The 72,089-nt window shown below is 36.8% G+C and overlaps 2 protein-coding genes across 5 annotated transcripts; one reads left to right on the forward strand and one right to left on the reverse strand.

Moving 5' to 3' along the window:
- The first annotated feature begins 3,971 nt into the window (after positions 1 to 3,971).
- Positions 3,972 to 5,025, forward strand: LOC149848902 (pollen-specific protein C13-like). Its single transcript, XM_089997974.1, has 2 exons — positions 3,972 to 4,278; positions 4,376 to 5,025. Exons 1-2 carry the CDS (start codon positions 4,116 to 4,118, stop codon positions 4,705 to 4,707), a joined length of 495 nt encoding a protein of 164 aa, XP_089854100.1. The 5' UTR covers positions 3,972 to 4,115; the 3' UTR covers positions 4,708 to 5,025.
- A 2,779-nt stretch (positions 5,026 to 7,804) lies between these two features.
- Positions 7,805 to 47,668, reverse strand: LOC149848903 (zinc finger (C3HC4-type RING finger) family protein). 4 transcript variants are annotated; one of them, XR_016430520.1, is made up of 18 exons: positions 47,368 to 47,668; positions 47,125 to 47,226; positions 46,789 to 46,871; positions 46,517 to 46,601; positions 46,319 to 46,405; positions 40,630 to 40,691; positions 40,280 to 40,473; positions 40,142 to 40,202; positions 39,860 to 40,037; positions 30,000 to 30,038; positions 29,852 to 29,913; positions 29,718 to 29,754; positions 19,328 to 19,377; positions 13,385 to 13,454; positions 11,789 to 11,860; positions 8,322 to 8,395; positions 8,165 to 8,233; positions 7,805 to 8,077 (listed from the first exon to the last, which is right to left on the reverse strand). XR_016430520.1 is itself a non-coding variant. In XM_089997953.1 (18 exons), exons 1-18 carry the CDS (start codon positions 47,437 to 47,439, stop codon positions 8,018 to 8,020), a joined length of 1,461 nt encoding a protein of 486 aa, XP_089854079.1. In that variant the 5' UTR covers positions 47,440 to 47,668; the 3' UTR covers positions 7,805 to 8,017. The 4 variants fall into 4 exon arrangements, 2 of the variants coding, with proteins under 2 accessions (XP_089854079.1, XP_089854086.1); XM_089997953.1 differs by having other exon boundaries at positions 11,789 to 11,864; XR_016430519.1 differs by lacking the exon at positions 7,805 to 8,077 and adding an exon at positions 11,678 to 11,708 and having other exon boundaries at positions 8,198 to 8,233; positions 11,789 to 11,864.
- Positions 47,669 to 72,089: the final 24,421 nt, after the last annotated feature.

Consider the following 72,089-nt stretch of genomic DNA (forward strand, 5'->3'; position numbering starts at 1 on the left):
CTTCAACAAACGACATAAATGACCATTATTCAGTATTAATCTTCACTGTCGTATAAAAAACAAGCACATCATTGAAGCATTCATAATCAATTCTTGACTTTGAATCTGCCCAAAACATATTCATAACATATCCATCTTCATCCAGTTGCATTGCACTAAAGAAACCAGGATCAATGCTTGATTTTTTCTGTAAGTAATCAACCAAAGAACATATTTCTTCATTCTTCTTGTTATATGTCATCTTCCTTCTCAAGTGGTTTCCTAGATTCATAGGTGTGAATGACATATTTTCGCGACCATCATCTATCTGCGTGCACAAATTATATGTTTTCTTTGGTGCAATGGCGGTGCTATCAGCTATTTCAGCAATTGCAATATGCACTTCAGTTACTTTACGATATGACGTTAACATAGGAATCATAAATGAAGATGCTAGATCATGGTTATGATCACTGATTAAAGTACGAACTATATATTTTCCATTCGGAAGTCTTCTTAACACCATTCTCGTTGGACATCCACATCTTGAATCTGGCTTGCTCCTTGTTGGATTTTCACTTGACTTCTTTCAACCTTCCTTAGAACAAACATATGTCTTTCTCACCATGACACCCTGTGCATTTTTTGACCAAGAATACCTTGTAACACTGAAGTCAAGTTTTAAGGCATAATCATTGTAAAATTTATATGCAGCTTCCTCATTATTAAACTACATTCCTTCTACGGAAACAGAGTCAAGTGTACTATCATGTACATTCTCAATGCCTGCACCTTTATCAAGTATACTGTCATGATCGTCTACCTCATTATAAAATTACATTTCTTCTGCTAGAACATTTAAGTCAATAGTGAATCCAATGCCTGCACCCTTATTATCATATACATCATTAGTGCACATGTTCACTTCTTCAGGTGCGTCATTAATACAGGTATTCACTTCTCCATAACTTTTCAATGATTGAGATAGATTATCTTCACTGCAACCAGATAATAAGCTTACCACTGTCATAAGCAAGATATCAATTTGCATTAGTCAGCGCATACGTTTATTACAATTTAATTAAGATGCATATAACAATGGATACCGATAAGGTTAAGTAAGCCAAAGAAATGATTGAATGAATCACAGTATAAAAGCAATATCAATTTGTTATTTGCTTATACTATGCATTGAGTTGTTATTTACCATGCCAATAAAAGAAACGATTTGTCGTATATTTGTGTTGACAATAGCTCACATGACAGCGATTTAATTATATCTACGACACTCTGAAGTGATTTCAATAGAAATCGCTAAATGAACAATGATTTGAATATGAAAATCGTCACCACAAGCGCACAATAATGTATTTCTGCATGCACACGTTTTAAAATTATTTCTATAAATATCTTACAAATCGATACTAGAAAACACATAATATCTTATAAATCGGTATACATATCGCATAATATATTACAAATCGATATGACAATTCAGCATAATAGCTTACAAATCGACACTACAAAACACATAACGTCTTACAAATCAATATACATATCGCAAAATATATTAGAAATCGATACAGAAATTCAGCATAATAGCTTACAAATCGATATTAACAAACAAAACAATATCTCATAAATCAATAATATGTTACTACAATCGTGATTTATGATACATTGCATATACTGAGTGAATGGACGATACCGGATGGGGTAGAGGTCCTTCCTCGCATATGTAAACAAGCATTCTTGTTAACAGGTCCCAACGTCTTACAAATATCTTTAATTTTTAAACCATCAAAAAGACAAGAACCACTTGCAATAACAAAACAACGCCTTAATGGCAGTCACAACGACATACGTTCTTCAACAATAGCATGATGACATGAAAAGGTACTCACGACGCCTTAATGGCACTTGTTGGAATCTTTGTGCGTCATTACTTTTTTCCATACTGCCTAACGAAAATGAAGAAAAAGAGAAGACTGTAAAAAGAGATGGTCGACAAATGCCCTTATGACGTTCACCAATGATTGAACCAGTCGATCAATTTATAGTTATCTTCATGAGGTAGGAACGAACCCGGGAATGTTTTGTGACACAAGGCAGGAACGAGAAGGTGGCAATGTGTTGTAACACAAGTTGAAAACCAAGGCGAGAACCTGAATTCGAGACGACGGCAAAGGGTGCTCCGGCGGCAGCAGACGACGGTAAAGAGTGTGTCGTCAAAGGGAGCTCCTATTACAACAGATGGTGCAAGTAAAATGTTTGGACTTTGAAGAGTTAACATCATCCTCGACTTTCTAGATGGAGGATATTTTTGTTCTTTTCTCGAATCATCGTTTCCCTTTTTTGGTTGGAGGGCATTTTTGTCCTTTTTTTGAACCATCATTTTATGGCGATAATGGCGAAAAAGGGTAGTTAAGTTTTTGCAACTTCACTGGACTCTAATACTAAGTGATGCCGACACACAAGGATACGAGCCCCACGTGCTTATATATGTAGCGCTCATTTGGACCCCCGAACACGCACGGTAGCAAACAGTGCATCTTCGAAGGAGAATACATAACACCCTCCCATCAATGTGAGTTGGCCTGAATCGCTCAATACCTATTCTATCATTAGAAAATCGATACCAAACAATCCTCAACCAATTAATTTAAAATTTATATATATGAAAAAATGGTAAAAATAAATTTTTATTAATGTTGTTTTGACCATGTCTTTTTATGGTTAAAAGTTAGGCAATTCAGCCTTGAATCGGTATCGCTCAATTCAACACCTGAATCACTTAAAAAACTATTCATGGTCGATTATACTGACAACAGTAGTTTGGATTTTTTTCCTTTAATTTTTTCTAATGACATTTTATAAATTTCACACCTTTTTGGTAAAATATAAAAGAAGACCTACTTTTTTTTCCTACTTTTTTTCTTCTATTTTTACCCTATCATGCTCATCAATACCACCACTTATCAATCACCACATCATGATTTAACTGTCACTGTTACATTATCATCAATGGTCATTGTCATCACTACTATCACTGCAACCATTGCTACTATCATCACTATTACCATCACCGTGCTCAAACATTGCCTTCACTACCATCATCATCTATCACCACCATTATCACCATCAATCACTACCATTGCTATCACCACCGTCATCAGCATTAATCATTACCATCACTAGAGTTACTATCACCACCATCGTTATTACCATTACCATTACCACCATTTGTACTACCATTCCTATTATAACCATCAATATTATAATTATCATTCACATAATCACCATTATCACCGTCACCCTCCACCGTTATCCACCACCACAAACCACGGTGGCCATCATCACCAATACCCACTAACTTTTTTTGTTATTATAATTTTGACATTCGGTGATCCAAACTTACTTTTTTAAAAGTAAATTCAAGATTTTCATTGATAAAATATCCTTAAATTTATATATACGAGGCCTTCATGTACTTAGTGTCCCATTTTCCCCAAAAAAAATGAGCTTGCAAATCTTAACTCACGTGAACCTATCTTTGTGATATAGCTGCCAACAGTCGCAGTAATCACGGGACATGCAATCAAAACAGAAATACCAAAGATCCGATTGCTTTATCTTTACCTTTTTGCCCAACACACCCTAGCACAAAACGGGAGGCGTTGGTTTGGATGAGAGACTACATCAGCCTTCTTAAGTTGTTTGGAAATCAATTATTAAAATTGACACGTAAAGCAGGATGGTTGTGGGGCCCCACCTGGGTAATAAATAAATAAAACTTTAAAAAATATATATATATGAACTCGGATTTATGCATTAAGACTAAGTATTAACCTGCCCTATGTGATGGTTTTTGTATACTTCGACGAGGGGTCTTGTTATTAAAAATAAATAAATAACACTTTTTTTAAATTAAAAATACGACCTCGGATTCATGCATTAAGTACTAACCGACAGCTCAAATGCGCAAAGAGCTGGCAAGCCTGTGCTTCTCATCAATAAAATCACCCACCAACAGGCGACAGTGCTTCCTTTCTTTCTCCTCCAGTCCAGTCCTCCTCTACTCCTTCCTCCCGCATCTCAGGATTTCCCCTTCCCTCTCTCTCTCTCTCTCTGCATCGATGGCTCGACCCGTGGTGATGTTGGCTTACCTCTGTATGCTTTCTGCAGTGGTGGGGATCGCCCACTGCTCCCACTCCCAGAACAACTTCATCGTCCACGGCCGCGTTTACTGCGACACCTGCCGCATCGGATTCGAGTCCCCCGTCACCACCTACATAGCAGGCTTGATCTGCCTCCTCTCTTTCCGGTTTTTCCTTTTGGGATTCTTTTACCGTTTGATTTCCTTGTTTGTGATGGATGGATGGATGGATTGGCACAGGTGCTAAGGTTAAGGTCGAGTGCAAGGACAGGGTGAGTGGATTTGTGACTTACAGCACCGAGGGAGTGACGGACGGGACGGGGACGTACCGCATCCCCGTGGCCAACGACCACCAGAAGGAGATCTGTGAGGCCGTCTTGGTCGGCAGCCCTCAGCGCGGCTGCACCCAGGTCCAGATCGGCCGCGAGCGCGCTGGGGTCCCCCTCACCCACAACAACGGCATACCCTCCGACACCAGATACGCCAACTCGCTGGGCTTCGTTGCCGACAGGCCCCTCCCTGTCTGCGCAGAGTTAGTCAAGCAGTACGAGCTGGACGAGCTGGACGACTAAGATGATCCGTCGTCTTCCTTACATGAAGTAAGAAAAAAAATGTTATGTTGGTAGCTTTTATTTTGTTTGATCTTTGCATCTTTAGTATGGTAGCGTATGAGTGGTAGTAGTGGGGGATGGGGTTTTCGATCTGAAACGCTTGCTGCGCCAAATGTACCTTCAAGGTAATGGATCGAGCAAATGGTATTGTTTCTTCTTTGGGTTTTCGGAATTGGGGCAAGTTGAAGTGTGGATAACCTTTTCGTGATTTGTCATGCACGTTTGTTGGTTGCTTGAACATTAATATATGGGTAAGAACGCTTTGTTTTGGCGGTCATCCACCATCACCATCTAGTGGTGGAGTGATTCATGTTCATCTATCGCTCGTGGACACCAGCATTAATCACCAACAAATTCCACAAGATTAACATAAAAGCTTTCTGGCTTGAATGGGCAGGGGGATTTCAACTTTGATGGGCTTTAACCTTTTCGTGATTTGTCATTCAGTAACGAGGGATTTTCACCAAAAACAGGGAAAAAGAAAAGAAAAGTGCATGCCCTCTTGATGTAATTTGCAGGGGCGATTGACACCGTTCCTTAATCAGCCCATCACTGCCACCGATAACGGGGAGCCTTCTTCTGTAGGCAAAATCTGATTGAACTTGTAAATTTGAGATGAGATTAAGACTACAATGTGTTCACCAATTTGATTTTATTTATTGACATGACAAATTAGCAGAACTGGTGGATTTTCTATTTCTAGGCTTTGTTTGGGAACTGGTGGATTTTCTATTTCTAGGCTCTGTTTGGAAGCCTGCATAGGGATGGAAACACTGTTTTCATGTGTTGCTAAAATACGGTTGTGCCAAAATGCGGTGTTGGGAATGAAGATGCTAAAATAAAGTTTTTTTTTTTTTGGTGAATGGTTTTGAAATGTGGTGTTCTGATTTCCATCTCCACCTCCAATGCACCAGTTTCGCATCCCTACGATGCTCATGCAACAAAGTGCTGGGGAAACCGCGATGCATTGCTCCTAAAGAGCAGAGGGTACTGCCTAGCTCACTACCAATTCGAGGATCCCAAACAGAGCCTTAATCTGTTTCACAGATATCAACCTTGCTGGTCTTGCATGCATAAAGTCATTCGCTCGGTTTGTCTCACAGACTATGAGTCATGCCTTTAGGTTTGTCGAATGCGCTCAGTATTTTTTATGAATGTTATGACATAGGTGCTTCGGTCATTGCGATGATATTCTTGTTTACAGCCTTAGTGAGATGGAACATGTGTCACACTTGAGGCAAGTTTTAGAATATTATGCAGGGAGAAATTGTATGTGAATGCAAAAGGGGTGCCTTCGTGACATCTAGTGTCATTTTCTTATGATTTGTCATGTCATCTAAAGGAATGAAGGTTGACCCCTCAAAGATGTAGGCAGTAGTTAATTGGCCAACCCCTGGGGATGTTTGTAGCTTTCATGGTTTAGCAACTTTCTTCACGCGCTTATCATATCAGAGAATTAATATATTTGGTTTAAAGGAGTAATTTCAATGTGAGATAACTAGTTCAATTCTTTAGCAAGTATATTGATAGAGATCAATTGTTAATTGCCTGATGCATTGGCATTCCCCTTTTCCATTATAGTTACCGATGTAACCAGGAATGAAAGAGATATTGACTAACAATAGCAATAAATTAATTTTGTGCCCCTTTCTTCCTTTACTTTAGTTGAGTAGGAAAATAAAAAGAATAAAAGTAAATTAAACCTTGCCCAAACTTGGATTCAAGGTAGAATAAATAGGAGAGTAGAAATAGAAATGTGGATCTAGGTACTGTTAAGCATGTTATCCCGTCAGGCATGATGAGCTCCAATATTATAGACAAAAGGGAATCAATTTCGTGAAAGCTAGAAAACAGTAAATGGAGAAATACTAATATCTAATCAAATGGGGGTGCATTATTAACGGGTAAACACATATAAATAGCATTGATAAAGAGATTAATGTCGGAGTTCATACTCCATGATTATGGGGTTCTAGCAACTCTTTCTAGACTACAGTTACCTATATCAAACTGGCTTGATTCATTGGAGCTTGCTCAAGAATCGTCCAGGGTGCAGCGAATTAGTGAACTGAGCGAGTCACGTCAAGTCAAAGGTATCAATCCAAAATGAAGATTATTTCTTATTTAAGACAATTTATTATATAATGAGCAAGTTGAAGCTTTCATTTATTATATATTCACATATAAAAAACATAAAAATGAAAAAAGAACCATCATTCATTCTCTCGATAAAGCATCTACATTAAGGTTCGACATGCACCAAGACAACGTTCACTCATCTTTAAACTAAAACCTATTCTTGTTAATGGTATTTACTATTATTTCTCTGATACGTGGGTGAGGTTAGAGACAAGGGGAAATAGAAAAGGAGACAAGGAAGGAGAGAGAGAGTTCTTGCGTGGGCATGAGAGGGAGAGAGAGAGAGCTTAGGAAAAATGTGAGAGAGAAGAGAAGGCCTGAATGGAGAAAGGACAGAGGAGGGAGGCGTGTACAGGAGAGAGAGAGAAGGATTGAGATTTAAGAAAGTGGGGCTTACACGGTTTTGGTAAGTGGAGAATGAAGGTATCTCCTTTGAAAATATTCTAAGGAGCCAATCCCTTTCAAAATGAAAGAACTGATCCAATTACGAGTAGGCCCAAATTGAGAAAGTCTCAATTGTATTAAAATCAGAAAACTAGCATCCTTTACAATATTGTTATACAAGTATTTATCAATGCCGGAGAGATTCTCTCTTCAGCCAAGGGATGAGAACGCTCCCAAGGGAGGCAGCGTTGAGCTTGGTAAGATGACCAAACTGCCCCTATGAGGCGTTAAACCATGTTAATGAACCATCCTGCCCCTAGTGCGGCATTGAGCCTGGTGGAATGACTTCCTTGCCCTCAAACAATTTGAATGCTGCCCATGATACTCCTATTGATCTTAAAGTATTGTTATATCCCTCTCAAAAACCCTTAATACCCTATACACCCACATGGATCATCAGATCCATAAGATCATAATGAGAGATATCCAAACCCACCCAAACAGAAGATGCAATAAAAAGAAAACACAAAGGTGAGGACAGGCTGATATCATTTTCACTATTTTATTTCCTTCAATTCACCTTGTTAGCCCGTGCAAGCGCTCAAACACACACAAAGATCAACATTCTAGTAATGTTTATCAACAGGATTTTATATGATATATTGTTCAGATAACAAGCATAGCTGCTTTGTTCGTGAGGATTTAATGCAACAAATGAATGAGCTGTTTGTGGATGTACATTCTTCCCTCACTGGACACGACAACTTAGTTCTTCCGATCTCATATATATTAGTGCGCGTGATATCCTCTGCACAACAATACCAGAGTCATTTTCTTGTTAGAATTAACTGAGTTCCAACAAGAAAGAATCAAAACGCAGTAAACAAGGATGTACCTCACGTGTATCTCTTAAGCGAAGAAGATCCAGTCTCTCTGAAGGTCTCAACTTCAACAGATTAACAAGCTACCCACCCAAAAATTGGAGGGAAACGATCAATACAGGCACAAACGTGCCGAATATATTAACATATAGCAAGGATGAAAATGCCTACCCAGAAACTAAATCGTTCAGGGTCCTCCTGTCGAGGTATTGATTCAGCTCGCATAAGTGAAGCTCTCCGAGGATCTGCAAGGCAACAGTTCCTTGATGAACTGAATGAAACAACTAAATGGAAAGAGGGCAATTTGGCAGCAAGCGAGCAAAAGAAGTTCAAGAAGGGATGACAAAGAAATTACACATCCAATATTCATGTGCATTCATTAGTTTTATTATATATATATATATATATATATATATATATATATATATATATATAGAGAGAGAGAGAGAGAGAGAGCATATGTGATTCAATTTCCCCTCCAAGAAATTTCAAGCCTTGGCCATGATACTAAAGCACACAACTAGACACAAAAGTGTTACCTTACTGGGTAAGTCTTTAGACTCTTTTGAAAGTGGCCTGAGTTCAAATCCCACCACTTTCCTTTCTACCAATGGGGGCTCCGGTTGTCTCCTAGGAGCAGCTAGTGCACCTCACCTTGTGTTGGGACGTTGCAGGTTCAAAACCCAATGGTATAGTTGTATAACTGGTAGGGGTCTGCCTAACCCCAGCTTGCCTTTCAAAAAAAAAAAGAGAGCACACAACTAGAACATTGAACCAAGCTTTGAATCTGCAGATGAAATGGCAGATTCCAGTTATATAGCACCGCCATAAATTTCATATTACTCCAAAGCCAACATGACATGAGAGCCACTAGGCTCAAAAGCTCCATGTTCTCCTTGCACAAGGTAGCCAACTTGTGTTTCCCGTAAGCCAATCCATATAGAGGCAACTAGCTTCCTCGAGTCATGGCAGTAGCCCAAAAAGGCAAGTCCAGGAGAGGTGCATGGGTGTCTTAATGCCAGCTTCATGAGGTGAACCGTGAACATATGGTAGAAACATAGTGACAAATCTCGCAAGATTTTAATCTCGCAAAAATATCGCGAGAAATTACTTGAGTAAAAAATGGTAGATTCTTTGTGACATTTTCAAATTTTCAAGAGTTTTTTGTCAAAACATGAATATTGTGTTTTAAACGCGATATTTATGTTTTTATTGGCTGTTTATCATAAAAAACCTGTGGTTTTTATTTTTAAATATTTTTTTATTTATATTTCCTTGTAAAAATTTGTTTTCTATTGCCAAGATTTTGCCAAAAAACACAAGATTTAAAAAAAAAAAATTCTCGTGAGTTTTTGGCTGCTGATATTTTGCCGTTTTTAACTTTTGTCACTATGGGTAGAAAACTGGGATCTCTCCTTTGCAAACTGCCATGAACAAGAGGCCGCAAACCAGTCATGCAAGTTTTAGGGGTTGGTCAATCTGCCTAACGTGGATCCTTTTGAATGGGAAAGGTAGAAAAAAGTAGAAAACATAGCACACTTCAGTTTCACCAAAATCATGCAAATACATTCCCATGACCATCTCTCACAAGTATGAAAAAGAGGGAGATTAGGACGATCTGCAGGAAGAATAGATCATCCGTGATAACATCTTTTTGCATATTTCATATCCAATAGCATAGTGATTTCTCATGTAATGATGATGATCCCAATAGATAACACCAAGCCATTTCATCACCTCTGTTTATGGCAGGAAGCCTCCCAGTGGGGCATGCAGCGCTTTGATGTTGCAAAGTGATATTTAAAAGAGATTTGAGTGCCCAATGTGATAGTAGATGAAGTTTACAAGCAGTCAGCAACCAAATACAAAAAACAGTCTGGTTACTGAGTTCAAGTCTAATAGATCATCCTTGGTCTCATTGATAAGGATATTATATATACTTTTGTAAAGGAAATTTTGAAAGAAGAATTTGACTAGGGTTATATATAGGGAAAACATATGGTGGTTCTGTACCATGATACCTTATGGTGGTACATACTCTTGTTTGTATGGATCTAGACACCAAATAGCAGATCTAACCATACAGATGTGCTTAGCATGGTTTATTTACTATATTAGAAGGTTTTATCATGTCTAATACATCATAAGATCTTATTTTTAAGACAAGGAAAATCAATGGATCACAATTCATGAAAATAAGGGTAGTCTAGAAATGGTATAAAGCATCATATTTCAGTCAACTTTAATACCTTGAAATAGTAAATAAGCATGTTAAACACAATCCAAAGGATAGATTTTGCATTTGGAGCCTAGATCTATGTAAATCAAGCATGTACCACAATAAGTTATGGTGGTAAAGTACCACCATAGAAGCACTAATATATATATATATATATATATATATATATATATATATATATATATATATATAATTCATCCTATCTAGCACGTACAACAAGAAAGTTTAGGAAGTCATGGTCTTGATCAAGCAACTTAGAGAATTGCATTTGAAGTTTCATGGTGGGTGAATGAGCATGGAGCACATATGATAATTTACGACGGCATGGTTAATGGAAGTAATTGATTATATCCTATGTCACATGGGTGCGATACGGGTTACGCAATTTCAAAAATTTTGGATACGAGGACTCGGCTATATATATGTATATATATTTAAAAAAAAAATATATATATATATATATATATATATATATATATATATATATATATATATATATATATATAACAATAATAAGACTCGGTCAAAGTTGTGCCCATTAGGGGACACGGCTATATATATATATATATATCAATTTTTTTAGTTTTTTGCCCTAAAAATGGACAAAAATAAACTCGGTCAAAGTTGACCGAGTCCAAAATGAGAACGGACTCTGCCCCGGTGCGTTGACCGAGTCTGACACTTGGTTGACCGTGTCTGTGTCCGCACCCGTGTCGGGGCATGTCGACACGGGTGCGTCGACCCCCTAGCCGAGTCCGTGTGACATAGATTATATCCTATTGTCCTAGACCCCATATTCATGATATTCATAAATCAAACTCCATGTATTGGATTAGAGAAATAGTTCATTGTTTGCATTCTATGTTTTAACATGAAATACTTTGGTAAGGAAGAATAATTATTCAGGGGACTTTGTAAGGTATATCGCAATTTGGAAGCATCAATAGAAGCAGCAGAAGGCAATATGGACCCATATAGTCTGGAAAAACAATTTTCAGGAAACAGCAAGAAAAAAAAAAGGAGGCCAATTCTTTTTCTTTCTTGCCATGTCCTTAAGAAATCTAAGAAACAAAATTATTTCTCCTCACATGAGTTCTACAACAATCTTCTCTGCGTACTTCGCTTTATATCCAAAACATGCAAGGTCATATGAATATCAATAATTTCTTTGACACATCCACTTAAAAGAGATGAGTATCAGAATCAAGAGAAAAATGAAAGAAACATGCATAGCTGGAAAAAAAAAAACCCATAAAAAACATCAAGGCAACTTAGTGGGCATTCATACCAAAGGAAAATACCATCTCTTAGATCTGTACCTAAAGAAGAAAAAAGATCCATAAATGCAAATGATTAATAAAATATTAAAGTCAACTGATCAATCAACTTGATTCTGTACCTGAATGTGCAGCATGCCTTGCCTCAGCAATCCAATTCCGAACTAACTCTGATGCTTTATTAACAAGATGATCTAGCTAAATATTAGAGGAAATAATCATCGTGAATCTCTGAAGTAAAGGCTTCATGGCAGAAATATGTGTTAAGATAAAACTAATAGAGCCATCAACTAGTCAAATAAAAGCTATTCAGAACCTTTTCCACATTTATGAACATTATACAGAACGAAAAACTCTGAACCACATTTAAGCACCATTCAATCAGGAAACACCCAAGAACATCTAACACCAAGTATATATATATATATATATATATATATATATATATATATATATATATATAGAGAGAGAGAGAGAGAGAGAGAGAGAGAGATTGAGAGAGAGAGTAGGGGTAGCTGCCTACTTTGATCCGTGCCTACCACCAGCCTATCGGGCTTCTGAAGGTTTTTTTTTCATGTTTTTCTCAAATCTGGCTATACAGATGTGTTCTACATGCTTGATTTTATAGGAATGTACTCTACGATCATCCGATTCGAACACATGGTAGGTTCTTATATGGTTTGAAAATCGACAGTCTACAATTTTTATAAATATTCAAGCTAAAAAATTCACATTTTTTTCATTAAGAACACATGATCCAGGTGTCATTTTCTAGCAAATCAACCATGCCAAACACATCTGCAGGGTCAGATTTGCGAAAACACCCCAAAAACCCCCTTTCGCTCGCAGTAGACTCCTAACTTTGGTAGGCACCTACTCCCCTCTCTCTCTCTCTCTCTCTCTCTCTCTCTCTCTCTCTATATATATATATATATATATATATATATATATATATATATATATATATATATATATATATATTTTAAACAGTCGTTTGTACCAACAATCTAGCTGGAGTCTCACGAACCAAGTAGTTTTGACTTAATCTAACATTGCAAATTCAGCATGCTCAATTTAGTAGGAATAGACCCTTAGATCATTATTTTTCGATGAAAAACATGCTTTTTGAGTTGGAAAAAATTGATGCATTCATAGCCGTTGATTTTTGGATCGCCATAAACACTTGCATGCAGGTCGGTTTTCAGCAATACAAAATCCAGAAAACTTGGGGAAATGAGCCATTTTATAAAAATGGAATATATATATATATATATTAGCTGCCTACACTGATCCGTGCCTACCGCTGCCTACAGGGCTTTTGAAGGGTTCTTTTTCATGTTTTTCTCAAATCTGACCGTACAAATGTGTTCTACATGTTTGATTTTATAGGAATGAACTCTTGCATCATTCGATTCCGATGTGCGACTAGGTTTTCATAAGGTTTGAAAATAGACAGTGTGAAATTTGTATAAATATCATAAATATTCAAGGTTAAAAAATAGATTTTTTATCGAAAAAACACGATCCAAGTGTCGTTTCCTAGCAAATTGACCATGCCGAACGCATCTGCGTAGTCAGATTTGGGGAAAACGACCAGGAACCCCCCCCCCCCTTCGGTCGTGGTAGGCTGTCGTAGGCAGCTACTCCCTTATATATATATATAGAGAGAGAGAGAGAGAGAGAGAATAGAATCTTTGGCCATCTATGCATATACTTACATCTTCTCTTTCTTTTTTCATTTCTGATGGATAAATATCTTGAATCCATTCAACTTCTGCAACTCGGTACCTACACAAAAAGGCAAAACACCATCTTCAAGCTATTAATTATGAGAATAGACTAGGAAGAACCAAGGATTAACAGACTAGGAGGAAACAAGGATTAATGGCAGTCCATACACACTTTCTCATAGTTTAAGGATTAGGTTCAAGTTGTAGTGATACTTCCCCTCAAAGCCTTATGCAAAAAATACTCTCGAGGACCTGACCATGTTATAAACTCCAACCCTTTTCAAAACTTGGATGTGAATAGCCACAAGAATACCTATGTAGCTGATGTATGTGAAACTTATATACGAGATATAGCAAACTGGCATTTAAGGATCTTTTTTCATCACTTTGTTGGTACTATACACTTTTTTGGTACAGATTTTGTGTGCCCATAATATTTGTATCAATAATTTTCAAAGGTTTCTTATGTGAATAGAAGGCATCCAAATAATGTTTTCTCAGCATCACTGCCACTAGCATCACAACTAGCTTCTTACGCTAGATTATAAGTTCTATTCATTTCTATATGATTCCAGGTCCATCTTATTCCTACCTTGACAGAGCATGGAACAACCTAAAAGACACCATCATATGCTTTGGCTGCATTAATAATACCATATGACTTCATTCTAAGCATGTTTATAGACTCTCTACACCAGATATGACCCATTTTTTATATGTTTATAGACCCCACAGAACATATGAATCATCTATAGTTTAATATTCAATATCTGGATGGTAAATGTTTTCAAAATAAATTGAAATTTATCACATTAATATCAATTAAACTATTTACATGATACAGTTAGGGGCATAGTCTGCAACAAGCATATTAAAAAAGAAGGGCACGAAGGTACATCTGTATGCATGTGAGCATGCACCTGTGTATGTGTACACAGAAACAAGCACCGTAATCAGCACCTAGAAGTACCAGCATCGACATGGTACATTGGCCATTTGAAAGCACCCATGTCACATACATTAAAATCAGTAGATTGCTTTGATATATTATTAAACTTTTATACTTAAAAAATAAATATATTGATTTCTTGTCATTATTGCAAGAGACTGTTCCTATCAATAACTTAAATTTATGACCTCTATAAGTGTCATTTATAACACCTCAGAGTAGTGTTTCTTTGTATGTTGAAGAAACTGAAGCAGCAGCAGCAGCAGAAAAAGAAGAGTATGAAAGGAGCAACAGAAAGGAAAATTTACATTTTTTTGGGTCCCTTTTGCTTCTCACAGAAATGTATCTAGTTTCTACTTTTTCCTATTGCCCTGTTTTCCATTTTTTCCGTCTATTATTTGCTAATATTTACTAGTGAAGATGCAGAGGAAGGAAAAAAAAGAAGCCAAATTCTCATGAGAATTCAGGGACAAGAACTGCAGATTTTTAGCTTTATCACTACATCAGAACTTGGGAAGTGTTATTTTCCTCATGCCACTATTTTGAAATGAACCTAATACTTAACGAATAGACATGAAAATTTTGGTCCAGCACATCCATTTATCAAGATTGAGGCTCATAAGACATGGATTTTCTCTCCTGCACAGAACACAACATATATCTTTGCCTTGAGATCACATTTACCTGGAACATTCACTTAATTTCAATTCAAGAAGCACCAGAATAACTTAACAATGACAATGTACTACCAAAGTCGTTTTAACTTCAACATATCTAATTAATAGAACACCTTCATCATCTTTAAAAAATCTTTTCCCTTTTGAAAAACTTTACAATATGTCTCCCGACTACAAAAGACTAAGAATTTTTTGTTGCAAATGTTTTGTTCGTACTCACAAGAACGATAAACTTTCTTCACGGGCTATTGAATGTGTCTTCTTAAAATATGGTGAAAAACAAAAGAGATAGCGATGTTTTGACTTATTGCATAACAAACTTAGGATATGGTGAAAAACAAAAGAGATACTGATGTTTTGACTTGTTGCATAACCAACTTTATATTTCAAAGGATGTTACTTTTCTTGAAGAAGAAAATGGTTTTATAAATAATCCAAAAGAGAATGTTGATTATTCTTTTCTATTTGACTTGTTACCTCGAGAAGATAAATCAAACTCTACTGAGACTCTTGAGTTTCTCAATGATGATCATAATGTACAACCTTTTAACAATGAAGGAAATGATTTACATGAAAACATAAATGAAGATATAACAAGTAATACACAAGTTTATACTAGAAGAAATGAAAATAATTATCCATGTGCCCTTGACAAATTTTCTCAAAATGCATCTTTAGAAGAATCTTCACAAAGAAGATCAAATCGTATTTCTAAAGTTTCAAATAGATTTGTATTTTATGATTCCTTTTCACCAAATTTTAGAGCTTGTTTAATAGCTCTTCACTCCTTTTATGAACCATCTGATTATAATGATGCCAAACAATATGCCCATTGGAACATGAACTTAGTGCACTTAAGAAAGTTCAAACTTGGAAAATAGTTGATCTTCCACAAAGAAAAAAACCCATAGGACGTAGATGAGTTTTTAAGGTAAAAACCAAAAGTGTGTTAAATTATGTATCAAATATTGTAATCTCATATATATTTTATATATATAAAAGGTGATACATATACATATAAGATATATATGTATATGTATCTACCCAATTATATATATAAAATATATATTTCTTTATTAATTAACCGTAGGGGTAGTTTAGTCATTTCTCAATTGTTGCGCATATTCATTTTACAAATATGCTTGTAATTTTGGTTTTTTATTTTTTATTTTTTATTTTCTTTTGACTAAAGTCAATGCACCTTGGGGGGGGCACTCTTATAGACATTGGGCCCCTCCAACGGTCACAATTGTGACCTCTGGAGGGGCTCCAATGTCTATGAGTTGGCCCCTCCAAGGTCCTCCTCTTTGTATATAAATAGGGGCATTCCCCTTCTTGTAATCTCAAGGCTTTGGGTCAAAGCCCAAGTGATTTATAAAGTGTTTGCATTTCACTTTTACGTTGTTGTGCATTTGTGAGATTTGTATTGTGCTTTTTGTGCACAAATGTTCTAAGTGTTCTTATTGTGCATGTATGCATGTATTTATTATCAAGAATATTAAAGTCTTGATCATAGTATCTTATTGAAGACACTTTCACAAAGTGATGGTTCTTTAGAAAGATATAAGGCTAGATTGGTAGCCAAAGAATATGCTCAAGAGTATGGGTAGATTATGATGAGACTTTTGCCCCAGTTATTCGAATGACTAGTGTTTGAGCCCTCATTGCAATAGCATCTATTAAGAAATGGCCTATTTTATCAACTTGATGTTAAAAATGTCTTTTTGAATGAAAAACTTGGTGAAAAAGTTTATATGAAACCTCATCCTGGCATGAATTTAAATGAAAAAAATTTAAAATTAAAAAAGGCAGTATATGGTCTTAAACAAACCCCAAAAGCTTGGTATGATAAATTTAGCAATGTATTAATTAATTTGGGTTTTGTCTCTTGCTATACTGACACTGCTCTCTTTGTTAAGAAAATAGGTGATTCTATTGTAGTCCTTTTTCTTTATGTTGATGATACGATCATCACGGAAGTGACAAAAAGGAAATAAATGACATTGTCTATATTAAAGAAAACTTTTGATATGTCTGACTTGGGTTTTCTGAGATATTTTTTAGGTATTGAGGTAGCTTGTTCATCTTGTGGATACATTCTATCCCAAATAAAGTTGGTCGCGAACATCTGCACTAAGTCGGGGATTTCAGATGAAAAGAAAGTAGACACTCTCGAAGTTATAAATGCTAAATTAAAACTTGAGGATGGTGTTCTACTTGATGATCCTATTCCTTACCGTCAATTAATTGGATTTCTTACTTATCCATCACCCGACCGGACATTGCTCATGCGGTTCATGCAGCAAGCCGATTTCAACATGCTCCTACTACAATTCATATGACCGTTGTCATGAGAATTGTGCGCTACATCAAGAACATCATCTCAAAAAGGATTTTCTTATCATCTTTTGACTTAACTGTTTATCCTGATGCAGATTGGGGAGGTAATCCTAATGATCGAATCTCAACTACTGGACTTTGCATTTTCTTAGGAGATTCACTTATTTCTTGGAAGTGCAAGAAGCAGCAAAATATTTCCTTGTCATCCACAGAAGCTGAATATCGTGCCATGGAAACTACAACCATGGAAATTGTATGGCTTAGAAGTTTTCTCTGTGATATGGGGATTCTCATCTCAACTCCCTCGAAGATGTGTTCTGACAACAAGATTGTGATCTACATTGCAAGCAACCATACTTTCCATGAGCGCACCAATCATATTGAAATGGACTGTCACTGTGTTCGAGATGAATACCTCAGGAGAACTATTACATTAACTTATGTCACATCAGAATATCAGTTGGCTGACTTCTTCACCAAGGCGCTTTCAACTCCTCGCTTTTTGTTTCTCCTTAGCAAACTTTCGGTTTTCTCCCCGTAAAGTTTGAGGAGGGGTGTTAAAGACCAAAATACCCCTATTAGGTATTTTGATATAAATAAATAAAGAATATATATATTCTTCTTCATTTATTTATATCAAAATACCTAATAGGGGTATTTTGGTCTTCTTACTATACATTTTATTTTTCTTAGGATTTTCTATTTCTTATTTTTTTGTTGTATTCTTTTTATTTTTCTTTTTTTATATTTAAATGTAATGGGACCAGTGGGGGGCCCACACTTATAGTCGTTGGGGTCCCCAACGGTCATTAATATGACTGTTGGGGCTCTCCAACGACTATAATGGGAGCCTCAATGGCCCTCCTCTATGAGCTCCTTTTTTTCTTATATATAAAGGGTCTCTCCCTCATGTAAAGTAGTTATGTTCTCTCTCTTTTTTACTCATTAATAATATTTTCTTTGCCTTTTGGCATTTGCCCCTTAGTGGGTTTGTGTATTGTGCACATTATATGCTTGTGCTACTTGGCGCTTTGTTAAACTCTTCTAAGAGTTCTCTTGTAATTTGTATTTCCGCATTCTTCAACTTCTTAGAGTTGTTTTTTTACTTCCTTTTATATTTTGTCTTTTTTGTATATTTTTTTTTAATTAATGCTGGACAGCATTGGGTGCTGGTCCAACTAGCTGTTGAAGCAGCCCCTGGCCCAACAGCTAGTTTGGCCAGCCCCTTGGTACATGGAGTGCCTATTTAAAGGCACTCCTTCCCCTTGTAATTCTTATGCTTGTTGCCAAACATTGTTCAATAAAATCCTTATTATTTTTTATGTTCTTAGTCTCTTTTGAGAGTCTGTGTGATTAGCCCTTAGTGGCTCTTTGTATTTGGCCTATTAGTGGCTCTTGTTCTTGTGAGTGTGCACCTTTGTAGCCACATTGTAGCATTGTATTTGCACACTTGTTGTTTCATTACAGACCACTTGTCCAGTGTGTTTTGTTTGTCTCTTCACTCTTTCACAGATTTTAATAAAAGCAACAAAATTTACTTGTTGGTTAAAAAATCTCTCTCTTCCACCCTAAGATACCATTTTTTTTACAGAGAACCTTGTTCATTTTATTTTCTCTTCTGAATTTGTTGCTTCCTTGTCATCAATGTATCACTTTGTGTAGCTTTGGATTTTAAACTTGATCATACAGACCTAAGCTACAGATCTAGTATCAGACTCCATTTCAAAGCAACAAAAAATTATGCAAGCTCTTATCGCAAGAAATTTCATGTTCAGAAGTCGTAAGAGAAACAACTAACACACAAATAACACCAACATACTTGAAAACTAATGGCATTATTATTATGCCTAGTAGAGAATAGAAAACTAATAGCTTGACATGAAAGTAAATTTTGTTGCATAACAAAATAAAAAATATCACATCAAGTTAGTGAAATAAATGATATACATTCATTCAAAAGCTTACCCATCTTGATCCCAAACTCTACGTATTTGAAATCTCCTTCGACCTTCAACCTATATCACAACATACATAGCAAGCACATACTGATAGTTACTAATAATTTCCACTCAATGTTATATTAGAGAAAGAGATCATATTAAAGAGAAAGTGAAGAGGGGCATGAAAATTAGAAAATCCAGAACTAAACATAGCCTTCTATAAAAAAAAAAATCAATTCATGTGATAGTCCTCCAAAAGAAAGCTTCTCATTTGTCATTTCAGACTAGACATTTGCAAATATGCTAAGCACAATGTGGAAACCTGCTAAACATTGACATGCACTGACAGTTCTCCTCAATATATGCATGGGTGAAACAGGTTGGCTGGGTGCAGGCCTAGTTTTAAACCCAGCCGACTGCCAGTCGGCTGGGCATGAATCAGGGATATAGTACTTAAAAAAAAATCTGTCTATTACATGTATAATGCAGTCTTGCTTGCGTGCATATTAATGCCTGATTTGAATCTATATTTGTAAGTGAAAAGGGTTTTCTAAAAATCTGGTTTTCTAAAAGCCCAGCCCTGGGCAATCGGCCCTGTCAGCTGGGTTGGTTGGGCTGGGTGTTTCGGAATAAAAAAACAAGGAGATTTCCTTTGGATTATCCCAAAAAAAAATATTGTGAACAATGACCTGGCTAATTTTGGTATCTGACATTTTATGGCTGTTCATCTCATAATAAAGTTGCTATGTTAGGTGGACATATGTCACTTTTCATCACCTTACAGTATGATGGTGGATCTTAACTGTTAAACAAATTCTTGTTTTTATTGTTGATCTAGAAGAACGTACATAATTTCACGGTGGTTGTTCCAGTAGTAGTGCTACACCAAGTATGTGTGAAAACCTTACATGACTGTTTCTTTGCACATTATTTTGTTACTGACTGCTTATGCCCTCATCCTGGGCAACCTCGAGGGAATGGAATTACCAAACAAATTTGGATCACTCGTCTCATTCATCTGGACTCCAATTATGAGATGATGGCATAGTTGTTAACATGAAAGCATTTTTGCTTTTGCAATGGACTTCGTGTTGGAAAAAAAAAAGGATTTTATGTTATTAAGATCAAATGTTTTTTTCATGGTGATGAACTGTGTAGAAAATTTTCCTTGTTGGACTTGCTTTTAAAACATGTATTACAATCTATTCTATTTCTTGGCTATTTTTATATCCTTTGTCATCTTTACCTTTGTACTGATTTCATCCTGATGAATGAATGGGGTGCACAGGCCCAGCCTGGGCCTTGCAGTACCCTGTCAGGCCCAGCTGACTGGGTCGGTTGGGTGCTGGCCTGGGTGTATTACAAAAAAAAAAACTATACCACCTTGTGGTCTGGCCAGACCCGGTTAGTCTCCATGCTGGGCTGACAGGCCCGGTCACCAGGCCTATCAAGCCCTATAGGCCCAGCCGAGTGGACTCGGCTGGGTAAGTGGGTGTGATTAAAAAAAAAAGGGAATGTTATTTGGGCTGGCTGACAGCCAGTCGAGCAGGGCTCGGCTGACTGCCGGGCCCTGGCAGCAGCCTACACAGGCCCTGATAGGGCCTGTGCAATGGTTGTCAGGCCTGGGCTGGCCCGACAACCCTGTACATGACCCAGTAGGGGGGGCCCTGCCAGACCTGCACAGGCCCGGCCTGTGCAGGGTTACCTTGACCGCGCAGCCGAGTGGGGCTCGGCTGGGGCTGCACACAGTCATTTAAAAAAAAGGGAAAGAATATATATATATATATATATATATATATATGCCTTGTGATGTATCTAAAATTTTTCAGATTTAACTGAGTGTGTGCATTTTGAGTTGAGCACATGCCGAAAATGGGAATGCCTTATTCACATGTTCTAGCTTGACATGACATGGTTTAGTATTATGTTACTTCCAGGTTGTTATCAATGCATGTGCAAACCTAGAGCGAATGGGTTTGGCTTCGTCATAAGACTTTCAGCTTATATTCCAAACATGCACTTTGAATCTCATTTATATTGTGAATGTGATTTTTCACTTGCCTTGATGGGATATTGTGAGAAATCAGATGTGGGAGTCACCTTACTATCGTAGCAAGAGATAGAGAGAGAGGTAAGAGGGAAGAGAGAAAAAAAATGTTGGGCGGCAATAATATCTTCTCCCCTTTCCATTGATATTTATATGTTGTACGAGTGGTACAATACAGTACAATAGTACAATACAGTACAGTATGTTGTACAATACAGTACAATACAGTACAATAGTACAATACAGTACAGTATGTTGTACAATACAGTACAATACAGTACAGCAGTACAATACAGTACAGTATGCTGTACAAGTGGTACAATACAGTACAGAAATATATTCATTTAAATATACATATTTAACAGCCTCCCTCAAGTTGAGGATGATCTTCAATCATGCTCAACTTGCCCTTAAGTAACCAAAATTGATGACTAACCAATCCTTTGGTGAAGATGTCTGCTACTTGGTCTTCTGATCTGACATACGAAGCCTCAATTTCTTCTGTTTCAATCTTTTGTCTAACAAAATGCTGATCAATCTCAATGTGCTTCGTGCGACAATGATGAATAGGGTTAAAAGAAATATTAATGGCACTTTGATTATCACATAAAAGCAAAGAGGAAGAGATAGGTTCATTCAACTCTTGAAGAAGATGCCGTACCCAAGTGACATCAGTTGTCCCTGCTGCCATTGCCCTGTACTCTGCCTCAGTGCTGGATTTAGCAATGGCCTTTTGTTTCTTACTACTCCAAGTGACAATATTTGGGCCAATAAAAACACAATATCCTGAAACCGACCTACGCTCATCAGGGTCCCCACCCCAATCTGCATCACAATATGTAAGTAAACGGTGTCCTGTAGTGAAGCTTTCATCTTTGTGATAGAGCAATCCATCTCCAATAGTCCCTTTCAGATATCTGAGAATACGCTTAATACATTCCATATGACAATCAATGGGAGCATGCATAAACTGAGATGCTTGATTTACAGCATAAGCAATGTCAGGTCTTGTAAATGTAAGATATTGCAACATACCAACAATGCGGCGATATAAAGTGGAATCATGATATAATTGGCCTTCTTTTGCACTAAACTTATGATTTAAGACAGATGGGGTGCTGAGAGGTTTACAATTAATCATACCAGTGGTGTGAAGAATGTCAAGAGTATACTTGTGTTGACTTAGAGTGAGTCGATCATCTTGTCTATCGACTTCAACTCCCAAGAAGTATCGCAATGGGCCTAAGTCCTTCATCTTGAATTTGGCCATGAGTAAAGACTTGACCAAGGCAATATGTGCATCATCACTCCCAGTGATAATGATGTCATCAACATATATAAGAACCCAAGTAGTAACATGATCATTCTTATACATAAATAAAGAATGATCAAGTATACTCTTAGAAAAGCCATGCTGCTGAATTTCCATGGAGAAACTCTCAAACCAAGACCGAGATGCCTGTTTTAAACCATAAAGAGACCTTCTCAATTTACAAACCCATGTAGCCGCATCATGTTCACTATATCCAGGAGGTTGCTCCATATACACCTCTTCCTTCAAGTCCCCATGTAGGAACGCATTCTTGACATCCAACTGGCTAAGAGACCAACCATGCTGAAGTGCCAAAGTGAGGATCACACGAATGGTGCCAATTTTGACAACAGGGCTAAAAGTTTCCTCATAATCTTGCCCATATTGTTGTGTGAATCCGCGTGCAACAAGGCGAGCTTTATATCTTTCAATGCTACCATCTGGTTTACGCTTGATCTTGTAAACCCATTTGGAACCAACAACATTTCTATCAACAGGTTGAGGAACAATATCCCATGTATGACATTCATGAAGTGCTGCCATTTCTTCGTTCATAGCTTCAACCCAAGCTCGAGAATGGGCTGCCTGATGGAAAGTAGACGGCTCTTTCTCTTTGGCCACATTGGTTAGAAACAACTGAAAGTCAAGAGAAAAATTGTTGTAACTAACCCAACGATGGATAGGATGCCTTTCACGTGTGGATCGTCGAAGAGGGGGAGCCTCGTGAGATGGAGTTGAAGGGGCTCCTCGACGGGCATAAACCAAACCTGAAAACCGTGAAGGTGCATCCTGTATGATGGAGTTGTCTGCTTCAAACTGAATTGGTTCATCAACAACAGGATCTCTGATAGAGTCATATAGCAAAGTATCACAAAGCCATGGATCATAAGTAGTTTGCTCATATACCTGAGAAGTATCACAAGTGCTGAAATGGTCATCATCAAAAACAACATTTCTAGACACCTTAATCTTACCCAAAATAGGATCATAACATCTATATCCTTTATACCCATCGGCATATCCTAGAAATCTGCACTGAATTGCTCTGTCCTGAAACTTGTTACGTAAAGAATGATCCACATGGACATAACAAATGCATCCGAAAGCATGCAAATCATCATAAGAAGGGTGAGAACCGTGAAGCAAATAATAAGGAGACTGATCTCCTAATAATTCCATAGGCAACCTGTTAATGATATGCACTGCAGTGTGAAAGGCCTCAGTCCAAAGAGAGAAAGAAATATCAATATTGTGCATCATACTTAACGCGGTTTCAACAATATGCCGATGCTTACGTTCTGCTACTCCATTCTGTTGTGGAGTGTAAGGACAAGAGGAGTTACGTGTGATGCCATGGTCCTTTAAATATTCACTAAAATCATGAGATATGTATTCTCCACCACCATCACACTGGAAATAAGTGATATTTGAATTGAAAAGGTTTTGAACAAGAGCATGGAATTGTTTGAAAAGTTTGAACACTTCAGATTTAGATTTCATAAAGTAAATCCAAGTGTAACGAGTGAAAGAGTCAAGAAATAACACATAATAACGAGAGCCAGATAGAGATGAAACAGGAGCTGGGCCCCAAACATCAGAGTGAATAATTTCAAATGGCTTGGAAGCTCTTTTATTGATACTTTGAAAGGGAAGTACATGACTCTTGCAGACATTACAACTAGGACACTTATGATCTAATTTGACTTTGGGAATAAAACCCTGAGAAGACAATTTGTCAAGGAACCCTTGACTACAATGACCTAACCGACGATGCCAAGAAACTGGCTTATTACATTGCATAACAGAAGAAGACTGACTCAAATAAGCAGGAAAAGATGGAGACACGGTAGATGACGTCTTCAAAGTCCCGGGGGCTGCTTCGAAGACGTACATGTTTCCGCGTCGTTCACCCTTAGCGAGCATCTTCTTGGTTCGAAGGTCCTTAAGACAAACAGAAGACAGAGTAAATTCCATGGATGAATTTGTTTCATCAACCAATTTAGAAACAGATAAAATGTTTTTCTCAATGGCAGGAGTGAGTAAGACATTTTTCAATGGTAGTGTAGATTGTGACAAAGAGAGAGATGCATTTCCAGTATGAGAAATAGGGTGGTGGGAACCATCTCCCGTGACAATAGTGCCAGTGCCAATATAAGGAACCATGTTGGAAAGTTTACCTGCATCAGAAGTAACATGTGCGGCTGCTCCAGAATCAATATACCAAACTCCATCATCATTCTGACGCAAATTCATGTTGTTAAATGCAGTCATCAGAATTTGTTGCACATCATGTGGCAACCCTGCACTCTGTCCCTGATCAGTACCCTGATGTGCTCGAAAATTTCCCTGCGGCTGCCCCTGAAACTGTCTAACATTCATCTGTCCAGCTCTTGGTCCTGGCCTCCCTGCCTTGTTGCGATTCTGTGGGTTGTGCCAACAATCTGCTTTCACATGGCCACGCTTGTTGCAATGGAAGCAAGTAGGGACACGGGTACCTCTAGTGGCAGGTGGAGCAGTAGGAGTAGGAAGGAGTCCTCCACGACCCATATGAGCAGCAGGTGGACGAAATGAGGTAGACCCAGATGTAAACATGACAGGATGAGGATCATCAATAAGATGATCTTGAGTCAAACTAACTTCATACTGTAGGAGTTTGGCCTGTAAATCCTCAAAGCATGGAAGTGTAGAGGCAACCTGTAATGCAGTGCAAAACATACGATATTGGGGCCCAAGGCTTCCCAATACCTGCTGAACAACATCTCTGTCAGAAACAGGATATCCAATAGCGGCCAACTGATCAATGATAATTTTGATATCCCCTAGAAATTCAGTAATGGTCTTAGTTCCCTTTCGCATAGATTGGAACTGCCATTTCAGTTGAAGTGCACGTGATTGTGAAACCTGTGAATAAGAGTGAGCAAGATGTCTCCATAGTTCTGCAGCAGTAAAATGGTCAGAGATAGTTTGTAATATACGATCAGATAACGTGGCAGTCAAATAGGCAACCACAGATTGGTCCTTCTGAAACCAAACATCATACGCAGGATTTGGAATAGCAATGCAACTCACCTTCCCATCATTACCAGTTACCTCTTGCGTAATAGTCATAGGTGGGGCGGGTGATCCCCCATCCAGATGCCCGGAAAGACCATGACTTCGGATAAACGGCAGAATTTGGCGTTTCCAAAGTAAGTAGTTATCATGAGTTAATTTGTGAGAAACAAGTTGAGAAAGAAATCCGGGGCTGATTTTAGAATCCATAGGGAAGAAGATCAAAGATGAATCAAACAGCACGACAGAAATTCGTAGGTTGTACGGACAGAACCGTACGGACAAAAATTTTTGAGTTTTGGAAATCACGATTTTTTTTTAGTTAATCGTGCAGAATGTACGATTTATCAACTATATTGCAAGAAATAGATAAGAAATCACAAGAAGTTTGAGAAAAGAGGCACTTTTGAGAAATGAGGGTTCCCAAATTTGGGGAAAACAGAAATTAGGGTTGATAAAATTGGGGATAACAGAATATGTAAGAAGGAAAAGATGCACGATATGAGGAAATGAAGAAACGACGTCGAAATAAAAAAAAAAAACACTTTCCTTGAGAACGCCCAAAAACGCACGTCAAGGTCCTTAGGGGCCTTCCAGATGATCGTGATTACCACGCCCTTTGCTCTGATACCATGTGAGAAATCAGATGTGGGAGTCACCTTACTATCGTAGCAAGAGATAGAGAGAGAGGTAAGAGGGAAGAGAGAAAAAAAATGTTGGGCGGCAATAATATCTTCTCCCCTTTCCATTGATATTTATATGTTGTACGAGTGGTACAATACAGTACAATAGTACAATACAGTACAGTATGTTGTACAATACAGTACAATACAGTACAATAGTACAATACAGTATAGTATGTTGTACAATACAGTACAATACAGTACAGTAGTACAATACAGTACAGTATGCTGTACAAGTGGTACAATACAGTACAGAAATATATTCATTTACATATACATATTTAACAGATATGACATAAGTAGAATGTTAATATGAAGCTGGTTTCCAATGTTTGAGTATACATGAAATTTATGTAGGTTTACATGTATATAGTTGCATGAATGTTCACAGGTGGAAAAATGCATTGACATGAATATGTGCATTAAGTGAATGTGTGCACTTGTCATAAGTATATGAATTGCACATGGATGGTGAACACATGCATATGATTATGGTGGCTTATACACATTATCAAATTGGTATGAATGATTGTGCATTTGGAAAAATGTCAACATCATTGTATATATTGCCTATCGTTATGATTTTTACATATGGTGCATCGATGATCGAAATTAATCATCGTGGGCCTGGTAGGCCTCGAGATTTGGTTCGCTCATTCTTTATTTATTTTACATGCATCACAAAAATCACATTAATATTATTGCACTGTTCTATGCTTTTCTGCGGGCGATGGTCTCATGATGGTTCTCGTAAGAGAATATGCGAGCTTGTGCATTTGTTTTTGCATGCTGATTTGCAAATTAAATAATTGGCCTTTAATAACAAGATAAAGATAAAAGAACAAATAATATACGTTCTGCGATCTTCAGTCGTTAGAATGAGAATCTTAGAGTTTCGTTTTGGGAGACCACGAGGATACAAAAGCTCCGTGTGCATTATTGATTACCCCTAAACCCGATATTGAAGTTTTTTCTCCTAACCACGGTTTTAGGGAGAGTCCGTTATTTTATCTAGGGGTGGTGTGTAGACACAGTTGTTGTTTTGGTATACCCAGAAAGTGACACTATTGGATGTAGAGGTCCTTAGTGTCCCGACATCAGATGTAGAGGTCTAATGTTCCGAAAGTGATTCGGTTGAGGGTTAAGTTTGGAGCTGAGTAATAAAATACAACTTGTGTGCTAAGTTACCCTAAGAACCATACTTGACCTCGAAAAATTTTACTCATTTAGTGTATCTACGGACAACGGTAATTAAGAAGAAGAACTTAATTGTGTGCATTTAATAGAGACATGCATATAAAAAGAAAACTCTAATAAAAGATAATAATTTACTCATGCATTGCACTGAAGTCATGCATATTTCTATTTTGTACTAGATCATGCATATTTACTTATGATATATGGATGAATGCATGATATTGTTTTCTTTCACATAATAGCATATCTTTAATGCTTGATTAATGTTCACTGTTGATATAAGATGTTTTCTCTTGTTTAGCAATTGCTCCATGTTAATTACATGCTTGCCTAAATTATGGATTTGTCATAAATGTATTTTCTCTAAATTATTGCATGAATTCTTATCTGTATTCTTTATGCTTACTTGTTTCATTGGAGAGATTCGTACACAGAATTCCTCGGATTTCTGACACCCATACTTTTGTGATTTTCGCAGCCGCAGGGGATCAGTGAAGCGACTCGCTTCTGGGAGGGCTACGAGTGTTTCATGTTTGCTAGACAGCTTCACTGATGGACAACGTGGCTCTGCTTTGCTTTATTTTTCTTTAAAATAAATTGTTCATGCACTCTGATTTTTCTTAGGGAATGGAACTGTAAAGGCCCTGAGGCCCCGAGTCCTTGAGAAGATTTTCGCAATGGTTTGAAGAAAAAAAATCGTAATTTTTAAAAGGTATGAGTTGGGGTCGTTACAACAACTAGGGTTACGATTGAATGTGAAATGTTTGTTTTATAGTGCTAATATTAGAGGTAGACTGCATAGATTTAAGCAACATATTGTAGGTCTTCATCAAAAAGTATGATACATGGTTTGTTATTAATTTAAATTATATAGTTGTCTTTTATTTACATTGTCAGATATCAGTTTGTTATTAATTTAAATTATGTAGTTGCCTTCATATGTGATTTTATGGTTGTGTTTTGTGCAATTCATCATTGTTTTATGTGATATGACTTTTTTAGAATTTTTGCTAATTTTTTCTGATTTTTCTAGATTTTTTTGAAAACTTTAGAATTTTTTTATTAAAAATTTACGATACGTTTACGGTACGGTGTTACTTTGTGCCCGACCAATACGGGTAATGATATGATACATACAACCTTGATTCCAATAACACATCTAGTACTTGCTCAACTTAGTCAATCCAAAAGTGGATAAAAATGACCTTTAATAGTAATAGACTTTTTATTGCAATCATAGGCAGATAAACCTCAACAACAAATCACCCAAGAATTGGCTTAAGCCAGATGCCCTTATGAGCTCCAAGTGCCTTGGCTGTATATTTTGATTCAACACTTGAGTTAGAAACAACATCTTGTTTTTTGTTCCTCCAAGAGACAAGGTTCCCTCCAATGTCCTTTGCTTAATTACTTTAATCATATATATATATATATATATATATATATATATATATATATATGATTCACTAGAATATGTTTACCGGAGTGTGAACTGAGATTTTCATGGGTTTTTTTGTTTTTTCTTTTTCTTAAATCTCACCACACAGATGCGATCTACATGCTCGGTTTTATGGGGACCAGCTCTCGGATAGGCCGATTATGATGCATAAGCAGGATCTTTTAAGGATTGAAAATTGACAGTTCAGAATTCCCGCAAATATTCGACCATCCAAAAATCGCATTTTTCATAAAAAATACACGATCCAACAGTCGATTCCTAACAAAAGGACCATGCTGAATGCATCAGTAGGGCTGAATTTCGCAAAAAAAAAAGTGTTGGAAATACCTAGTTCACACTCCGGTAAACATATTTTAGTGATTCATATATACATCCATACATATATATTATATATAATGTATACTCACCAGAAATATCAAGACCAAATCATAGGTTGCTGCTACAACATTGGAGAACATTAAAGAATTTGATGTTATAGTGTGTCACAGATATACAAATATGAAAAAAAAAAGTACAAATGAATCACCATGATGCAAACGGAAACTAATTAGAAGTCTTCAATAGATTAGATTCACGAGGTCAGAATATTTACTACTGCATTCTTGAAGTCATAATATATTAGATTCCATATTAAGATATTCATGGTTGAAATGTGCACTGAATCACCTCTAAATAAAACCTTCCATCTGGAAGTGGTTCGCATCTGATACAAGTAGAACAGTTGGTAAATTTAGTGAGCTTCATGGCAATCATAGACAATATAAACAACAAAAGAGAGAGAGAAGAGCTCCAACACTCACTCGCATATTTCCACTTCACAAGCAAAATCTGCTATGGAACCTGTAGAAGGATCAATAACAACCTGCAATTAAGTCATGTAAAGACAGGATATTAGAAAGACGGTTATAGAAGAAACAAGAACATAAACAAGCTTGTGTGATTCTATACCATTCCCATCCGTCTATTTCCTTCCATTATCCTCCTCACCTGTTTCAAATTATAAAATGGACAATGCAAAACAAATCCTTCAAGCTTTACTCTAGATAAAAAGAGACAGAACCACACCAAAAGCTAAAAGCTTCTCAACGAGCACAACTTTATTCATTATATATTACACTACAGTTTCCACACAACACAAATTGTCCCCCCACTACATGTTATTCTTTCTTTGCAGTGACAAGAGAAGGTCTATTTCCAAAATATACATGCAAAAACAGGATACACTTGAAGCACATATTCGTGAATGTGTATTGATTATTTGTATATGGTGCTATCAAATGTAAAATCTGATAATGTTCAGTTAAAACTTTAATGATTATTCAAACATATTTAAACAAAGACAGAGATATACAGACACAGAAATGCAGAGATACACAAAGATACATACTTGTGTGTGTCAATTATTTGCACCAAAGTGATATAAAATGTAAAATTTGTGTCCAGCTTTGTTCACTTGAACTCTGACCAACAAGTAATATACATACAGATATGTATTTTGACATCTTAGAATGTCCAGATCGCGGATCAAACAGTTGAATATAGAGAAATGTGAGTTAGAGAGCCACAAACCAATAAGTAGCCTATAAGTCTTACATGAACTCATAGTCTAATGACCCTATACCTGGATACAACAAGAATTCATCCCTGCAACTCATGCACTTGCTGAGCAAATCCCTGCCCTTAGAAAGGAAGCTCATCCCGAGAGTTAATTAACTCCTATCAAAACCAATCCTAGCATAAGGCGTGCATGACTCATAAATACAACAGAATATGCGCCTAAGGAATTAGTACGACTAAAATCAACCAACAAAATTATGTGCATCGCATAAAATCATCCAGTTATAGAAGCATAAATCTTCACTGTAGTCTGGAAAAAGTATTCAGAAGTCATAAAAAAGACTGCAAGGGTTCAGTAAAGTTTGCAGTTGTCTTAAGGCCATCAAGTATAAATCTATCATATAGGTTCAACATTTGGTTCCCATTGATAAGAAACTTGTCTCACTTTACTTTTGGTGTTCTATTTTAAAGAAGAGTATGATTTCTCTTCCCAAAAAGAACCAAACGTATCATCACTAAACAGGAAAAGAAGAGTGTACTATGAGATACAGAACTAAGGTGGTTGTCCAAAATCTGCATAGACTATTGACATAATCAAGGGGCAAATTGAGCAACACCTTCGCAATGGATCCCTCAATCCTGCATCTGAAGCACTGACCTATGGTTCTTAATCACCAAAACATCCACGATGTGAATATACCCCTTGAAATTTCCATCATTCTCGCAACAAATCTTCCACCTGTAAATTAGTCTACCAATGGCCAAACGAATCACCTATAGAACACATGGAAGGAGAATTCTGACAAAAGATAAGGTTGGCCCTTGGCCAACTCTGATAATGGAATGGTAACTAAGGCCACCTGTTACCCATGGAAAAAGGGATGTTTTACCACAGGATGTGAAGCAAACACGTTCTGCAGGAAACAGGCGGCCAACGCGGCAGTACAGTGGGTCCCACGTATTCTTGCAGGAGTGGCCTTTTCTTATGAAAAGGCTCCTTGGAGACAGAAAAGGGCAGACACTGGAAAGCCTTGAGCTATCTTCCACTTCCTGCAGTTCTCCCCCTTGTTGAAACAAATAAGCCCTTTTCTGATTGGCGACCCTAAGGGTGTAATGATTCAAGAGCCTCTAACCACGAACAAAGTGTTCACCAAGAGACAAAATGGACAAGCACAAATGTGGCCTCTAAGGGCACACTCACAAAACCCACAATGGACAAACACAAGAGAGACTCACAATATAAAAAATATTATTTTATTAACGATCTCAAAATATCCAAGAAGCATACATGAACAAAGGGGTTTACCCCTATTTATATACAAGGTAGAGAGAGAGAAAAGAGAGAGTAAAGAGAGAAAGCCCTCTCTAGCCATTGGACTAGGTCCAATGGCTAGTTTGACTACAAATAAATAAAGCACAAAAAATATATATTATAAAGCATTTCATACGCTAATACAAGATCTATTTTTCTATTGTATTCTTGTGGGTTTTGTGCCTTTGTGCTCTTGTGGAATTCGTGCCTTCGTGTATCTCTTTTATGATATTGTCATCAGTCCATTAGAGACCGTAGTATATTTGTGCACTTGTGTAGCCCTTCGTTGGCATTGTAATTATGCACTCTTGTTTCATTACACATACTCCTCTCGGACGTAGTGACAATCTATTTCGATATGTTTGTACATTTGTTGGCAATGTATATCATACTTTTGTTGTCACAACATATTTTTTAGGCTCTTGTCACTTAAACTCCCATACCTGCCAGTAGTATTTGTAGTCAGACAACCTTCATCGTGGTTGTAGCCATGACCCGGTATTCAACTTCAGTTGACGAAAGTGAAACTTGTTACTTCTTACACCGTCACGTATTAGAGATTCACTTAAGAAAACACAAAAACCTGTGATTAAGTATTTACTATTGGGATCACCTCTCCAGTCAGCATCACTATAAGCAATTAAATCAAATGTAGATAAAGCATACAAGAATAGGTCTCAAGTAAGAAAAGTTTTAATATATCTAATAATGCGCAAAATTGTTCTCATGTGAACAGAAGTGAAAACACTTTGAAATTGACTAGCTGTGTGAACATCGTGTGCTATATCAGGTCTAGTAATTAAAAGGTAAGAGAGTACTCTAATAAGCTGTTTGTAAGGGGGTTGAATCTTTGAGAGGTTCTATAAAATCTGTAAACTTTTAAGAGAAAATAAATAAAGGAATTACCTTATTTTGAGTTAAAAATGTGTTTTTATCTTTTATTGTAAATTTTATGTGTTTTATACGTTTAATTCTAGTTTTCTGACAAAAAAGGGTAAAATGGTCATTTTAATCATTGCTGTAAATAAAATATTATTAAAGTATTCAATTTAAAAAATTTAATGAGTCACAAACCCATTTAGGCATTTTGAGGTGTTTCGAACTTAACGAGATATATTTTAATGGTTCTCGAAATATTTTCGTAAAAAGGATATTTTATTCATAAAATTAGTTTCGAAAACATTTTAATTTAATAGAATATCAACTTTAAAATCAAAATTTTGTCTAAAATAGGATTATTAACCTTTAATTAAATTAAATTTATTATTATCATATTTATACATGACCCATTTCATCATGAAAACCCCGGGTTAAATTTTAAATGGCTTTTGTTCGCATTTTCTAACATTTTTTTTGTTTTTCTTGTGTTCCTTGAGTCGGGCCCGAATCGGACCCGATGATACACCTGTAAATGCCCTAACGCAAAACCCATTCCAATTTTTGCTTCATTTTAGGAAGGAGAGCTATTTTGACTCCCAATCCTGAACATCTGAGAGCCCACATAGCGACAAGGGAACCAACAACAATAGCATGCTGCAGTGTGGCCTGCCAAACCGCATGACCAAGCCCTCTAGCAAGATGCACAAGGAACCTTGCAATTGTGCTGGTAGCAACGAGTAGGGACCCGATTCCGTTGCGACAAAGGGAAAGCAAACACAGAGACCCGAAAAGCACCAGCCGTGCACAAAGACATGTGCACGATAGACATGCAGAGAAGCCAAGCACCTCGTGGCAAACTAGTACAGCTCACAGCTACGACGATGCCGGGCATCAAAGCCAACACCACTCATGCGCCAATGCATGCATAGCATGCCTGAAGCCCCACCCACAAGTTGGCACTGTAATGAAATGGTGGTCTTCAACAAATGCACAAATAACTCACAAACAAGTGTCTATTGGAGACACTACAAGCATGACCCTTGAAAGGGTATAAAAGGAAGAACACTTGAAAAATAAATAATACTTTATTCATAAACAAAATGCTTAAGAAGCATGGTGATTTACATTGAAGGGGTTCACCCCTATATATACAAAAAAGTGGGAGAGAAGAGAGCTCATTTTGAGCTCTCCAAAAGAGACGTTGGATTCCAACGTCTCTTAATATAGCTGTTGGACTACAGTCCAACAGCATTTATTATTATAGCTGTTGGACTATAGTCCAACAACATTTATTATAGCTGTTGGACTACAGTCCAACAGCTATTTGCACAGTCAAGTTCCAACAGGAACTTGACTGGATCAAATATCTAGTTTCTATTGAACTAGATGCTAAAAAAGAAAATAAAGAAAAATAGAAAAAGAAAATAATAAAAGAAAATATAATAATATTAAATAATATATATATATATATATTACAGTTTACATTTTAACACTCCCCCTCAAACTTACGGTACAATGAGCGAAAGTTTGTCTAAGAGGAAGTGAAATCTGGGAGCAACGAGAGGCTTGGTGAAGAAGTCTGCTAATTGATATTCTGATGTAACATATGGCAGATCAATGGTTCCATGTAAGTATTCCTCTCTGACATAGTGACAGTTCATCTCAATGTGTTTAGTGCGCTCATGGAATGTCCGGTTGCTTGCAATATAGATCGCACTTTTGTCGTCACAACACATCTTTGAAGCTTGCGTTGCTTTAGCTCCCATATCCGTTAGCAATCGTCTGAGCCAAACAACTTCCATAGTGGTGGTTGCCATGGCTCTGTATTCAGCTTCGGTGGAGGAAAGAGAGACCTTCTGCTGCTTCTTGCACCTCCACGAAATTAAGGTTTCACCTAGGAACACACAAAAACCAGTAGTTGAGTGTCTATTATTGGGATCAACTCCCTGTTTGTCGCCTCCGGTGATGATCATATCGTCCACATAGAGAAGAAGAAGAATGATGTCTGCATCAAATTTCTTAACAAACAAAGCAGTGTCAATTAAACAAGGTTGAAAACCAATATCAAGCATAACATGACTAAATCGGTCATACCAGGCTTTTGAAGCCTGTTTAAGACCATAAAGAGCTTTTTCTAGACGAAGAGCTTTACCCTTAGGGATACTAATACCAGGTGGGGCTTCCATGTATACTTCTTCAACGAGATTCTCATTCAGGAAAGCATTTTTGACATCTAATTGAAAGATAGGCCATGTTCTAATGGAGGCCAAGGCTATTAAAGTTCTAACAGTGGTCATACGGACCACAGGAGCAAATGTTTCTTCATAATCGATGCCATACTCTTGGGCATATCCTTTTGCTACTAAACGGGTCTTATATCTTTCCAGGATCCCATCACTTTTGGTTTTGACTTTGTATACCCACCTACAACCTATAGGTTTCTTACCCAGAGGAATATCTTGTATCGTCCAAGTATTGGCCTTTTCTAGTGCATCTAATTCTATTTTCATGACTTCTATCCATTCTATATGATTTTTTGCTTGAGAATAGGATGATGGTTCAACATATGATTGTATTAATATAATGGCGACCCTATACGTGGGTGAAAAAGATTCATAAGACACAAATTTTTCTGGAGGTTTAGAGATTCTAGACGTTCTTCTAGGTGAGACTTCAGAGTATTTTTGTAATGCACATAGAAGATTTTGCTCTCTACGTCTTGAATATTGTAGACTAACATCCCTATGGATTTGCTCTTCATTATCATCATTTTCAGCAACAATAGGAATTTAATCATTGTCAAGGTCACATCCAACATCACATTCATTGGATTTTGAAGTTGGATCAATTAAAAACGAGTATTCAGTGACATCCTTGGATTTTTCAAATTCAAAGAAGCTTTCTTTTTCCAAAAAAGATACATTTCTTGACACATATAATTTGTCATTTTGAAAATCGAAACACCTGTAGCCTTTTTTATTATCAGCATATCCTAAAAAGGCACATGGGACTGCACGAGGAGAGAGTTCGTCATTTCTGTTGGTGAAAACAAAACATTTGCATCCAAAGACTCTTAATCTAGAATAATCTGGAGTTAAATTAAAGAAGTTTTTCTATTGGAGTTGTATTCTTTAATGAGGAAGATGGCATCCTATTAATAAGGTAGCTGGCAGTTAAGACCGCTTCAGCCCAAAAACTTTTTGAAACTTGATTTGCAATTAGCAATGTCCTAGTAGTTTCCATAATGTGCCGATGTTTGCGTTCGGCTAGGCCATTCTGTTGTGGAGTGTGTGGACATGATCTTTGATGTGTAATACCATGTAAATTGAGATAGCCTTTGAATTCGTTGGACATAAATTCTCCCCCTGAATCAGTGCGAAAAACAGAAATATCATTTTGAAACTTATTTTTAACCATTTTATGAAATATTTGGAAGTTAGCAAAGACATCAAATTTATGTTTAAGAAAATAAATCCAAGTATGTCTAGAAAAGTCATCAACAAAAATGACATAATATGTATAACCACCTTTGGAAATAACTGGTGCGGGGCCCCAAACATCCGAATGTATTAACTCAAGTGGTCGTGAGGAAACAAAAGTTCTACTAAAAAATTGTAACCTTTTCATTTTGCCAAGAATGCAGTCTTTACAAGAAAAATTTTCAGAATTACAAAATTTTTCCAAACTTGGAAAATATTGAATTTTAGACATATCATAAATCCAATTCTAATTTCTGAATATTATAACAAAATGCATTCTTGGGTAATTCCAAAAAGTCCATGTAATAAAGTCCGTCTTCTCTATGGCCTTCCCCAATCAGCTTCCCTGACTGGCGATCCTGTACCCAACAACCATGAGAAGAGAAGGAGATATTACATCCATAATCAGATATTTGCGAGACAGATAAGAGATTCAAATTAAGTTTAGGGATATATCTAACTTCTGGGATAAAAAATCTTTTGGATTTTTGAAGATTTTCAAAACATCCTATTCCTTTTACTTCGAGAGATGTGCCATCGGCTGTAAAAACCTTTGACACACTTGAGTTATTTTTAAGACATTCGGATAGACTATTAACATTTGGGGTCATATGAAAAAAAGCACCAGAATCTAAAAGCCAAGGAAAGTTACCTGGACCGGAGAAAGATGCAACTGCCGCTCCAGTTGAGGCTTCGGTTGAGGAGGATACCCCTTTGAGAAGAGGTTGAAGGATTTCCATCAGTTAGCCATAGATACAGGTGCATCTTGATCTTTTGACTAAGATTCAACAGACGCAACTTTTTTTTCTTCTCTTCTTTTTAACTTTGGACATTGAGGCCTATAGTACACCGGTTCATGACAATGATGACATAACTTTTCTTTTATCAAAGTCGTCGTTTTGCCTTCCAAAATGAGGCGGCTTGTAAGTACGAGTATGATTCCCCGGTCTAGATACAGCTAAAACGAAGTCATCATCAACTTTTGGAGTATTTTTTCTAAGTCTATTTTCCTCCATAGTGAGCTCTTCTATAGTATCAACAATAGAAGGAATTTTTCCACGATGTAAAAGAGCCGATTTGGTGGATTCAAACTCTGGCCTTAGACCATTCACAAATTGATAGAAATGTTCCATATCGAGTTGCTTTTGGCGAAGCTCGATGTCTTCGGCACAATGCCATTTGGGCTCAAGAAGAGCCAACTCTTCCCAAAGTTCGGACAACTCATTATAGTATTCTCGAATAGTTTTATCTTTTTGAGTCATTGTCCGAACTTTATCTTGTAAATTGCATACATGTGCAATATCTTTAAGGGAATACATGTTTTTGAGGTATTCCTAAGCCTTATCGACATACTCAAACTTAGCTAGACTAGAGCATTTTTTAATGTCTATGCTATTGATGAGCCATGACATAATTTTTGCATGCCCTATCCTCCATTCTTTCTATTTCTTTTCATAAGTGGCTAACGCCTTACTCTTCTCTTCTTCCGTTAGAGGAACCTCTTTATCACCCTCTTTCTTGGTAAGAGATAGTTTAGGTTCCAAATCGGAACCATCCACTATACCCCATAAACTTTTTCCCCAAATGTGGTGCTTCATAATCGAAGCCCACATTACATAGTATCATTTAGCTTCATAGGAATGATGGTGATCTTATCATTGTCATCCATTTTTTACAAGGATAAGAGAGGAATAAATAGAAAGAGAGAGAGAGAGAGAGAGAAAAATAAAAAGAAAAGAAAAAGAGTAGACAAAGGAATAAGAGAGGATACAAAACCAAAAATTTTTGTAGCACAAGTTCGCCTTTCTTCAAACAAATCTTCTTGAGCCAAGAACAAGGTGATGAAACACCTTTTGTAAATGTGGCACGGAAATCGAGGCGGAAGCACTTCAAGATCTAAGAATTTCGTAGCTTTGATACCATGTAATGAAATGGTGGTCTTCAACAAATGCACAAATAACTCGCAAACAAGTGTCTATTGGAGACACTACAAGCATGACCCTTGAAAGGGTATAAAAGGAAGAACACTTGAAAAATAAATAATACTTTATTCATGAACAAAATGCTTAAGAAGCATGGTGATTTACATTGAAGGGGTTCACCCCTATATATACAAAAAAGTGGGAGAGAGGAGAGCTCATTTTGAGCTCTCCAAAAGAGACGTTGGATTCTGTCTCTTAATATAGCTGTTGGACTACAGTCCAACAACATTTATTATTATAGCTGCAACAGCATTTATTATAGCTGTTGGACTACAGTCCAACAACTATTTGGACAGTCAAGTTCCAACAGGAACTTGACTGGATCAAATATCTAGTTTCTATTCAACTAGATGCTAAAAAAGAAAATAAAGAAAAATAGAAAAAGAAAATAATAAAAGAAAATATAATAATATTAAATAATATATATATATATATATTACAATTTACATTTTAACAGGCACAATGGTCGAACGACTGAGCAGGCAAGCCAGGGGCAACAAACACGCCAAAAGCGAGAGAGGGGGAGCAAGGAGGGGCGCGGCCCCTCCCTTGCAAAGACCAAGGAGGGGCTCGGCCCCTACCCTGTAGAAACGAAAAGGCAGGGAGGGGCTCAGCCCCTCCCCTACGAAAACAAGACACCAGGGAGGGGCTCGGCCCCTCCCCCGTGAAATCAGGACAGCAGGGAGGGGCATAACCCCTCCGCTGCGAAGACGGGGAGAAAAAGAAGAAGAAGAGCAAAGAAAAGGGGGAAGAAGACACATGAAAAAGAAGGGAAAAGGTTACCTGCGAAGACGGCCGACAACGGGCTGCCAACGTTGAGGCCACGATGGCCGGAAGAGCGGGACGAAGGGGCGACGTGGGGTGTCAGGTGATCGTTCGAGATCTCAGCAGAGGGGGCCGACGGTGTTGTCGAAGAACCCAGCGAGGTTGAGAGAGAACGGAAGGCAGAGAGAAAGAGAGCTTTGGGCAGCGTCGGGGACGTCGGCCGAGCTGCTGGAGCGGGAGGAGGTGGTGGGTCGCTGGGGGCTTCAGTCGCCGGCGGCAGCACGAAAGAAGAAGATGACGGGAGGCGGAGAGGAGAGAGAAAAGGGGCGAGGGTTTTGCCCCTCGCCTCACAACCTGCGTCTTTCAAAGACACTGGTTCTCGATTCTTCGAGAAGCCGGGTTCGGGTCAGGCTCGGATCCGGGTCCAGCACGGTGGACCAACCTCGGCACGTGCCCGACACGTGTCCGACACAATTTTTTTTTCCTCGTGGGCTTTACACGGAGTAGGCAGCTCTCTCTCTCTCCCTCTCTCTCTCTCTCTCTCTCTCTCTCTCTCTCTCTCTCTCTATATATATATATATATATATATATATATATATATATATATCAGGTCACATGTTACATCTTGAACAAAGTATGTTCTGAAAGTGTTCTCTCTTTGCCCATCTAATCATCGAATGCAAAAAGGAGAATAAATGCCATGATAATTTTCTCCACTCTATGGAATGCAACAATCAGTTGAACAACAAAACTCAATTTACAAGAACTATGAAAGCAGTATGACAGAACATACTGAAATTTTTGAGAAGGGCAAAAAATATGGACATATATTACCATAAGTCTGTAACGAGGTTCAAATATATTCAATGATAGCTTTTGTCCAGGAAGCACCACGTCCATGACAAAGAGAGGCATCAAATCACTACCCATGTTCGTCAAACTGTCAACCTCAGATTTCCTCTCAGCATACTCATCAGCAAAGTTCTTCTGTATTATGTTCTTCAGGGTCACACTATACAAGTGAAATGGAATATAAAACAACAGGAAACAAAATACACTGAGAAAAAAGGGGCAAGCAGCAGAATAAAGTCTATGAGTATCTGGAGTCTAGACTACCTGACAGGGTATGCTTTAGGACTGATAAATAGAACAGTGCGGCACATGGGGCACTTATTGCCTGTCATGATGGATATATGGATCAACAAATGTTTATTTAGACTTATCTGGAGCAACAAAAAAGTTGATCAAGCTGACCGTGATCCATTGATTGTAGAAGACAAGGACGGCAAAATGAATGTCCACATGGTGTAGTCACAGGCTCATATAGCAGCTTGAAACATAATGTGCAGTCAAAATCATCACTACGCTGTAATTTGGCACCTCTCGTTCTTCCCTCAGAAGCAGCTGTAATCTTTTCCAAATTCTGAATTGATCTCTGAAGAGGAATGCTAGATGCCCAGATGTCCAAAATTCAAGACAAACACAATTTTGGGACACAGAAATGGAATCAACAATCTTATAGCACTTTTCTGGTAATAACCAATCATCAAGATATTGCAAAATAAGGAGCATATCTATACTAATAAGCTGATGCAAATAGTTACCAAAGGGGGTCAACTTGCAGGCCCAAGAGAAGGGTTTCCCTTGCTTCATCATATCGCTCTAGCTGTCAATTTGTCATCAAAATTAGAAAGATTAGTTGAATATAGCTTAAAATTATACAAAGAGAAGCCAAGCATAAAATTTTAACATAACAGAGTACGGTGATAGAAATGGCATAAAAAGAACATCTATTCCTCAATATCAACTGCAAAACTAGCATGTCTGCAGATAAATTGAGTGGATATAATTATAAAATTTAAGACTAAATAGAAGGTCTAAATGAGCATCATACTAATGAAGGGTCAGGCCATTTGTAATGCCAGTTATTTGAATCATGACAAATTTATTTTTCTAACTTACAGCCCTATGTCTGAATAATGGATTAGCTCAAGTCTCTGGGGGATGAGCCAAGTAAGCAATCAAATTTCACAGGAATTTATGACCTGAATTTGAGCAGATTGCAGCCTGCATTCACCCACTTCTTTTGCAGCCCATCAATGATGACATATAGTACCATTAGTGGGGGAGGCTCAAATGATGCTACTAACATGCTAAAGCAGAAAACTGATTTTTTTGTGATAACAGATCCTTTCTCCTCAGCCCTTCATGCTCCCCACTGCAGGTGAACTAACTAACAAGTAGTTATCTTCTGCCACATGATGAACCCAGTTTTGACTTTTGTCCCAAGAAGAAGCCACCAGTTTTCTCATCTGGAACCTATCTGTCATCTAAGAACAATACAGGAACCATTTTTCAACATGATCATATCTTGAAACCAATATGATTAATCTGCATGACAACCATAAGGGCATTCTGTCATTTAAGTTATATTGGTTCTCATATAAAAAGGATGTCCAACTTAAGAGAGCACTGAATGTCCCCTTGACTGCTTTACATCTCCCAGCTTTCCTTGTGTTTTCTTATTCTTTGTGTAAAGCATGGACTCTAAGGCAGATTTCACACGGTATCAAAGCAGGATGATCATAAGTCCAATTAAATCCAAGTTATCATTTTTTTTTCTTAATCTCTTGTCTTGATTCTTAAGCTCTCTTTTTGCACCTCAGTCTCTCATTTTCTTCTTTAATCTTTCTCTTTATCTTTTTTCCTTCATATTCTCCTTATATCATTTACGGTGGTTTGGACATATTCGGCGAAGGCCTAATGATGCTCCAGTTAGAAGGATGGAGAAATGGGAAAATATATTAGTTAAAAGAGGTCGGGGTAGCCTAGGAAGACTTGAATGGAGATGATAGGAAAGGATATGAATGCTTTGAACCTCACCGAGGACATGGCATTGGATAGAAATGATTGGAGGAGAAGGATTCATGTGGAAGACCCAGAATGATTTTCTTTGTTGGTTCATATCGCCGACCCCAATTGTTTTGGGATGAAGGCGTAGTTGTTGTTGTTTGTTGTTGTATTCTCCTTATATCATTGTCTTTTAGAATTGTTATCCTTTTCTTCCATCTCTTCAGTCTAACTGTAATCTATTCTTCTCTTTAGTCATCCTCCCTCTAAAAATAGATATGCAATGGAAGGGGAATTTTAATATAAGAAACAAGGTTTGTCACTTGTCAAGAGTTGTGTATATATGTGCATTACTATTGTAAAATTGTATATATATATATACATTTTTTATGTATATACTTTTTCTATTCTTTATCTTTCTTTCTTTTTATTTTATTTTATCTAGTTCACTTTGAACTAGAACATTTTTCTAGTTCTCTTTTTGAACTAGAGTTTGCTAGTCAACACAAGGTTGACTAGTCAAAAGAGATGTTGGAGCAAGCTCCAACGACTCTATTTATGACCGTTGGAGCTTGCTCCAACAGCTATTTTGAGCTCTCCTCCTCTCCCTTGTATTTGTATATAAATAGGGGTGATCCTCTCTCATTGTATTAAAAGAAGCTTTTCGCATTTTTTTGAGGTTTCAATAAATTATTATTTTTACATATTGTGTTTGCCCTTTATGTCATTTGTGAGTGTGCCCATTAGTGACTTTTGTTATTGTGCACCTTGTAGCCCTTTAGTGGCATTGTATTTGTGCACACTTCATTTCATTACAACTATTACTGTGATACACCTCTTTATGTATTTATTTGTACATTGTATTCTTTTTAGGGGTATTCTTGCCTATATAAAAGTAGCATAGAGTCAACTGATTTTGTCTTGTAGTGTAGTAGAAGAGACGTTTACCTTATATGGGTGTAAACTTCTTCTTTTCGTCTTAATAAAGCTTCTCTTGAAACCCTCTATCTTCTTCTGTCTTGTGTGGCTCCTCTCTTTGGCTTGATAACATTATTAATCGACATTGACTTAACGTTAGATCTTAAAAGAAAATGTAGAGAGAGGTTAATGCCATCTGCTGGTGTCAGAATCTAAACTCAAAATCTGGACCCTTACGTCATCATTTTTGGTTCAGTTTCTCAGCCAAAGTGGACCCTAAACCTTCCTGAGTTTTGATTAGTTAGGATAGATTCATCCACTTCTTGCTCTTTTCCTATCGATTCTTTGAACCTCAATCAGTTGGTAACTAAGTACATGCCTCTAGTTCCATAACCTACAAATGCAAATCATACTTTCTATCAGCAATCCTGATTTAATGTGGCACTTAATAGGTTATGATCATGTCCACATGGAGTTTATCTTCATTGATCAAGGGGAAATCGATGATGGTGATGCCAATCAGAGCATCAAATAAAGGACCCTAATTTCTGACAATAGAAAGCAGAAAACCGCTACATATATCACTACAACCCTATCACAAGACCTTGACATATATAAGTATGTCCACATAAAGTTCATCCTTACTGATCAAGGGGAAACCAATGTTTGGTGACCAGTCAAAGAGTTCAGAAAAAGAACTTTGATTTTATTACTTGGCATTAAATGACTAGACAACAGTGTGTCTATTACAGTAGTTGTTTTTTTTTTTGCACATTTCTACTGATTATTTGCACAAGAATTATGAAAAATTTTGCATCAGTAGCTTAAGTAGACCTCAAGCCCAAGGTTTACCATCTCAAAATTGAGTTTGGGGATATCAAACAAGGTAACTCAAAATGCGTTCATGTTGAGAGCCGGAGTAGACTGCATTAGATGTATTGGGGACATTCAATGTCACATGGGTGCGGGTGCGGCACTTTCAAAAAACTTGGGTGCGGGGGTGCGGCAAATATATATATATATATATATATATATATATATATATATATATATATATAGTCCAAAAGTTGGACAAAAATGACCTTGGGTGCGGTCAATGCACCCAGGGTCAGGTTGACAGCACCGGGTGCCGCACCCGCGTCGCGTCGACGTGGGTACGGCACCCAGTTTGCCGAGTCCCTGTGACATAGGGGACATTTTAGCAATTTTTTGCCGCTTCTTTTGTAGTCATGTTACTTCTTTCTTCCAGGGGTATTTTCATCTTTTATGACATACCCTAATGTACTCTCAATACTTCTCTCATTCTTCTTCTTATCCTCCTACTTCCCTTTTCTTCCCCTTATTCTATCACCCTTCCTTTGCAATCTGTATCTAACACTTCTAACATCTTTAAAATGTAGACTCATAGCCTTGAACTATCAGAGCTTGGATAATGATCTGGTGTGAAGACTTGAGCCACAATATTTTCTCCAACTAATGTTAGCAGTCAACCAGGACTAGAGTAAGGTATGGGTGATTGTGCATCCTTTGGTATAGTATTAAGGGAGGCATGATTTTTTAAGCCTTTTTCCTGCTAGCAGGCCTCATTACAGGCTTCTTAGTTTTTTTTATGGTTGGGGACCCTAAAAAGGGAGGGGGGGGGGGGGGTTACAGGTTAGAAGGTAACAAAATCTATTAAATGAGTTTGTTTGAAAAAGGGAAGAAAATATGAAGTTTCTTGTGGTGTTTAAGTTCACGTTTGGAAGCAAGAAAATTTCTCATAGGAAAAGAAAATTTTGTCTATGAGAAAGTTTTGATATGATCATTTTCACTTCTTTGTGTAGTATGAGAAAAGCGGAGTAGAAAATATAAGAAAAATGAGAGAGGGAGAGGTGGGTCGGCCACATCCATGAGAGAGAGAGAGAGGTGGTTCGACCATATATACCATAGAGAGAGAGAGAGATGGCCCGACTACAACCAAGAGAGAGATAGAGTCTTGAAAATGGTGGTGGTGGGAGGAAGATGAAGATGGAGGAATCTGTTGTTGTGGCAACCCATGGAATGAGATGTGTTGTGGTGAATGGTTTCTCTAATGCAAAAAAATCTTTGATAGAAAAAATTCCTCCACCCCCCTAGGTAGAGGAATTTTTCATATTAAAAATCATACTTTTTAGAAAAACTTTCTTTTCAAAAAAATTCTCTCGTTTGGAATGGTTGGAAAGTTATAATTTTTTCTTTCCTACTATTTTCTCACTTCCAAACGTGCCCTAAGGCTGGCAACAAGATGGAAAAAGAGGAAATCAACCCCTGTAGAGATAGTTTCTTCAAGTGAGTGTGAAAAATGAAACCCTATTCATAATTCCGTATATTATTTATTCCCAATCAAATATTTCTCTCTTATGTCTATATAAATCTGAGAGATTCCTTTATATATATATATAGAGAGAGAGAGAGATGGAACATGCTAAATGGGTTTTTCGGGCATTTTTGTTTTATTTTTAAATTCTGACGTACAGATGTGATCTATGTACTTGATTTTATAGGGATCAGCTCTTGGAGCATTCGATTCCGACACATGGGTGGGTTTTTATAAGGTTCAAAAAATCAACAGTCCAAAATCTTTGTAAATTTTTTAGGCTCCAAATATCATTTTTTCATCAAAAACACATGATCTAGATGTGGATTCCTAGTAAATTGGTCATGCTGAACACATCTATGGGGTCAGAACCGTGAAAAAAGCACTGGAAAAGCAGAAAAACTCATTTAGCATGTTCCCATCACTCTTTATATATATATATATTATTTATTTATATCTGTTGTACCCATTTATTTCTTTTTATGTTAAATACACAAAGGGTTTTGGATCACCCAATATATGTGTGAAAATCTTATATTTAATCTAATCATGCTTACTGCTGCCATGATCTACCAAAAAAGGAAAAAAAAGTTCATACACAGTATAAGTGTTGCAGCCCTTTGATTTTTTATTTTGCTCATATGATGTCTTTATGATTACACAGAGTCAATTTGGAACCAGAGAAAATGTCTTTGTATTGACAGCATAGAGATTATGGAGAATATGTAAGTAGCCATTTCTGGACTGTCTTTAACTTCAGTGACTCAGTCCCCATGACTTCTAGGGTGCAGCTGATGCCAACCATGGTGTTGCTTAGATATAATCCCTTTGAGCATCTTTACTTTCTTGACCTCTTGTAAATATGCAGGTTTGATGTGTTTCTTTCAAATGTGAAGGATGAATTCTCTATGTCCAGTTAAATATCTTCCGCTTGGTATCCTTAGTATCAAAACAGAAGCGATATAAGGGATAAAACCGTTGTACTCTTATTTCATTCATTCTACTTGATGAACAGTTACTCTTCTTTCATGTCTCGTTTCAATCTGTGTACACGTTATAGTAGCAGGCTTTTTTTTCCTCTTGTCAAGGTTATCTAACAGAATATCGTCAATGATGTTATGTTCACAGCCTAGGGATGATATCTAATATGCCACATATAGTTGAAACATTGTCAGAGAAAGCAATCTCACCAAAATTAGAGCCTTGGATTTCAGATAGTACACTTTGGTTGAGCTTGGCCGAACATTCGTCACTTTCTCGGCGTCCTTTAAAGCGAGCTGAAATAGGGATCCGAAAAGTTTTAAGAAGGATGGATCTAGTGTATATCCAAAAAAGAGAAATAAAAAAATAAAAAAGAAAACATAAAGCACAAGAAATCAAAGCCATACTTCAGCATAAGTTGTGGGATCCAGGCCATCCAATGGCTGATACTCCGACAACGATGCAGCTCGATTCCGCAATTGCTCGCTAAACCTAAGCCACAGTACTCGAGTGTAAAACAAATCTACGAACTCAAATCGCCAACTATGGCTTGAAGAGCAAAACAGGGTGATAGAACTTGAGATTAAAAGCTCCAACACGAATTGCTTCTTCTTCTGCTTATTCCAATCATAAACACGATATAGAGTTAAAATTGCAGATTCGAAGAAAACAAGCTCACCTAGAAAAGGCAGCGCTTCGATTGCTGAGGACGATCGGTTCACAATCTTTCGAGAGCCGGGCCTTGGAGTAAAGAGTGATAGCCTAAGACACAGAGTTGCAAGAAAGAAGAAAAGAAAAGAACGTCTTGATCATGTGCATCAGAACTGGTATCACGCAGACATGGACACAATCAACCATCTATCTATAATCATTAACCAAAAAAAGAGAGGGGAAAATAAGAAAAAAATAAGATAGTTTAAACGTGGGAATCCGATTTTAGCGCCGAGAAAACAAGAGAAGAGCAATCAGGAGGAAAAGATACAGAAGGAAAGCAAGAAAGCTCGGGTTACAGTACCTCTCGAAGCCTACGCTCTCGAAAAGCTCGGTTTCCCTGCTGCACCAGATCAAAGACTTGGCCGAGATGCTCACGCGACGTGTTGAGTTCCGCATGATCGCCCTGACCGAACGATGCGCATGTATATATGCAATTGGGGAAAACGAAAAGATTGTTTCTGAGAATTGAATATCCATTGATGATGCCAAGTGAGAGAAAGGCAGCAGAGAACAACGATTGAGCAAGTAGGAAAGGTATAAATACCAGTCGCAATTCTTCCACATCATCAAACTCTTGCAGGTCCCCAAACGCAGCGGCAGAGCTTGGGTCCGCCATAAAGTCGTCTCTGCAGGAATCCGTCCCTCGCTCTGCCCTGAGCAAAAATCACACAACCTGATGATGATGGTCACGACTCACGATACTACTCTCTTTTTCTTCTCTTGCTTGCGCAATTCCCATGCCAGGAGGAACTCGCGGCTCTGGTGCGAATACGTGGCTGCTTAGCTTGCATAATCGGGTGTGGTGTGGAAGAGGCCCTCTCCAGTCAACCCCCGAGCCTAGGGACGTCGGGAGAACGAATCCGAGTCCTGACTCATATAGGCGCATCGCCCGTCCGCCCGCCCCGCCAAGGCGGCAGACTAGCGCGGGGAGGAGCGGAGGACTCCCTCAAAACGATTTGAGGGAACACTCAGAGATCAGACGGTAGATCGCATTGCACACTTTGAATTAGGGGTGTCAACGGGTCTGGTTTACTCGGACCCGACCTGAACCAAACCCCATAGGATCCAGTGATAAATAATAAGACCCGGGTTCAGACCCGTCCCATTAATACATGGACCCAGGTATAGTTTATGAAAATTTATATCAGACCCAACAGAGTTACAACCTGCAATTTTTCAATGTAAAAATGTTAAGAAAATATGGTTTTACCAGGTCTGGTTCATGTAGTTCTTATCAGGTTGAGTTATGATTTTTCTTATAGTGGACCCTATTAGACCCAAGTTCAGACCCGACATCATACCCCAAAACCCAGTCCAAGTCCTGGGTTTGAACCAAAGCCGACCCGTTGACACTCTACTTTGAATGTGCCGCCCTCCACTCCATGTGCTGTTGAGCCAAAGCAGGATCAGGTGCAATCACGTTGCACAAACTCAACGTGCCGCTGCATTTGATCAGCCTCCAGCTTATATCGTACAGCCTTTCCGAGTGCAACAGCGGATGCAATGTTATTAGTGGAACAGGAACATTGTATTTGTGCATTGCACCTGATTCCAACACAACTGACAGACTGTCAACCAGAAGAAGGGCAACCGAGTGCACTTGCACCTTATCAGCCCTCTTCAAAGGTGTCAGCTTCATGATGGCACCAATAAGGGGTTGGCACACCTGGCTAGTTGGATTGACTTCAAGCTTTCTTGTCAGAGGAGGTCGAAAGACACTCGAGATGCGTCTTTTACTGCATTTCTTAAGCCAAACTACCCCGGTGAGCAGGGAGAAATTGATGAGTTTAATATTCGGTGTTATTCGAGGCGCATAACTATTAAGTCATATGTTCAAGCATTATCTTCTCAATAGATGCATTGAGAAAGGTTTGCTTGCTAGTGATCAAACCTTGGATTGTGTTATTTCTATTTTAAAATATACTTTTTTGAGTTGTGAAATTTTTGTGTATCGTGAACTATTGGTTTTTTAAGCTCCTAAAAAACTTGCATTCAAAATTCATTTTTTACTTTAGTGTCTTTTTTTTGTTTTGGATCATAAAAAAAAACATTTTCTATTGAAAAAACATTGTAAATCAAATGCATATGGTCTAATCTATAGAAAACATCTAAGGTACATGAAAAAAGGTGATTTATACTCAATAGTCAGGTGCCTCTCATAGCACCAAATATTAACTCTCTCTCTCTCTCTCTCTCTCTCTCTCTCTCTCTCTCTCTCTCTATATATATATATATATATATATATATATATATATATATATATATATATATATATATATATATTATTGACTCACTTTGTTTATTTTATTGTGTAGTAATTTAAGTAATGACGATTATGAAGATGATAGCTTAGATCATATGTGTGGTAATGTGAATGAGAGTTCTTGTTTTTACAAGAGCCATCTATTTTAATTATACAGTAATGATGTTGAAAACAAGCGGGGTTGAGGATCCTGATTCATTGATTCCAAAGGAAAAGTCTTAGAATTGCTGATTAATGATGCAGCAAGAAGAAAGCATTGAATTTGAATGTAATTGAATTTTGGCAATCTTTCTCATTTTTTAGAATGTATAGAAATTTGTACAAATGAAATGCATGATATTGTTTTCTACTCTTAGTGTACAAAATTTTAAATATATCAACCCTTTCTAGTATATTTTACAGTCGTCTGTAAGTCTGTTTACTATTGCCTATTCTGTGTGAAATGATTGTCATTGTAAGGCACATAATCGTAGTATTAACAGTTTCAAATTTCTTTAAGAAAATACATCAAAAGAGCATACCATTGCCAATTGAATTGATCCGGTTTTACAACCTCCCTAGCAAGAACAGAGTGACCCCACCTGGGGTTTACCTCACAGTGGGACATGCCCATTAAGTGACCCAGTTCTCGATGAGTGTTTTTTGTCATAAAAAAAATGTCTTTCTCCTCAAAGAAATGAAATAGGACATTCATTCTAACCAGTGTTAAAATGAAAAAACATGGTTAAAAAAGTCATAGTAAATAGTAGAGTTTCATGCATGCTTTCTAAAAAATCGAATACACACAGCAAGATGACTCAAATCACACACATAGACGATTACGTGGTTCGGCAATGTGCCTACGTCCATGAGAGAGGAGGGGATCCTTTCATTGTTGTCATTACATACAAAGAGTTACACATATAAATCATTCTTTTCCAACTTTCCAACTGTAAAACCCTCAAAATTTCGACAATGATCAAAATAAATAAATATTATAATTCTTGAAAATGGATACGATAAAGAGATGTAGAGTCGATCCAAATGGATCAAACGGATCGGGTATTTGGATTCAAATACAATATATGAATTCAGATCTCAGATGGAGTCAAAACCCACTTAAAATTCAGTTTCAGATTTTCAATTTCAACTAAATTCGTAAAGCACTTTTCTAAAGCTTCATCTCTTGCGAATATCGCCCTCGTTATGACCATATCCTACGGATATATGTTTTCCAGTAATTCACATGAAATAACAAGTTTTTTTCTCGTTTGGGTCCCAAATTCGGAGATCTACTAGTCATATGTATTATGGCTTTGATTTATAATTCTCGGGACTTGATTCCTCATAAACAGTGCTCATGCCACTTTGTACGTCTTACTTATGCAATTTTGAACATCGCTCATCATTGAAGTAGTTTTAGTCACAAAGAACTGCAACTAAGTAAGGGTTGGCGCACTGGTATGATTGGTTGCCTCAGTAGGAAGAGAACGTGAGTCGAATCACCGTGTATGCAAGAAATTTTGTTAAAAACCGCAATTTTGTAAATTGCGTCAAAAGAGGATAAAATGATTACGATTGCAAGAATATGCAACGAAACAAGAAGTGGTGCACTGGTGGGGCTCGTTACCCCTTAGGTTGAAAAACCCTGGTTCAAATCCCCCTGTGTGCAAGAATGAAGCCTTTTAATATATATATATATATATATATATATATATATATATATATATATATATATATATATATATATATATATATTGGTAACTTTTATATGGATTTTTGCTTAAAAATCAAAGTGGCAATAAATGAGGAGTTAATTAAGAGGAAGGGGCGATTTTTTTTAAGAAAGAAGGGCCCAACCGTCCAGCATTGGGAAGAGCCTCCCTTCCGTTTTTTTTTTCAAAATGGAAGGGAGTTTCAAGAAAGGGAAGTAATGGGCAGCCATTTTGGGAAGGCTGCAATGAAGGCAAATTAATGTTACATTTTTTTTTCTTTAAGAAGGACCTTACAAAAAAATAACGAGTTGCCTTGAAACTCAAGCTCTCTTTCTCTCTCTCACGCCTCCCCTCTCTACCAGCCGTGTGACTCTCTTCTTCGTATCCCTTCCACCATTGATCCCGGCGAGGAACTTGCACAGGGGTACCCAATGTCCGCAAGGAAGAATACTACAATCTTGTATTCGCATTCTCATGATGTAGGTGTTACCGTCCCTTCTTATATATGTGTTTTGTCATTTGATATCGTATGTGAATAATTTTTTTTATAAATCGTGAAGATAGGTTCGTTTTATTCCTGAACATATACATGGTAGGGGGTACAGTTTTTTTTTATATACATGTACGCAGTGCCATGGGAAAACTGTAGGTGTTTGATTAAGTGGATACCTATATATGTACTATGTTACATATATAACTTGTGTGCCTCCTTTTCAACGAATCTGCATAATTCTGGAAAAAAAATTATGTAAGAATTCATGTAAGTCTGACTACCATATTACGTATGCACACTGTCATTTAAACAGATCTGCACTTTTCTGGATGGGTGGGTCTATTTACAAAGTTGTGTAATAATGGAAAGGAAACAAAAAGAGATGTGGGATGATCTCGTTACATCTGCACACAGTCATTATAGCGAAATCTCATATGTACTCAATTAATTTTATAAGGTTTTTCCTTTTTTTTTATGCGTAAGTAGCTATGAGAAACAAATTTTTCATACTGTTGAAATGGTATTTAGAAAACTTGCATTTTCATGTGGATATCATTAGATTTCTGCATCTATAGATTGTTTATACACAGGAAAATTTCATACAATCATATGATCATGGGTCTGTATAATCAAGTCTACATATCCTTAAGAATTTCCTTTTTAATTTACCCATCTTTGAAATTCTGGTGATAGACGTGCATGATGGCTGCTCTCTAACTAGGTGAAGGCACAAATCGGACCAAATCAATCTACACATTTTCAACTATAGATTTGCACCCACCTTCATGAGACCTCTTATTTCAACATATGGAAGAGGGATGTAATTGGAATATCACATGCTTGGACTACGTAAACTTAGTCTGATTACATAATGTTCATAGATTTCATTGTGATAACACCATTTAGCAAATAAATGAGTTCATACATATGGATCTGTACCATGGTGGGATGCTTCATACCACATGTCAAGTCACCTAATTAATTCAGCATATATATATATATATATATATATATATATATATATATATATATATATATATATTGGTAGGATTATTGCATAGGCATCACAAATAGGTAATTACGTAAGCAATATGAGCATTATTATTCAAGCATATGATTATACACGTTCAGTTCTATGAAAAAAAATGTTGGATCAAAAATGGATTGGGGTGTCGACTCGATTTCAATTCATGTTTCCCTTTTTGCTAGGAGATTTGGTGATCATATTTGATTATGAAGGTCGATCTAATCCAGCTTGAGATCAGCAAATGCTGGACTAACGATAGTGGTTATAGCAGGGGATGCTACATCTTGTCGATGCTTCAGTTATGGTTCGTTGGGTAGTACAGGAGACTAGTGTCTGTTAGCATCTTGCCTGCTGATGCCACTAGTGCAAGGCCAATGGCCATGGTGTGTGGCAGGGCACCTTGCGCTCTGTTGAGCCTAATCGGTTGGGGGTCATATTGACGTCAGCCATGGCATATCGCAACCGTCGATGGGGTACTGCACGGCCAAAACAAAAACATAGGGGCAGAATCTAGTCGAATTGGACTAGGGCGTTGGATAGGGTAGTAGTTGCTACTACCTTGTTGCGATTGGTCCTGACAATAGTTAGTAGATAGCATCTTTTAATAAGAAAAATGGCGTGTGAGCGCCATTATGGGGATTCATTGCATAATCACCAATTAATTTTCTAGTTACGCGCCATCACATACATATGAAAAGAATATTCATGGCAATAGTTGTAATTTTGGCACTCAAGGCCACTGCAGTAGGTTAGTATGACCTGTCATTAATGAAATTAATGAAGAAACATATATATATATATATATATATATATATATATATATATTGGGGTGAGATCTAGGTATACCATGAAATGGTATATGTTACCAACTCTTTTCGGATTCTGGGCTCAAGTTGGAGATTGAATTATATGTCGAGAAAAGACATAGGAATCATGACTACAGTGGGTATATCTCAAGTTAGAATTTTGAATTATATGTCGTGGGAAAGATAAGAATTTTGAGAACTAATTGGCATAAGAAATCTTGGTTGGGTCAGCTGAGCATAGAATAAAGGTGAGAAAATAAAGAAAGATAATAAATGCGAGAAAAGGGTATATGTTACCGGTTTCTCAATGGGTTTCTGGGTACACCACGACAGTGCATGTTACTGGATTCCCAGGTTCTGGGTACACTGAGTCACAGTGTATGTTACCAGACCCATGGTCCACTTTAGAGAGAGTGAGTGGTACAGACTCCATGGGACATACTTATATTGTGAGAGTGAGGCGTCTCACCCGGTCCCCAGTCCTCGAAATTAGGGGACCAGGACCACCAATGAATCCTAGGTGGTGGGTCTAAGTCTTCTGCAAAAGAGTTATGGGTGCATCCAATGTTAGTTCTTGCCAATTGGGGATCTCTCTCGGTCGAGCACCGTGCCCCTTTTGGATATCCGTACGGCTAGTTATACGGGTTATAAATAATGACCCCCCGTATAATCTCGGTCTGCTACGACGTCAAATGCCTGTGCGTACCCACAGGGTTAATAATGGAATAAATAACCTAAATAATAGAGCTGGAAATGAATAATGAAAAGGTATGAGCTCAAGCTAAACAAAAACTTAAAAAATTGAAGTCATGGGGTCACTTATTTAGAAATTTTACTAGATATGATAGAACTAGAAAGAAAAGTCCATTTTCATGAATATTCAATTAATGTCAAACCATAGCACATATACCTACATGTTCACATGACATTGCACATATGTATTTAGGACATTATCACTTACTCAGACAGTAGTAGTCTGATTCCTTTATGGTTTATTGTTTTCAGATAAAGCAATAAATGGACTATCAGAGTGAGGGCGGCATCATCGAGCGATCATGGCACTATTACCTTTTTGTTTAATGTTTCTGGACATTTGAACTTGATGTAATAAACTGTGTTATGGAATAAAATTGAAGTTCTTAGTAGCTCTCCATTTGTTTAGTTGAATGTTCAAAAAAAAAATTGTTAAATTTACTTTATAAATAAATGGGGCGTTACACCAACAAATGAGGAAAGGTAACTTTCTAAAGATAGAGCTAAGTCCAAGAAAGAAACCAAATATATGGAAAGGATAACGATAAAAACAAAACCAAGACAGATGGGGCTCCTCCAAACATATCGACTTGCCTAACACTCCCTCTCAAGTTGAGAGGAGTGAAGGTTCACTACTCCCAACTTGTTCATGAATTTAGATAGCTTTTCTCTGGTAACTGCTTTGGTGAATATATCAGCACATTGATCTTCACTCTTCACATAAGGGGTCTCAATTTCCTTGTTCTGAACCTTGTCACAAACAAAAATGGCAGTCGATTTCTATATGTTTAATGTGTTCATGAAAGACTGAATTTGCTGCTATATGAATAGTAGCTTGATTGTCATAGTGAAGCTTCATGGGATTGGTTTGATCAAACCCAATCTCCTTCAATAATGTCTTGAGCCAAGTCAATTCTACTGTTGCATTAGTCATTGCCCTGTATTCGGTTTCAGCACTAGACCTCGATATAACCTTTTGTTTCTTACTCTTCTAAGAAACAAGATTTTTCCCAACAGTAACACAAAATCCAGTGGTCGACTTTTTGTCAAAGGTGTTGTCTGCCCAGTCGGCATCAACAAATCCTTCTATACTCGTGTGTCTATTCCTCTTCATTAATAATCCACACCCTGGTGTTCCCTTTAAGTACCTCAAAATTCGATTAACTGCATTGAGATGATCCTATCGAGGAGGATGAATATACTTACTAACCTCACTTACAACCTAGGTGATATCTGGTAGAGTGACTTTGAGATAAATAAGCTTCCCAACGAGTTTTTGATACTGTTGTATATCTTGTATTCTATCACCTTCAACAACATCCAGTTTGTGGTTGACTTCAATAGGAGTAGCCCCTGGCTTTTCTCCAAGTTTTTCTATACTCTTCAAAAGGTCAAGAACATACTTTCTCTATGATAAATATAAACCTTTCTTTAAATGACTTATTTTGATTCCCAAAAAATATTTCAGTCTGCCCAAATCCTTGATGTCAAAATTCTTATTTAAATACTATTTTGTTTTTCAATCATTGCTTTATCATCTTCTGTCACAACAATGTCATCTACATAAACCAAAGTTAGACATGTACCATTTTTTATCGATGAATAAATAGGGAGTTGTCAAAATTGCATCTCTTATATCCGAACTCCATTAGGGCACTGCTTAGTTTAAAGTATCACGCTCATGGAGATTGCTTAAGGCCATATATAGACTTCTTTAGCCGACAAACAATATTCTTCTGATTTGTATGTGTGAGACCTTGGAGAATTTTCATGTACACTTCTTCTTGTAGGTCTACTTGAAGAAATGCAATTTTTACATCTAGTTGACACAATTCTCAATCAAAGTTGCAGGCTATGGATAATAACTTTCGGAGAGTTGTCATCTTGGCTACAGGAGCGAAGGTCTCTGTGTAATCAACTCCTTCTGTCTGAGAGAATCCTCGGGCTACAAGTCTCGCTTTATATCTATCTAAGGTACCATCACTTTTGAATTTCAACTTGAACACCCATTTGCAAGAGACTGGTTTTTTATCAGCAAGTAGTTGAGTAAGTTCCCATGTATCATTTTTCACCAGAGCATTTAACTCTTCATTAATAGTCTTTTTCCAATGGGGATCCTTGTAGGCTTCTTTAAATGTCTCCGGCTCTGAGTAATTTGAAAGTTTTATAAGAAAAGTTGCATGATCATGAGAGAAACGATCATATTTGACAAAAGATTCAATAGGATATTTAGCATTGCTCATCATAACATAGTCCTTGTATCTTACTGGACGTTTATGAAGTCTCTCTGATTGCCTCAAGGGAGCAACTTCAATATTTTCAAGTGCATCGGTAGTGACTCTATTGACATCTTCAGTTTCCTCATTTTCCTTTTGAATCATTACATCATCATTAGGAGAAATATTTGGAAAAGGAAAAACACCAGTATCCTCGCTAGGATGCTCCCCCTAAAGTTGGTTCTTATAATATGCTTATGACTCATCAAATTTCACATCACGAGAAACAAACATTTGTCTAGTAACCAGATCATAACACTGATAGCCTTTCTTTGTAACGACCCCAATCCATACCCTTTAAAAAATGCGGAATATTTTTTTTTTTAATGCGGAAACCTTCTCAAAGATCCGGGGTCCTCACAGTTCCAATTTCCATTGGATAGCCCAACCACCACAAACGAAGTTGCAATCGTCATCCATAAGAACCAACTAAAACTCTTTTATTGATGAACCAATAAGAGTCTCATATACAACTCAAAAGTGAAGTAACAACTGCAGAAATTAAAAAGAACTAAAAGAAGCAAAAATAGAGCCACTCTGTCTCCTACTGAAACTGACAAGCGCAAGTATGACTCTTATCCATCCCCAGTAGCCAGTCCAGCCTCACTGTTCACCATGTCCTGTGAAAAACCAACAAAGTAGAGTGTCAGAACCGAAATTCTGAGCATAACTACTTCTAAAGAAACCAGGTGAGACAAAGAACATGGATAAGATTTCATGCAATGATTTGAGTGAGTGCAGATATAAAATTTGCAGCATTCAATAACCCTACCTACCAACAATTACATATGCTCATCAGTCAAGAACAGTAAAGCAGTACCATATATCAAAAACTAAATAACCAAACCTTGCAGCATGATTTCAATAAGTAAATTCTATGCTACCACCAAATCATGTCATGATATAGAGAATGATTCAAACATGCATGATCTAATGCATAACAGGAAAATGCATGACTATGTGCAATGCATGATTTCTTCTGTTATCTTTCATTTAAGTTCCATCTTTCCATATGCATGCCCTATTAAATGCATGCAACTTTAAGTTCCTTTTTTTAATTACAGTTGCCCGCGGATACACCAAACGAGTACAATCCCCGAGTACAAGTAGGTTTCCAGGGTAACTTAACACACAATTTGTATTTTATTACTGGGTTCCAACTTAGCCCTCGATCGAATCACCTTCGGAACATTAGACCTCCACATCTAATGTCGGGGACACAAGGGACACCCCACGCCCACATGTGCCACTTCCTTGGTACCATAAACAACAGTTGTGTCAAACACACCACTTCCGGGTAAAGTGGCAGACTCTCCCTAAAACCGTGGCCAGAAGAAAGAACCTCAATATCGGGTTCAGGAGACCAGATTACAACACACAGAGTTTTTGTATCCTAACAGTCTCCCCAAGATCGGATTTCTAAGATTCTCATACTCTAGATGAGATATCTCAGAATGTATATTGCATTGTTCTTATTCATTATATTTTTATTTAAGTTAATTCTTTAAGTTTGCAACACCATATGCAAAAGTAAAGTGAAAACCCGCATCCTCCCTTGCGGGGACCCTTACGGAACTCCAACCCGTATAATCAACTAGAACAGTGTAGTAATGTGCCAAACCATCTTATGTGGTTTAAGTGATGCAGTTAAAAACATATGTGAAAGAAAACCAAACCCACGGCTCTCCAGGCCGATGATGGTCCATTTAGTCCATCAATGCATCACATGATAAAACCAAGTAGTGTTTAATTCATAACACTAGGCCAAAGTGCCAAAAGCATGTGCACTCATGAAATCATAAACCCAAACATATGCATGTCATTGCTTATTCATATGCATTTTCACTATGTGTGTGTTACCTACATCACATACGGGTATTAACTAATCCATGGTTTCTTTAAGTGTGTGAGTGTACATGTAAAGTTTCAAATATTCATCAAGCATATATGCTCAAAAAGAAAAACCAGTAACTGAATCATGCTCACACTCACGAGTACCATAATCATAACAATAATAGTTACATAACCTTCTTAGAAATAACATTCCAACCTGTCCTTGACACCTATCTATATATATATGTGTATATGTTCCAAGATTTCCCTTTATTCATATCAAGACTTGTATCATACACCGTATTTATTAAAATCTGGAACATATTTCCATTAAACCTGATTCATAACAGTCAAGTGAAAACATAAACCTCCATGGCAACCAACATACTAGCCTTTAAATCACTCATAGAATTCTGAACACGAATAACATGTTCAACTAAAGATAACAAAGCAAGACACATTACATATAAAATTTCAGTTTTATGTGTCCATCCCCTATAAACATAGTAAAATAAACACTATTATACACAGCTGAAAATTTCAGGTTATGTTTCAATGATCCCATGCTACATCTTACAAATATGTGCTTAAGCCACACTCAAGAACTAGCTTGATATACTTTAAAGCAACTCGTGATTCAAATGATAATCTGTTTAACCGAACCAGTTGTAACCATATACTCCACTGCACATATATAACTGTTCGCATGAGTGGACCAGAAACAAAATTTCTTTTTATACTCAGCATACGATATACTTTCAGTTTTAGATTCTCATTCTAATACCCAAATTCAGTTATATCATGCAGCCTCTCATAAGTTTGGGTGTTATGATTTCAAATTTGAGTATTCAGCAGCAAGTATAGCAGTACATTATCATACTTATCAAAACATGAAGGAATGATATTCAGCAACCTAACACATCAATGTACAGGGCTAGTATGAACATTTCCATAAAACCAACAATTTATTAATCACCCTTATTATAACAGAACCCAATTACGCAGGCTGTTCTACCTCCTAAAGACATATGAATTTTTTTTAACCCCATAGCATAAAAAGATCTAACTGAAAACTTCATACTGATTTATTTTGTACGAGTGTAACCTGCCTAAATCAGGTTATACATTACTCTCAATATGCACTTTCAAAATAAAGAACCCCGTGCCCAAATTCGTATACCTAAACTGAATTCGAAACCACATGGATTCGAGTTATCATTTCCAAGATAAAAAACCCCCAAATAAAGTTTTATTTTATTTTGATCATGGCAGCCGAATCCCCCAATTTCAATTGCTTTTGGGTTTCCGTCAACCCTCATAATCTTCTTCCATTCCCTTATTCGTGACAACCGAAACCCCCAAATCAAAGATTTGGGGTTTTCCGATATGGGATTTACCAAAATCCTCAACTATCACAACCTAAGCATCTTCAATAATCCTAAAGAAAAACACAACATCCTACCAACCCTCGAAATCCCATTAATGCTCGAATACACCAAAACAAAGAAAAGAATCTGAAATCCCTACCGAAAACCCCAAATTTCTTAGAATTTTTCCGGTGTTACGAACCCCACCTCTCGAATCACTACCCAAAATCGAACTCAGGTTCGATCCCTCACCCAAAATCCAAGAAGCACTGTACCTTTTTGAAGCTTTTCCGACGATCTTTCCGGCGATCGGAGGTTGCAATCACGTAGGGAGGGCCGCGGCTGACGCTCCTTGCTGCTGCCGTGACAGGCTGCTTGCTGTGGCCTTCAATGGCATCCGGTAAGCCCCCCCGTTATCCGGCGTAACTCACACCGTGAGAGAGAGAGATAGAGGGAGAGAGAGAGAGAGAGAGTGAAGAGGGAAAGAACCCCCTCTCCACTCCCCCTTTATCGGCCCCAAAACCCCTCCTCTACCGAGAGGTGCGGGGTCGGTTACGCCCTGCGTAACCCCCCCCCCCCCCTTTGCCTCCCTTTCTTTTTCTGTTACAGCATTATCGGGCAACCCTTATCGGGTTGCCGTTTCTTTCTTTAAAAGGTTGTACAGGGTGCGGCTCGGGTCCGGACCCGAGACCCGTAACCCGACCCCAACGAGATGGATCCACAAGTTGGATCCAAATGGATCCAACTGTGGATCCTCGGATTAATAAAAATAAATAATTTTTTTTTCATTTACTGTTATTATTATTATTATATCGAGATTCCTATCATTTATACCTAATTTCCCCTTTATGGGTTCTAGATCCGAAATGTGGATCTAGGCCCAATTTGCAAAATTTGAAATATTTTGTAACATAAACAAAAATTTTTGGTAGCAAAAATTTTCGGGTTTTACATTCTTGGTTGGAGAATAACCCAAAAATATACTTTTAACTACATGTGTCTCAAGCTTATTTCGGTGCCTAGGAGATTTCCACACATAGGCAACACACCCAAATTTTCTGAAGTGATTAATCGAGTGTTTCTTGCCTTTAAGGACTTCTATCGGAGACCTCCCATCAAACACCTTTTTTGGAAGACGATTAGTGATGTAATTAGTAGTAGAAATGGCCTTGTTCCAAAACTGGCTAGGAACTTGATTCTGAAAGTGCAAGGCTCTAGCAACTTCTAGCAAATATTGATTCCTTCGTTTTGAGACACCATTCTGCTGAGTTGTTTCTCTACATGTAGTTTGGTGGTCAATTCCCAACTTATTAGTGAAATTGACAAACTGTTGATTTAAATATTTAGTGCCATTATTAGTGCGAAGCACTTTTATATATTTTTCAAATTGAGTAACAATCATATTATGAAAGATTTCAAACTTTGAAAACACTTCATCCTTGCTACACAGAAAATATATCCATCCGACTTTAGAACAATCATCAATAAATGTCAAATAGTATTTAAAACCATTTTAAGCATCAATAGGTGTTGGTCCTCAGACATCTGAATGAATCAGGTCAAAAGGTTTTTCAAAAGTATTTTTAGATAAAGAAAATGGAGGTCTAGTATATTTTGCATAACGACAGATCTCACAGATACTACATTCGAAGTTCATTCCAGGTTTTAAAGTTCTCAATACATAACTTGATGGATGACAGAGTCTGGAATGCCACAAGCTGTCTTCATCCTTATTCAAGTTGGTGAGTAACACCTTATTCTTGTTATTTAGGTAATAGAGACCTCTAAACTCCGAGCCTTCACCAATCATCATCCTCGTGCTCCGATCTTGAAAAATAACTTTACATGGTAAAAATATAACATTGCAATTATAATCTCTAGTCACACGACTAACAAACATGAGATTAGACGTCAGTCCAGGCATGTATAGAACATCAAGAGACTTTAAATTTTCAAGAAAACAAGCTTTCCCTTTCCCTTCAACTTGAACCTTACCACCATCAAAGCTATAGTAACCAACTTGATTTCAAAATTAGCCTTGATGTTGGATATAATGCATTTATCACTAGTCATGTTGTCCGACGCTCCCGAGTCAACTATCTAACATTTATCATCAAATTGTGAAATGAAACTAAACTTACTGTGCTATCGACCTTATCTCAAGATGTCATGGTAGCATGGTGTTGTTTGGTGAAACTTTCGAACGTCTGGGCCAACTTTTCCATAGTAATCAAAGTTTCTTTTTTATCTTCTTGATATGCTTGAGCAGCCTTCAGTCTCCTGTCACCACCGTTATTGGGCCTTTTGTTCAATTTCCAACATCTATCTCTTGTATGGTTCTCCTTCTTGCAATAGGTGCAAAACAACTTTCTTTTCTCACATGGATCAGTCAAAGTTACAACCTCTTTTTGTTTGGAGAGGAGAGCAGCTTGGGACTCATTAGAGTCATCAATCTTTAATATAGGATTCATGATTTGCCTTCTGCATTCTTCACGCATAATAATAGCGCAAACTTCATTTAACTTGGGTAGATCCGAAGACATGATAATCTGGCTGCAAAGGTTCTCATACTCAGGTCTCAGCCCAACCAGTAACTGAAAATTTTGTCATGCTTGCGGTTCTTTTGATGGGTCACAACATTCGTGGCAATCGGAGCATAGAACTCTCAATTGTTCCACAAAGCCCACAATTCCCCAATATATTCCATGAAAGGTTTCTCACCTTGTTTAAGTTTGTTAATCTTCTGCATAACTTGATAACGTCTCACCACATTATATTGATGGACGAATATCTCCTTTGCTGCATCCCAAACTTCCTTTGCAATTTCTAGAGAATAAAACAGTCAGGCGATCTTCTTGTCCATGGAGTTTAGAAGCCACGACATCACAATATGATCATTAGACTCCCATTCTTCAAGTTTCGAGTCTCCATCAGGTGGCCTGACCTTGCTACCAGTAACATGTCCGAGCTTGGTCTTTCCACTCAAGAACAGTTTTGCAAACTTAGCCCATGTGAGATAGTTGTAGCCGTCCAAAGGTTCTGTGGTGATCTTCAAGGCTAGATTCATGCTCTCCACCATATTGACATGCTGCTGGTTGATATCAGCTGAGCCGCTTTCCTGTGCTTGTGATCCGTCTGCCATGAGTGAACAATAAATGCAGGTTGAAGTAACCTGACTTTGATACCATAAAGAATCAAATACACACAACAAGATGACTCAAATCACACACACAGACGATTACATGGTTCAGCAATGTGTCTACATCCATGAGAGAGAAGAGAATCCTTTCATTGCTATCATTACATACAAAGAGTTATAGGATGAACCCATATATAAATCATTCTTTCCCAACTTCCCAACAAATAAGGAATGGTAACTTTCTAAAGATAGAGCTAAGTCCAAGAAAGAAACCAAATATATGGAAAGGATAAAGATAGAAACAAAACCAAGACAGATGGGGCTCCTCCAAACATACCGACTTGCCTAACACTTTCAAACACCATTCAAAACAACTAAAAGCATTTACAATAGAAGATTTTGTTGATTTGATGGTCAAAAAGTCAAGATGTAACCACAATATGAGTTTTATAAGTTCCTATATTTCATAGAAAAAGGCTAATTGACAAACAAAATAATGATTCATGAAAATAACTATTAAAACTTTCAGCAACTGATCTATTATAATTGCCTAAGCAAGTATACAAATTATTGGGTTTGTTTGTGGTCACATAATGTGGTCGGAATAGTTCCTCTGCAATTTTATAAGTGTTTTATCATGTCCTGTAAATTTACCCTAAAAGGGGACATGATAAAACACTTATAAAATTGCAGAGGAACTATTCCAACCACATTATGCGACGACAAACAAACCCAACAAGACAACACAAAATACTTTGTCTTTGCCTCTTCAACTTCCATTGGTTTAAATGTGGTGCCTTAACTTCTTGAGCTGCTATGGTTCCAAGTTAACGGAGATAAAACAATGTCACCCAGAGAGCAACATTCAAACTTGTCACTTTTCCTACTCCAAGGACATTGTACGTAATACCCGAGATTTTTTTATAATTTTTTTATGATTATTAAATAAATAAATAAATAAATAATTTTATTTTAATGATAGTTCAAAATTGTATTAAGTATTTAATTTAGATTTAAATATCTATTTAGAATTTAATTGAGTCTTATATGATATTTGGACCTAGTGGGGATCCAACTCTAGGATGCCCCAAACTTGTCATTATGGTTCTGGTAAACATTTTGGTTGATCGGTAGCTCACCTATTGAATAAGAGTTGACCTTGACGTTTCTCATTTCAAGAGCATTGAAAGTAACTATCTACACACCCAAATTAGTGTTGATTTGAGTGTTTTATCATTGATCGAAGTCCATGCCTAATTATAGGCTAAAAATTGATATTTTTTAGCGTCGACTAAATATTTTGGTTGATCCGTACAAGCATGATTAAATGTAAGACAACCACGATGATCTACATTTTGAGGGTTATTGAATCAACTATTTAAATGTCGAATTTGGTTGAGTCTTCATGTCTGTAAACCTCCTAGAATGATAGGGTTCTCATAGAGATAGAAGTCTCTTTGGCAAAAGGACTCTAGAAAAATCTATAATATGAAAGGAGGAGACTCCTTACTCAATTTTGACCCTCCATTTCTCTACCATCTTCTTCCTCAAACCCTAAGTGTAGACCTCCATTAAAGATTTGAGGTGGGGTTGTACATCTATTGGTGGTGAAGCAATCTAACATCCAATGACTTTTCAGTGAGTTTTTCATCTTAGCCGATTTTTTAAGTTAAGAACTTTCGACTTGTGTGTATGCATAGCACCAAGGGTGCATCCACATGCTAAAATAAAGTTTTTGATGTATATTTGATGAGATATCAGCCTTAACTTCGTGCTTGGACTGATATTCAGAGTTTTAGAGGTCTACGAGACCCTGAAAAGGGTTTTTATGAAAAATAACTTTTGAGAAAACCTTAAAACTTGTTTGTAGTTCATAGAAAGCATTTTTAATATTTTTAGAATATGTTGGATATTGAAATTGATATTTATGGTGTTTAATCAAAATAAAATTCAAGAAAAATAAAACCCTAAATATTGAAAATCAAGGATTTTGGATTTCTTTTTTGAAAATCAAGTTTAAAGGTTATTGGCTATTATGTTTCATATTTAGATTAATATATTATATGATATGAACCATATTCATGTTAGATTCATGATTTTATGCATGACTAGATTTTACATATCATAAATAAAATCATACAATTCATACTGATTAGGGCTTATGGGAGCATTTTTTGGGAAATATGAATTATATGGCATTATTTATGGTTTTGTGTTTGGTTAATTCATAATTAACCTATGTTTTGTTAATCGTGTTAGATCTGATACATGTGTGCTTGATTTGTATGTTATTCATAACTAAATTTTATTTTTTCAATGCTTGTTTTGGTGTACGAATGCCTATTTTGGGAAACGCTATTTCAGGGTGCCTTAGGATGATCCTATGTTTGTGATTAAATTTTGTACAACATAAAATTATGTTGCTTTATCCCTAATTTGTTATGGATTGTGCTATATTAAATTAAATCATGCAAAATCATGTTTATGTAGATTATTTTGTAAAAAAATTATAATAAATATGATTTTTGTGTGAAAATGCATGTTGTCCTATTTTCATGGGTCCAAATACTTTTTAAGAACTTTATCGTACACCTAAACATTTTGTGCAAATTTTTTAAATTTTAGAAGAAAATTTCAGACACATAAGGAAAGTTTCAAAAGAAATTTTAGCTTTATTCGAGGTTTGGATGAGAAAATATAGCCTCTGAAGTCGAAATAGAATTTTTGTCCTAACAAAAATCTCATATACAACTGTTCTGTTTTGTAATTTTTATTTCTCATAATTTGTTCCATAGTTATGGCTGAAAATTTATGTGTTAGATTAAATATTGAAGAACTTTCAATAAAACTTTGATGCACATATTTATCACGGTTTGTAAATTAAAAATTATGAAATATAGCTCAAAAACCTGAAAATTTATTTAGTATAACCTATCCAAGAACATGAATATACGATGGTCTTTGAATTTTAGTTCACAACTGGGATGAAGTTTGGACCTGGTCTCGGTGGGAGATTGTTCCAGATATGTCCAACTATCTATAGTATTTTTATAACAAAAAATATTTCTATAAAATTTGTAACTGATGCTTTTTTGGAGGGACTAAATCAGACATGTCAATTTAGGAGCAGATAAACCAGTTTCAGTAAATTAATTATTTGTCCATGATCCAAACTCTGATTGAGGCAAGGTTTATGGCTATATTTAGCTAACACATATGTGCATCTACTGTATAAATTTTAATTTTTTACTCACTTTGGTTTGACCGTGACAAAATTTACACTGGCTGTTAAAATTTTATCTCTGCAATTTCGAGTTGAAACTCTTGTGGTTTTAATATCCTAGTTCTCACAGTGGACCAATGGGACATGTTTTGGTTCCAGAGCTAAACCAAATAGACACACTAATTGTTAGAGACTAGTGTATATTTTCAATGATATTTATGTGATGATTATGCATACTTTTATCTTATGTTGTTTAACATGTAATGACATACTACACATATTTATGTTGAATAACATGTGTACGATATGCATATGATGTGATTAATGCATATAGTGTTATGTCATGCAGTATGTGTGCATATGGGCTTGTACATACATAAAGTGTTGTGATATATAGCATGTGATCATGTGATGCTTGTATATGATATGATGATATGCATATATTAAGTTTTAGTGCAACAAGTCATGATTGCGCATAAAATAACAATAAAGTATGTCATGTGTGTTGTGTATAAGAATGTGAAAAATGATAAGTATGCATATGTTGTTCCTAAATTGCATGTTGAGCATTTATTTTGAAAGAGGAACCGAGGACATACTGAGTGAGTTGTTTACCCAACTGCATTGACCTATGACCTTAATAAGATAACCTCATATTTTATAATTCTGAGCTTTGGCTATCAAAATTACGGAATCATGGATCACACTTAGTGGTTCTAGGCATTGACTGTTGAACTCGTGTGATCGAAGGTTCCATGCCTGCCTTAGAGATGGTGGGTGGAACAACTTACGTGAACACTATTTTTCTTTATGGGTGGAAGGTCTCACTTGATTCCCAGTCCACAGAGTTAGGGGGTCGAACTACCAATTTATCTTAGGTGATACGTCCTTATCTCTATAAAGCGTTAGGATCGATCTTGTTTATTTTGAGCCTCTTGGGGTTTTCTCTCGATTGTGAACCACCTTCTTTGGATTGCCAATTTTATTTAGTCATTCAAGTTATTAAAATACATAGCATAATAAACACTCGAGTGGTCTCAGTTGAAGCAATGATGTAAGTCTGCGAGTACCCATAGAGGTGTAAGTAAGAGACAATGAAATAGTTGAATATGTTTACTTTATGATTATATTTATATTGTGAGCATGCATTTGATGATGTTGATATTTTATATATGATATATTAAAATAATATGTTTCATGCATTTTACTGTTGTAGTTATCTGTGTGATTGCATGATAAATGTCATATTTATTTATGTATGTTCTGAAAGAATAATTGATTACATGTATATGTATGTTTCATGTTATGTAAATACACTGTTGATGTATTTTCCTACTGAGACTTGTGGAAGTCTAACCTTTATATTTTATAACATACAGATACATAATAATTGAGTTCGAGCAGTTGCGAGATGTTGTGGTGGTGCCATAAGAAACAATTATTGATCCTTGTGAGACCTTTGCTTTTATATTTGTTTATTTTATTTAATTTAAACTCATAATTAATTAATTTATAAAATGAATGATTTAGATTTGTTTATGGTTACATACCTGTAACTCGCCCAAAATTTTTAACAGATTCAAAGTAATGTTTTCTTTATGATTTTAAACTTATTTGATAAAGGGTTTTTTATCAATTGGATGTATTTTCTCAAATTCAGTTCTAGGGGGATATTAAACACTTGTACTTGCACATGCTCACTCTTTAGAACTTGATTCAGTTAAGGCAATACCATAAATGAGACCTCATATTAAAAAATATATATATTTTCGAGTTAAAATTTTGGGATGTTACATTGTGCTTGATCTAGCACTTAATTGATTTGAGAGAAACAAAGGATAAGTATGCATTTGATGATGCATGAAATGCACATCATTCTTATTAAATATTCATGAATTTTTACATGTTTTTAGTAGTTTAGAACCCATGAATGGATGTATTTAGATACAAAGAGGTCTCGGTTCGAATTTTACTCGAATCGGAGTTAAAACGAGGAAAATATCGCATTTTCAGGGTTTTAGATCGGATTTCAAGGTAGACTGGATCCCGTTCCAACCCAAAAGCTCTAATTTGGATCTTAGTCTGGATCCAAACCTTAAATATCCCAAACCCATGTGATTTAAAGAGTTTTTCAAAAGCATTTTCCGAAAACTCCCTCTTTCTAACTTGTTTTGGTAGTTAAATGCAAATAACCTAGAATTTAAGCATTTAGTTAGAACTAGTTTTAGAATTAGGTGGCTTTTTTAATTTAAGCTAACTTAGGGGTATAAATAGTGTGGAAAAAGAAGGGCCCATGTTTTTGGATGTTTGGAAAAACTGCCTCTCTCTCCTCTATTCTCTCTTTTATCTCTCTCTCCCTCTCTCTCACGCCCCTCTCTACGAGCGTATGCCTTACTTTCTTTTTCTTCATTTCTCCATCTTCTTTGTTTTTGTATTATTTAATTGATTGCTGTATTTTGTGTAGGTGCTGCATGCTGAAAAGGGGCTTTGCCTTGTGGTGTGCCATCTACATCAACTTGGCTAGTCGTGCTCTCCTCCTTGCGGTTTCCCTCTTCTTCTTCTTCAACCCTCTCTGCCAATCGGCTCCCAGACGGATGCCACAATTAAGGAATGTACATCAGCCATTGAAGAACGTGTTGGGCATGTTCTACAACTCCATCAACCTATCTACCTCACCCCCTCCCTTGTCGGACGACCCTCCGAGGTACGTTCTCCTTCTCGCCCCCCTTTCTTCTAGTTAAAACCTTGTAAATAGATGTCTAAGCCGATTATAGAGTTCTGATTTTCTTTTAGCAGATAGTGCCTGAAAAATCACAAAATTTCATGTTCTAAGATCGAGTCTTCGTTTAGTGTAGGTCCTTAAATTCATTCGTGTGTCTAGTTTAAACTACTGGTGAAAATCGGCTAGACACATTCTAGCCGATTTTGATGTTTTTATAAAAAGTCTTAAGTCTGTTTTTTTAAAGTAGTGTAAGCATCTAAATATCATGTTTTGTTAGTTTAAGGTCTGATTAATTAGTGGTAGTGTAGTTAAAAATTCAGTTTTGGTTTATTTCAATTTTTTCGTCTTAAATGTTTTTTTTTAGTTTTGTTGAAACTCAAGTTCAACAATAGCTGTTGTCTTCTCCATAGGGGAGGGCAGTCACTGTTGGACCTAAAGTTGCAATTTTTAGTAAATTAAGTCCAGATTCATTGCATTTAGATGGTGAATAGATTTAGTCAACTATTAACTAAATTAGCACTTAAGTTTGTGTTTTCTTTTTAGTAATAGCTATGCACATTTTCCCTTGCATTCCATTTTTACCCTTGTAGTTAATTTAAGCATTAACTAGGTCAACATATAGTTAAATAGTTTAATTAGCATGCATAATTGTTTTCAAATTTTGAATGGGGGATATTTTGGTAAATGCATAGTTGGGCAATTTTGAGTAAGTGAGAGGGAGGTTCCAAATTCGTGAAACTCAATTGGGAAGGTCTTGGCTGATAGATCTTTTGATGATCCATTTAAGTAAAGTGATTCAAAACTTGAATCACCTTACTTAAATGTCAAGGATTTTAGTTTAAGAAAGATTTCATCTATTAAATAGGAGGATTTATTTTTTTTGGCAAGTCAAAATCGTGTGGCCCCAATAGGGTTGGCAATTTTGACTTTACAAGCTCAAAATGTTGTTTTGGAAAGTAGACATGGGCCCCACCTTAATCCAAGCTGACTTATACATGCTTTAACGCCCCTTTTTCTTAGCTATTTAGGTAGTATAATGTTTATATATTACATTGATAGTTTAGGTAAGTTTGACCTAGGCGTGTAACTTAATGCATATCATTTAGTAGTCAATGTTACATATTAGTCTAGTGCATTTCATTGCATTTAAGAGGTTCAAAACCATGTAGGTGTCCATTTAGGTAAGTAGTTCATTCTTTGCATTATGTCCTATTGTAAATTAACCTTAGTTAGTTGTAAATTAGTGTTTAACATTAAGCTAAATTAATTTTAGTTTTCATTCTCTAAGTTATACTATCGTGGTATAAAACTCATGAGTCATACTATGAAACTTTGGGAGAGGGTGATTGAGTCTAGGTTGAGGAAGGTTGTCATGATATCGGAGAATCAATTTGGTTTTATGTCTGAAAGATCAACTATGGAAACTATATATCTTCTTAGACAACTTATTGAGAGAAATAGAGAGAGGAACAAAGATTTGCATATGGTTTTTATTGATTTGGAGAAGGCATACGATAGAGTACCTAGGGACGTTCTCTGGTGGACAATGATGAAGAAAAGTGTTTCTCTCAAGTACATTAGTATAATTAAGGATATGTATGAAGGAGTAGTAACCAATGTCCGCACTTGTGGAGGGGTGACAACCAATTTTCCTATAACGTTTGGCTTACATCAAGGATATGCTTTAAGCCCTTTCCTATTTGCTATAGTGATGGATGAGCATACGAGATCAATTCAAGAAAATGTGCCATGGTGTATGTTGTTTGCTGATGATATTGTTTTGATTGATGAGTCTAGAGTTGGGGTTAATGCTAAGTTAGAATTATGTAGACAAACATTGGAAGCAAGAGGTTTGAAGTTGAGTAAGAGTAAGACAGAATATATGGAATGTCGGTTTAGTAAGCAACGAAGTAGTGATGGGAGTGTAGTGAAGCTTGGTGAGCAAGAAATACCGGTGGATGATTGTTTCAAATATTTGGGATCTATCATTCAAAAGTATGGAGAAATTGATGGAGATGTAAATCATAGGATAAAGGTTGGGTGGATGAAATGGAAAAGTGCAATTGGAGTGTTGTGCGATCGTAGAATGCCATTGCGGTTGAAGGGAAAGTTTTATAGAACAACTATTAGGCCCGCTTTACTATATGGTATGGAATGTTGGGCTGCCAAGAGACATCATATTCAAAAAATGAGTGTAGCTGAGATGCGTATGCTTAGATGGATGTGTGGAAATACAATAAAAGATAAGATTCGGAATGAGGAGATACATAAGAAGGTAGGCGTTGCACCCATTGAAAATAAGATGAGAGAGAATCGTTTATGGTGGTTTGGACATATTCGGCGAAGGCCTAATGATGCTCCAGTTAGAAGGATGGAGAAATGGGAAAATATATTAGTTAAAAGATGTTGGGGTAGGCCTAGGAAGACTTGGATGGAGATGATAGGAAAGGATATGAATGCTTTGAACCTCACCGAGGACATGGCATTGGATAGAAATGATTGGAGGAGAAGGATTCATGTGGAAGACCCAGAATGATTTTCTTTGTTGGTTCATATCGCCGACCCCAATTGTTTTGGGATGAAGGCGTAGTTGTTGTTGTTGTTGTATTTTCTAAGTTAGGTTAACTAGTTAGTTTGCATGAAGGGAAGTATATGCGGTTAGTTAATTTCAGTAATTTAAATATTCTGACTTTTAGTTGTGTTAGTTAAGTTAGTTTAGTAATAGCGTGTCTTTTAGATTAGATTTAGAATTAACTTGTTTAAGTTACTTGCATGTTTGCTTAGTTAGTTTAATTGATTCCATTTTCTGTAGTTTAACAACATATTAGAGGTGTTTATGACTGTTATTGCATGCACTTAAACTAATAGTGCAAACATTGAACTCTTTCAAGTGAATAGTGTATTGAATTTCAAAACTGGATTTTACACCATTTTGCTCTCATTATTTTATGTGCATTTTTTCTAAGTTATTTCTGAAATTTTTGTTCTATTCTCTTTATTGGTGTGTTAATTGTCCACTGACCAAAAATGAGCTCAATTGGAGTTGATTTGATCTGATTTTTAAGCATTTTTCAAAAACAATTTTTTATGATTTTTAAATTTTGGGATAAACAATGTCCAACATTTTATCAGATTTGAAATGCTTACATCCGGAGCTTTCAGATGAATTTTTCAACTCTTTAAAGTCTGACAGATTTTTTAATCTGTTAGAAATAAAACAGAAGCAAAATCAGTAAAATCAGACTTCATTTGCCCTTCTAAACAGTCTGTTTTTGAAAACATGTCAGAGTTCAATTTTGCACTATATTGAGGGCAAAATAGTCATTTGGTTATTTAGTTGATTTTCAGTAGTTTTTCTTAATTTCCTGCATATTCATTATTGTATTTACATTAGTTAACTTTGTTAGACTTAAATTAATTAGTTAGTGAATTAAATATTATCTTTTTAGTTTATTTTTAGTTTAATTGCAATTTAAATTTAGTAAATAATTATAGAATTAGTTTTTCTGAATTTTTAGAAGTAATTGTTGTAAGAATTCACTAACTTTATATTTTCTGTTTGTTTAGGTTGATAAGTTCAATACAGGTGCAAAGGTGCATTCATATTGAGCGCGAGAAATGCTGCTATAATGAAAAGACAAAAATGTCCCTAGCGATATGGAGAAGACTT

Source organism: Nuphar pumila, chromosome 1, assembly GCF_984573655.1.
Source record: "Nuphar pumila chromosome 1, dmNupPumi1.hap1.1, whole genome shotgun sequence".
Taxonomy (NCBI): Eukaryota; Viridiplantae; Streptophyta; class Magnoliopsida; order Nymphaeales; family Nymphaeaceae; genus Nuphar; species Nuphar pumila.

Coding starts and splice junctions, on each gene's coding strand:
- LOC149848902 (XM_089997974.1), top strand. CDS start 4,116: ATGGCTCGACCCGTGGTGATGTTGGCTTACCTCTGTATGCTTTCTGCA. Junction 4,279..4,375: donor CGTCACCACCTACATAGCAG/GCTTGATCTGCC, acceptor GGATTGGCACAG/GTGCTAAGGTTAAGGTCGAG.
- LOC149848903 (XM_089997953.1), bottom strand. CDS start 47,439: ATGGCGGACCCAAGCTCTGCCGCTGCGTTTGGGGACCTGCAAGAGTTT. Junction 13,455..19,327: donor AGAGTTTGGGATCAAGATGG/GTAAGCTTTTGA, acceptor CTTTTTGTGTAG/GTACCGAGTTGCAGAAGTTG. Junction 8,396..11,788: donor AAGGCATGCTGCACATTCAG/GTACAGAATCAA, acceptor GTTGCCTTGCAG/ATCCTCGGAGAGCTTCACTT.